At 39.5% G+C, this 72,089-nt stretch overlaps 1 protein-coding gene across 1 annotated transcript; it reads left to right on the forward strand.

Moving 5' to 3' along the window:
- Window positions 1-37,597: 37,597 nt before the first annotated feature.
- Window positions 37,598-39,009, forward strand: LOC146360921 (uncharacterized). Its single transcript, XM_084921367.1, has one exon. It carries the CDS (start codon window positions 37,645-37,647, stop codon window positions 39,007-39,009), a length of 1,365 nt encoding a protein of 454 aa, XP_084777493.1. The 5' UTR covers window positions 37,598-37,644.
- Window positions 39,010-72,089: the final 33,080 nt, after the last annotated feature.

Consider the following 72,089-nt stretch of genomic DNA (forward strand, 5'->3'; position numbering starts at 1 on the left):
TTTAGGCGTAAAACTTTCCTTTTTGGTAAAGCATATAGTTAGGGCTGGATCAGGATAGGCTGCACTCAGTATGAAGAGGTGACTGAAGAAGAAACACTCTGTGTGGGTTTATACACTACTACTGTATTTAATCATTTCTAATCATTAAACTCTGGCACTCTGACACCTCCAGCTCAGGATGGGGCAGCTAATGGCTGAGCTGGAGGTGTCTTCTCGTTAAAATTCAGTTTTTCCTTCCCACTGTTGCCAAAACACTTGCTCATAGGAGGTTTTCTGATAGATGGGGTTTTGTCTGTATTATTGTAGGGTCTTTACCTTAAAATATGAAGTGCCTTTAGGTGAACTGAATTGAACTTTAAGTATAATTATTGTTTGTGATTTTTTTAAATTTATGTGGATATGATACATGTGTAGCATGCATTCCACTGTCTAGTAAAATGGTTTATCAGTTTATTTTGTTCTCCCCCCAGAATGTACTTATTTGGGTAGTCAAATTTATATGTATTTAAAATGTTATAACCATAACAAAGTACTGATATGATTAATCAGCAACACTCAAAACGTATCAGTGTTGAATAGATATTTCAAATGTGATATTTGAAATCTTGATACAGTACTTTCGATATGTTGAGAATATACACAGCTTAACTTTTGTTTACTGATGTCTTATTTTACTCCCGTCAGTCTTCCTGATAACTGGACAGCTACTGCAACTGTTTGCAGTAAAATTGCCAACCAATTAGCCGTGACTCTCAAATTTCCAACCAAGCGTGGTCATCCTTGCTACACTTTGAGTAGCAGAGCAATGAAACTGTATATGACTGCGTCCCCTTTAAAACAGCAGTATCTTTCCTATTAAAGGCAGCCCATCCACCCTACTGAGTAGCTCTCATAAGTGCGTGACCTGTGCTAATTCTGTTTCTCCAAGCTGTTCCTATTTAACACCAAAATCTGTCTTCTGGGTACCATTTGCATTGGGAGCATATGGTATATTGAAGCCAAAGTTGTTACATTTAGATGTATAATTTACCTTTCTTGGCTTCCACATCAGATTGCAAAGTAGTAGGGTGGCTTTTCATTGATGTATGATGGTTGAGTTTTACACATGGCATCATATTGTAAGACAGTAAGTTAGCATGATATCAATGACGTTTTTAGTGTGTTATTAGAAAATTGCAATGGGGAAGAAACGTGATTAAAGTAACATTGAAAATGGCATTTCTGTTGGTTCCAGACAGGCTGGTCTGAGTATTGCAGAAACTGATCTACATGACCATCTGTAGGGTTAATGAAGAATAGTCCTAAGAAGGGGAAATATAAAAGCGAGTAACAGTTTGCTGGGCAAAGAGACCTAGCTGACATGAGAATTCAGAGGAATTTCGCCAGACTGCTTTGAGCTGATAGTAAAGCAACAGCAATTTCATTTGCCACTCATTACAACCAAGGAATGCAGAAGAGCATCTCCACAAATACAACATGTTGTCACTGAAAGTGGACACGACAAGCTTGGAAAAACAATAAGGGTAGAGTGTAAAGAACATGAAAATATGGAATTTGTCCTGCCTATCAATAGTTCAGGTTTCAGTTGGGATGGGAATTGAGAACTGGTTCTTATAGAGAATCAGTTCACAGTAGTTCATTTCCTTGGAATTGTTAGTCTGCTTGCCTATCCATCCCACTTCTCAATTTCACTTGGACTTGCTCTACAATCAGCTGATTTTAATTTGCATGCCATTACATTTATTTTTATTGCACAAAAGGAGGAGAGTGCAATGGTAAATTAGAAACTGCATCCAGGACAGAAACAACCGCATAATGCTGCAACTTTGGTTCTTTGCAAGCACCTGCACAGAGAGCAGCCCACCGAATGATTAGTTGTTGTGGTTTGTTGTGGTCAGTTGACTGCAGGTTGGGGAACCCTGCAGTCAACTGAGACTGAAGAAGTCACTTGGATGAGTGATGAAACTTTCTCCCGCTGAAAATGCTAAGTCCAGATGAACAGAATCAACCTTTTGGGATTTATTTACCTGGATGATTGAGCATGCATCAAGAAAATGTAACAAATACTGTAAAGAATTACTTTCTCCTCGTAGTAGTTAAGTAACGTACTACATTACTTTTAAGAAAGGTCTTCTGTGAAACATGTGTAATACAATAGTAATGACCCCAACATTGAAGAAGGAGGCATTCACTGAAGAAGGGAAGAAAAAAAACTACAAGATGCACAAAGTTTGAGCACACAGCATGCAACTAATTTGTCCTAATGTAAGGTCTTTGATATGCTGCTTAGTAAGGGTGGTTACTTTCAATGACTATCAATACCCATCCCTAAAGTTAAGACTAGTGATGGTGGTGGTGTAATGGCATGGTGTGTTCATGGCACACCTTATGTCCCTTAATACAATTTGGGCATAATTTGAACTCCACAGCCCAACTGCTGACCACGCCCAGTCCTCTAAGACCACAGTGTACCCATCCCCTGATGGCTGCTTCCAACAGGATAACATGCTATGCCACAATGGTTAAATAATCTCTGACTGGTTTCTCTTGAACAATGAGTTCACTGAGCTTAGGTAGCCACCACAGTCCACTAGCCACACCTGACTAATAGCCCATCATTCCACACTGCACTGTATCTGAAAGATATATTATTAGGTGGTCTACACTGGAAGAATGCAAAAACCTGACAAAGAAACACTGAGAACGGTCTTTAAATGCAGTTGTTGCCTATATCAAATCAAGTAAAAGGAAAAGAAAGAAAAAAGAAAATTCAAAGGAATGCAATTTCATTTACAGTTTTAATGGGAAAAGGTGTCCTAATGAGGAGAGCAGTTTCTCTTGATATGTGGGCATATTTAAGACGTGGAATTATATGACAAGGGGATGATGTGGAGTAGCTCAACACTAAGGTTCTGTAAAAAGTACTTTGATACAGGAATTGATAGGTAAGGTAATTACTTTATATATTTATTTATTGTTTTTTTTTCATTTCTTGAAAGAATCCCAGCACTGCTTGTGGCTGTTGGTATAAACAGCACAAAGATTGTTGTTAAGCAGCTACAGCTCTATTGTTTTCATTACAGTTAAAATATTTTGGAAAGAATGAAACACAAACAGTGAGAACATTTTTGCAAGCAACTGATATTAAGCTCATAGTTTTTAAAAATTGCTCATCATGGTGATGGTAATCCTGTGCAGTCATTTAATTAAGAATATATACAGCCCAGCCAAAAGCTGATATATCAGCTGATATATCAGATATGTGCTGCCTGTCTGCACCTTTATGCAGTCCCTCTAGGCTGAAGAATTGTAAAATATTATTATTTATTTAGTTGACTAAATATCTACTTTATCACCAAACATTTTTGTGATTAGCTGCAAATGACAAGTGATGGAGACATTTTTCGAACCCTTCCTTTAGAAAAAGAAGCAATAAAATCCTATGAAAACACCTTGGTAATGTAAAACTATTATTGTAAAATTGTGCATAAAATATCAATCATATTCTTTACAGATTATGATGCTAACTTTTATATTTTATGTTTCCAGCTGCTGTTTTGTCTGGATCTTTGAAAAAAAAAATCAGTTGCTTCATAAGCTCCGGCATCATCATCTGAATTAAAAGGCTTGATCAGCATGTGACACGGTTAACTGTCAATAGCTACAGGGAGAATCAACATGAATGAAAAATTAGGGTGGAGTGTTGGCAAAACAGCTGGTTAAATGTATTACATTCAGACAGTCTCATAGATGCTAATCTAAAAGTGCTGCTGAGCCTGCACCTCTTCAACTTGCCTAATTTATGAGACCAGACATGGTCAGGGCAGCAGTCCCCTCTCCATCATCGTCAAAGGTTTCCTTGCTGATGTAGTAAAGTGTTATTAACTACTTTTTCAAAATCCTTCCCCTCTACATCACACATGTTGGCCAAGGTGGTTAGCAAGATTAAACTCATCTGTTACAATGCTGAATCACTGAGGCTTGTTTACTTGCTGATGCTAGCTGTATTTCCACACAAGCATGGTTAGTAACTGATCTCAGAGCAGTGAAAGCAGACAATCGGCAACTTGCCTCACACTTTGATCTCCCATCAGGTTTTAGCCACAGACCAGCGGCTATGAGGCTGACTATAGCTGACTGCACCCGCAAGAGGGCAGTAATTTAAAGGCTGGATGCACATATTAATTGACAGCTAGGAGCTTCGACAGCGCTGTTTGAAATGAAAGGAGAGAGATTGCTTTCTTTGGTACGTTGTAATTCGGGGCTATTTTTAGATTTGAAAGGGCAAGCACTGCCTGTCTTGCTTGTCCTGATTCAACCATTTAGCCATGTTAAAGTTTTATAAATTGTCCACCAGAGCACATTCTGCAAATTTGCTTTTGGGAACACGATTGTAATGCAATAAATCAGGCAGACTTGGGCAGAGAGTGAATAAGGTGTTCAAGACTTATTGTGACAATAAAATAAACTCATTCTTAAACTGCGTTGTCATGCGATCCTAGTAAGGATTTATAAATAACTTCACCTTATAAATGTGTAAACGTATCTAATTGTGTTAAAGTGTTAATGTTTGAAAATTTTGTGCGTCTGAAAGAAAACAAATGTGGCCAATATATCAGATTATTATTCTTAAAGATTCTACATCAGTCGAGCTCTATTAATGCTCACCTTTGTTGTAGTTGTTAGAAAATAGACTTTAATTTGACCACTCCCCAAGTTTAAGTGTGTTTCATTCTGGGTAGTTCTACAAAACTTTTACTCAAACTGCTTCCAGACACCTGGAATGTACAAGATTCATGTTCCAAAATATTTGTTTTAGATAGCCAAATAAATTCTAAATGGTCTATCTTTTACAAGTCAGAATGCTGACAGCAGATGGGAGAATAAAGCATTTGATTAAAAAAAACGAGGGTACCATAAAGTGTTAATGTGCTGACAGTGTGTTTGTAGAGCAACAAACTCTCTGAGCAAATGTTACCTCATCTGTCAGGTACATTAAAACTGGCAAGTTATGCTTGCAGATGATACATCACAAGAGATTTATTCTCCCCATCAGTGCTCTGCCTTACTAATAAGTCATTTCACACCAGTCGCAGTCTTTGCCCTTCTCTGTGCATCTGTAATGACACCTGCCTACTGACTAAAGCTTGAAAGGAGGATTACTACCAGCCGTGGTCAGTTTTGAAGCATCAGCACTTCCCGACAGCGGACAGCGCTACCTGCGCACACCCGCTGAGCTTACCTCAATTACTGTAACTGCACGCATATATGTGTGAACTGTCAGATCACTGCTCCTTTCTTTGCCTGACAGTAGCATGTCGGCCTGCCCTCTCACCAGGCTCATTTTCTCCCTTCACTCTGTGTGAAGGCCATCTTCTGAAGAGACAGACAGGGCGAAGTGAATCAGAGGGAGAGGCAGAGCGAGCAGTGAGGGAAAGGATGTTCTTTCTTTTTTTTTTTTTTAAGAAATGAAAACTGAAACAAAGGCAATGCCTAAGGAAAAAAAAGGGAGGTTGTTAAAAGAGAATGAGCAAGCCTGAGAAAGAAAGACGAGCTGCGAAAAAAACAGAGAGAGAAAGGGAGAGAAAAAAACAAAGATACGAGAGAGGCTTGTCTGGTTTGGCATTAAAGTTATTTGTAGTTTCTGGATTATCCTTTAAACACACATCTCAGTTCAAATGACTGACTGTGGCTATAATCTTTATGGTCTTGCAGTGAGACTGTGTTAAATGGAGGGAAAGCAGAATGTAAAGTTTATAGCACCATTAACAATGAAATAGATATATGCACAGGTTGAATCCACCATATACAACATCTAATTGCAGGTATGTAAACAGCATTCACTCTTTGCTTTGCACACATTCTGTACAAGTTTTAGGACTTCAAACAAAACAAAGGGATGTTTTTTTTCTTCCTGCCTGCTGCTCTGTCTGCTTTTACAGAAGCTGTCAAAGCCAGTGCTGCAGAGGATTAGGAACACTATAGATCTGTAATGCATCACAACGGGCCTGAGCAAATAAACAAATTGGAGAGAAAAGCACTGCACAAAATACTTGCCAGGAACTATTTATCAAAATTTCCCACGGCCTGTTGTCTCTGACCTATAAGAGCGGCTTCTCCCTTTTCTCTTTTTGTGCAGAGAAGAATACCTTATAGATGCAAGCTGACACCACTGGCATATAGCCTCCAAGAAATTATAGCTCAGCGCTGTACTCCACGACTTTTACCAACTTGTCAGTAATAGCTATTATCTTGTGTGACGGCAGCAATGTCCCTCCTCTAAGGCATGGATAACTTCCAACATAATTGACCTCCGTTCTGAGGTTACATCTTTTACTTTCTCCTTACACCAGTAGCTCATCTCGTCTTTGCGCCACAGACTGCCGGTAACCTATACGGACATTTGTTACCATGGCAGCGAGAGGCCATTCCTTGACTGTTTTATTACTTGTCGGGGGTGAGGAGCACTCTACATCAGGCCCTTGTCCCTGAGTGTGTACCTTGTCACTGGCGTCCACTTCACCTTTGCACCATTTGAAGTTGTTTAAGTTTGGAATTTATTTTTTGTTTTTGTCAGCCTTTTACTTGGTGTTTGTGAGGCTTTGTAAGGATATCAAAGAGAAACAGTACTTGCCATGAATTTCTGTGAGAGAAAAGATGACTTTACTCCTCTTATGGTGTTCAGTTCTCATACTGACAAATAATAATGATATTATTACGCCCTGAACAATCGTTAGCCTAATATGGCGTGGGTGACCTCTTACAGTTATATAGCAAGTTAATTTGCCCACAAAATAAAAAGTACATTATTGTACTTTTAAAAGTACACTCTATTTGGTGTGGTTGGTGGTATCTCTAGAAAATGGATTAAACTTTTACCAATTTTATGTTCATACTTGTTTATGCAAAGCAAATTTCCATGTGTAATGGCCATCCTTCTTGGTTTTGCAAACTTTCCATTTTCAAGCCATATCAGTGTTATGGTTAACACTACAATAGTTTTCTGAAGGTCTAATGTGCATAATTGGAAGAGAGGTTTGGTTTAATTTGATCCCTGTAAATGACCATGGCAGACCCGGTGACATTAACATGCTTTGTAGCATTCTTTATTGGCCAACACACGCCTTCCTTCCCAATACACATAGAGCTGCAGCTCTCCTGCTGCCAGCTCACCATTACCACAACAACAACCCCAACCACAGGACCCAGTACAATATTTAAGTCAGCACTGTTGTATTCCCATTATGTAAAAATGTCATTTTTACTTAGTCATTGTTATAATCCAAGACACTTGCAAAAAAAAATTCTCATCGTGGAGCACCCTGCATTTGGCATTTGTGGATTGATCTGGGAAGCTAAGCTAAAACATCTCCTCTGTTTTATAGAAATAGACCACTTTCTGTTAGATACCATAGGTTATGTATATACAAAAATCGACGTATACACAGTTTTCAACCCTTTTGAAGTCCATATTTGGAAGAGAAGGTTGAAACCACAAGAAGGCTCAGCAGCAGCTGTATTTTGTGAGGAGGCTGAGGAAATTTGGTATGTCGGCCAAGATCCTCAGCAGGTTCTACAGCTGAATTGTGGAGAGCACCCTGACCAGCTGCATCACTGCATAGTACGGTAGCACTACTGCTATGGACCGCAAACGCCTGCAGAGAGTGATAACAACCCCGGAGAAGATCATCAGAACTCCGCTGCCCTCTCCGCAGAGCATCTACCATCCAGAGGAGAGCTGTCTCCATCCTCAAAGACCCCACACACCCCCAACATGGACTGTTCACACTTCTGCCCTCGAGTCGAAGGTTTAGAGGTATGAAATCCAGAACATCCAGACTCACTAACTCCTTCTTCCCCACTGCCATCAGACTCTTGAACAGCTGACCCATTTGAACAGTAATAATAATTTTTTTTGCACATCTGGTCATCTTACATATTAAGCCAGCATATTAAGCTATAGCTCTTTTGCACATATCTGTTTCAAATCTCCATATTTTGTCTCCTTTTCTGTCTTCAGCTATTTATTTGTACTATTTGTATTTATATGTTCTATTTCTATTGTATATATTAATTGGCATTTGTGGGTGGACAGCAAAGAAAGAATTTCATTGCACAAAGAAATGGCTTTTCTCTTGTGACACATGACAATAAACACTTTGAATCTTAATTAGGTTTGCTAGCTAATGCTAGCAAACTTGGATAGCTAACTGGAATGAGCACTGCATCCTCGTTAGGAGGTAAAAAAACAAACAAACAAAAAAAAACAAGAACAAAGCATGTTCTAAGATGGGTCTTTTGATTTTTTCTTTTTTTAAATTCCGATCATTGTACTTGTTACTGCATATTTTCTATTGCTTGAATGAAGACGATAAAGTGAAAAAAAAACAACAACCACTTGTCATTTGTCATACACCCCATTCTTTTATCTGTTTGGGCAGAACAGCAGGTTCAGAATGAAACCAAAATTATATCTCTTGCAGCACTTTTGTTGACACTATAAGACATGGTGGACACTACGGTGTGTCTACACCACACACACACACACACACACACACACCACCCTACACCACTTAGTTATGAGTATTTTTTATGCATCTTCTGGTTCATTTCCTACAGGATTTTCATCCATTTTCATTTCATTGAAATTTTAATTTTCCAAAGTGATTGCAAAGGCATGGATTTGGGAGCTTTGTGAAACCTAAACCCTTTGAAGCTATAGTATTTTCAATTAAAAAACAAACAAACAAACAAAACAGCTGTCTGTGTGAAGCTTACATGAAAACACTCACGCTTGGAATGCTTCAAACAGGCTTTGATAGAGCTCACCAATCTAAATGAAAAGTGCTGTTGTGTAGACAGCTGTAGGTGCTGTCTACCCAGTCGGAGTAAACACCTGGCTGAAATTGCCTGGATTTCGTACAGTCCGGGGCGCAGAATCATTACACCAGCATGAGATCGCCACGAGGCGCTTTCTGTGTTATGTTGCCAATTTCATTAGGCTTGGGATTTTTTGACAGATTTTCTCTTTTCCCCCACCCTTCTTCTTTTTTAAGCACAATCATATTTATTTGGCTTCTCTGAACAGGCTCCCTCTGGAGACACGGCTCTCATTGTGAGGACTCTGAATAAGATTCATAATAGAAAGCACACTGACGGGCCGTCTTGTCAGCTGTGGAACACGCACACACACACAAACACGTGTACTCACCCACGCATAAACACAGGACATCATATGCTTTAGCTACATATCTATAAGCCCACACTAATAGTGAAGCCACGCTGCCAATGAGAAAACTAAAATAATTGGTCCACAGGGGGTGTCGTTTTGTCTGTGTCAGTACAAACAGCTCAGTGATAAAAGAAAAAAGAACGCATGACTCAAGCTAACACTGAGGTTATGCAAGCCATCTGACCCTCCAAGAAATGTGAACGTAAACTGCGTGGCTTCTCTTGAAAAACGTAATCTCAAAGAGCAACAAAACAGGCCACGGACATGCTCATTGTGTCATATAAATGATTATAGTGTGAGCTGCTTTTAAAACAACACACCTCGGGTAGCGTTCATGTAATTGGGGGAGCTCAGATTAAAGTTTTAATTCCGTTCGATGCCTGTGAAGACTGGGTGTATCTTTCAAACGTGTCAATTAGTCCACTTTTTTTTTCACCACTTTGCTTTGGAACAACTCAGAGCGACTGCACAGAGACATAGCAAAGTCACTGTGCTCTTAACACATCAGCTTTCATCCACTCAATTAGAAGAGCCGTCAGAAATCGGAGTTTTCTAGCCATCAGCAACTTAAGAGATCTGTGGTATTTCTGGTCTGCTGCTCTCTTTAGGGAATAACATCATTGTGGCTGTTTGAGAGAATATCCCAGCTCATGCTGTCAAAACTTTTTTCAGGGGAGGGGAGGTTGGTAGGAACAACTTTCTTAGACTGAAGACGCCGGTTCTCCGTAAGAGAGAGAGAGCAATCTTCCACGTCCCTATTCATATTCAAATTATCATCTACAATTATTCTCGCCTTGTCAAAGACATAGCGCCGTGATTTTGAAGGGGAACTATCCAGAGACCACTCTGACAAGAAGAACAAACTCACCTCGCACAGTGCGTACAGTGAGGCAAAGCTTATTTTCATCTGGATCAAGGACGCGCACAGGCAGCGTTGTGTATTGCTGCGAGCTGCGTCGCCTTGTAGAGTCAAAGCGTCTGATCGAGGAGCGACAACAGAGCGAGTCCATGAATGGAAACGTCAGAACGCTGTGCGCATTTCTAGTCCGAAAATCTGAAATGGGAAGTGAAAAGAGCCACCGACTATAGGAGCTGAAAACATTTCTTGTGTTTGCTTTTTTTTTCTCCTTTTTTTTCTAGAAGTTCTACAAGACAGCGTGATTACAGCAAGGCGACTGGAAGAGAAAATGCATGGAGGCACCGATACGAAATGAAACCCGACAGACGGTATAGTGCTGTTTCTTAACCAGGGCTCATTACAGAAGGCCCTGCTCTTTTCTCTGCTCTGCTCTCCTTTTCTTCAGCTCTCTCTCTTTCTCTCTGTCATTTCCTCTTTTCATCACCAAATTTCCCTGTAGTTTCTTTACTTGCCGCCCCCATTTATTTGACTTAGATTTCCCCTCCATGTCTCTTCCTGCTTCTTGCTCTTTTGAAGGTGACTATAGCACGGATTCATGCTCGAAAGCGAAGCTGCCCCCTCAGACCTGTCCCTGCTCCCAAATGACTGGAATATGTGGCAGGGGAAAAAATAAATAAATGTATCAACTTTAACACTTCTTTTAAATCTTTTTGTTCTTCTGTGGGTGTTGCTTGAAAGTCCTCTTTCTGTCCTGTATCCTTACAGAGCCTTGTACAGCTGCAGGAAAGACTCAACCAGAGGCCTCATTTATTGAAAAGTAGTGCAATCAAGTATGACCTTAGCAGAAGTGTACAGAAGAAGTGAGTGATGTGAAATAGTTTCAGACGTGCTAGAGGAAAGGTTTCACCCTTTTGTCAGGTCTTCAGTGGACATGCAAACATTTTATGGCTTGGTAAAAAGGGAAACTTTCACCATGGACAGTGTGCACTTCAATTTTCCAGAGGAACAAAAGATAGAACACTGGCTTTAAATGCCTTGGCAGGGCAAAAGGTCGACACCAGACAAAGTGCACCGGAATTGCTCTTCTCAGTTTTTCTACTATTTGCATCTTGAAAACACAAATGTGTTTGTTCTTTTTTGTGTCCTTACTGCACATGGAAGATGCAAACTTGGTTTCTATTGTCTCCATCTTGGTCTTATACTTTCAATTCTTCTAAATAAGCATGTCTAACTGCAGGAGCAAGTACCCCAGGGGCTAGTTTTGAATTTGCCATGTGGTATATGGATAGATTAGCTGGAGTAGTAAGAAATTACAATTTATTTCAAGAATTGAAGGGACAAGTTTAAGTAGAAACGTTATTAAAGCTGAGCAATATTGGCAGAATAAACAGAGAGCCAAAATAAACACATAAATCATTTAAACGAGTAATTACTCCAAAACTAAAAAAATAAAGGTTGAAATAGCTTACCAAGAGGCAGGTAAGCTATTTGAGGCAGGGCATACATAAAATCCCATAACCAGGTGGCTGGCATAGTATACAGGAACATCTGTACCAGGAATGGCCTGGAAAGTTTCAAGTTGAAAATAGGATATGCCCCCACACATGGTTGAGTATAACCAATATAAGATCATGTTAGATTTCCAGATAAAGACAAAATGTTCATGGCTAATCAACCGGACATAGTAGTGGTGAACAAGCAGAGGAAGATGGCCATAGTGATACCAAGTGATAGAAACATCAGGAAGAAGGAGCACGAGAAGTTTGAGAAATCCCTACAGCTGAGAGAGGAGCTAGAGAAGATCAAGGTCTCGGGACAGTACCCCCTAACTGGGCGAGTGGCTGACACCTGAGATCTCTGTCCAGAAGAGTGCAGTTAGATAAGATCAGATACAATGTATGTTGCTTTCTTTAGCAAGGTAAAAGTATAGATGATGATGGATAAAATGAAAATGGTTGCTGAATATATAGACTGGGTGAAATAGTAACCTTGTGAAGTGAAATTGTAGTTACATATAAACGGCTGATCCAGTTTCGCTAACAATATTTGATTAATGTGTTGGTGAAAGTCATCCAGATCTTGTCAGTCTAATAAAGTTCTTGTGTCCATCTGACACAAGATGGCTTGAGGATAAATTAGGTTTGCCAAACTTGGGGATCGCTGTTAACTCAAAAAGTTATTCTTTGCCCTCATAAAGACAAAGCAGTAATTCTGAGTGAAATGTTGCTGAAACATATAGAATCAAAGGTTTATTTATTCAAATAATAAATCAGTAACGGAAATTTCATTTGACCAGATTCCATTAAATTTAACATTTTTACATTGTTATTATGTAACAAAATTTCATAGAAGATTTACATGTAAGCAGATAACTTAAAGTTAGCATTTGGGGCATGGACATTGTTTTCAGTATTCTACATGAAATCACAACATTTAATTTAATAAGTCTTTCAGACATAAATCACACAAACAAAAACTACATCCAATAAAATAAGTGTTTGGTAAAGTCAAAAGCTTAAGCTAAAATTAACAGCGTGCTGATGTGCACACAGTGACAATATAAGATGTAATTAATTTTTAACAGATCAGGCAGATAATACTTTCAGTGATGTTTTTTCTGATATCAAAAGCTAAATGATAGACAGACTGAAATTTCTCACTGAAGATGTGAGCAGCTGAGTCGGCGTAACTGGGGAGTGGCAGGCTGACAGATGATGGCAGAATGAACCGAGTTGACTTGACTGACCTGAGAGGGACACTCAAGATTGAGAGAAATTGTACCACTGGCTGACAAGAGAGCAGAGCAAGATATAAAGACAGCAAACAAGAAGAGGCAGTGGCAGTGGACCTGAAGCTACAAGACCAAGCACTGGCCCACACGTCACTACTGCATCGACAGACTGAATGATCGAACAGGAAATTGACAGTAGAGCCAGGGATATAAGTACTGTTGTGTGGCTTTGTTGGAAAATGGATGATAGGTGTGCAGATAAGCAAGACACAACATGTTCCCATTTTATTATTAGAACTGAAGACAGCCCATATGGAAAAGATATATATAAATCTTATAAAGTTTGTATCTGTCTTGTGTGAAACTTGTATGAAAAGCATACAAGAGTGAAAACAGATATAAGATCCCTTGAAAAAATTATATAATGAAACTTGTATGTTTTGGATACTTACTAAAACAATATATGAAAGTAATGAGAAAGTGGCCACTTTCATGAGTAAATCATATAAGTTTTTACTATTTCTTTTCCATATGGGAGAGGACAGTTAAGGTGGGAATGTCAGTTTTCCAAGTTTGTCCATAAATAACTGTATTAAACAAATCAAAACTCAAAATCAATAACATTATTACAATTTATCCCAAGGGAAATACGATTGTCTGTGCTAGATTTCATGGAAAACTACCCACATGTATTTTGAAGGCATTTCATACAGAATAAATGTCAGCCTCATGCTGATGCTAGAAAAAAGCATTGGGAATCATAAACATAATAATCACAATCTATCAAGTGGCTGATGAGATATTTCAGTGAGGTAAAGTGCGTTATATGTCCTTTAAGCTTTAAACTTAAGCATTTTGTTAAGAACTGGTTAAGCACTGTTTAACTAGCAAAAATGCACTGCATGTTGGCGTAACTGTTAAATCGCATATATTCACATTTCAACAGAGGAATTTATGGAAACTGAGGAATACTAGCAACAGTAATGAAGATCCAGTAAGTTAAAGCCTCTTCCCCAATGTTTTTGGTATGCTTTACATTTACAAATCCTTAGAATGATGCAAGTGTGTATGTACATACCCATATTCTTCTATCTAAACAAACAAATGCACTTGAATGATGAGCTTCTGCCAGGGGCGTTTTTAGCCCATTTTGAATCAAATGAATCAAAGCACCCCCAAAGATTGACCTTTTTTGACAATGTTTGCTGTTTGTGTGACATACTACTAAAAATATAAAAAGCATACAGTACTTGGTTGAGATGTAACATTTTAACAACAAAAGTATAGTAACCACCACTGTCCTGTTTGAAATGGAATGAGAGAAGTTGGTTATTTTGTCATATGTGCATGTGCCGATATTAAACCCAGGAGCCACATTCAGGTAAAAGTGTAAGATCAAATGATACGTCAATAAAGGATAATGTTGGATCAGTGTTTCAATATTTATATCTTTTATTAGATGTACATGTGGTTTGGTTATTTGCCTTTTGGTTGAAAGTACACTGTGTAGGGATGGGTATCGAAACTGTTTCAATTCCTTGGAATTGTTTGCCATTTTTGCAAACGATTCCCTTATCGATTCCAGTCGCCCCGAATGATGTCACCACGTTGCGGAGCGTCATTTACCTGGCACGAAACACGCCGGCTCAAATGCTAAAAAGTTTGGTTATACTTTACGAGAACGGAAGACAACAGGGCAACTTGCAATACTTGCAAAGTAGATATTTCATTTAAGGGAGGAAACACTACGAATATGCAAAAGCATTTGCTCACAAAACACGCGATAACCTTAAATGAATGTCATGTTTTTAATTCCGCTCCGGACTCGTGAATCTCAACCCAGCAGCAGCGGTAACGTTTGCACGTCCTCTCCCGTTAATGCGGCAGGTAAATAATCAACTAACAGTGCATATTATGTTACGGCGATCTGCCTTATTACAAAACCTGCCATTACTGTGCATTTAGGTGACCATGATGAGAGAGACAGACAGAGTCTGGCTGGCGCTCGCTGGCAGTTGTCACTGCAGGCTACCGGTAGCGTCTCCTTTCAGGCCGGGATAGACGAATGTCACCGAGCAGTGACTTAAGTTTGTGGTAAAAGGCTTGCACCTATTTGCCACAGCAGATGCCCCCGATTTTCGGTAAGTGAATGTGTTTAATTGTAGGCAGGGACATTACTGGATATTCTTGTGTAATTGCTACAGAATAATATTTATTTTATTATTTTACATTTACAATTTTTTCCCCCGGGGACCCTGTGACACCCCATTGAAGAGCCGTAGGCTGTGGATCTCTTAAGATCTCACTGCTGGGTTTGTAAGGCCATGTTACTCCTAAATTTCTATCTTGTTCAAAGAGAAGATATAAAACAAAGTTCTAAGCTAATCGACCTTAGTGTTCTCCTTTTTTTTAAAAAAAAAAAAGAATCGATAAGAGAATCGATAAAGAATCGAATCGTTAAACAGAATCGAAAATGGAATCGGAATCGTGAAAATCTTATCAATACCCATCCCTAACACCGAGAGAGGACTTTTTTATTAGTGCTCTTAATAGTTTTTTTTCATATCAATGTAATTTTTTCATCTAATTGAATACAATCTATTTGTGTATGATTGTCAGTCCAAAGAGGGAGAGAGGAAAGAGGGGAACGTGAGGAGAAAGTGCAAGGTCAGGAAGAACCAGGTAAGAAAACAGACAGGGAATAGTGACAGCAAAACAGAAACTGTTAAGCTGCTTGAGAGACTTGACCACCAAAATGTGATAGGCAGATTTGCCAACCTCAAGGTGAGGCCACATAGGTTAAAATAAAATAAAAAATCTGCAGAGCCATAGAAGTATCTGCAGTAAAGATCTTTTCATACATAGTATACATTGTACCATAGGCAAAGTTGTCTCCATTTTTATGATTTTTTTTTATTTATATTTTTTACATTTCAAGGACTCTTCTATTTTTTCAGTGTATTTTTTTATGTATCTGTATTATATTATACATACACATTAAAAGTGAATCTCTGTCCAAAAAATGCACTCAGTTGACTTTTTACTCACTATCATTCATTATTCTCCCCCAGTAATTAAGGTTAGGATATGTATTTTTTTCTTTTTATTCCAATCCATTCTTCTTTTGTAGCATTTAAATAACCTTTATCAGATTTGATGGTTTTGTTAAAGACTTTTCAAAAAAGTGTTTTGCTTTTCTTTCACAAATGTGGGGATTAAATTGTGTTAAAATGTACAAAACAGTGATGTCATGTTTTATGACGAGGACCCAGGCACAGAGAGACTTGATGAATTTAATAATCTTATGATTTAATAAAGAAATTTGAAGACTTGCACAGAGATGGTAAAGTTATGATGACTGATAACGGAGACGAAGACAACAGACAACGAGGACAGGGAGGGACAGGGGTTTAAATACACCAAGGAGACAGTCAGAGAGAACTCGGGATAACTGGAGACATTTAAGGATGCAGGGACTGACAGAGGCAGGGAAGAAGTCTCATTGTGACAAGTAAAGTTTATCTTGCCTGGCTGGGGAGCTCTCTGGGTGCTCAGCACCACCAAAGCTCTGATCCTAGAATCGCCCCTGGCCTCTGCTATGTAAGTATAATCTATAGAGAGTGAACCATGTTGTTTGGTAAAATTTTCACTACTTGCCATTTCTAATACAATATCTGGATTATGATGTTATGCATATGTGTTAAGGTGCTTTTACATTTTTCTCCAGTCCAAAGCAATCAGGGAACAAATTGGTTGGTGCGGATAATGGATGTCTTCTCATTCCATGTGCCAACTACTGTTCCAAAATGTAAATTAAATGGTAACCCCTAGTTTTGAGATCAGAATCCTTGTTACAAAAGAACTACAAATGGAAACGGGAAGGCTTTTATTGGTACCTCCTAACTGATATGTATAATGTTATGTACTGTACCAAACTGTTCATAGGGAGGGATCTACCATATAAGCCCTTTATGTCAAGGTCTGTTTGGTGCAGGGCTCAATTGCAGGACTCCAAAACTAGTGAAAAGTGAAAAGATTTATTTACAGTGGCACACCAGTGAATAAGGAGAAGAGGGGCTCCAGGGAATCCACTCCAATCCTCTTCACACCATCCGTGACTCACAAACACCTCCAATCCAATCCACTCGGGGTCCAAAGGTCAGGGAAGGTAGACTGTTGGTCCAGGAAGTCTGTACATGGAGAAGAGAAGGTCATTAACAGAGAACATTAGGAAATCACACAATATTACTCGAGAAGCCAGGGCTACACTGACACTAGTTAGCACAACGGTCCAGAAAAGAAGCAGACCCTCCTGCGGTCTTAAGTAGTGAGGAGAAAGTTACTCACGATGAGAAGCCAGTGGGTGATTAATGTGGATGAGCAACAGTGAACTTTATAGGCGAGGTCAGAGGCAGGGACCTTAGTCCAGCTCCGCCCTGTCGAGAGAGAGATGAAGGCAGCAAAAACACAACACATCCTACAGATCCTGGGACCGTGACAGTTTAGGCCAAAAACACATGTTGTTAGTATCTGAACAGATAATGAGTTAATGAGTAAAAATGATATGTCACTTTTCTGTTTTTCTAGTAAAATGACAATGTGATTCCATTATTGTTAAAAAAAAATAGCTTAATGTGTTCTATACAAAAGGATATACTTAACCTCCTAGGACCTGGTGTCCACATATGTGGACATCACATTTTGGGTTATTTAAATGGTAAATGGCCTGTATTTATATAGCGCTTTACTAGTCCCTAAGGACCCCAAAGCACTTTACATATCCAGTCATCCACCCATTCACACACACATTCACACACACATTTAGACCAAAATACTAAATTTTGCTCTACAAGGGCCTGATATCCACTTACGAGGACATTATACTGCTACTGTTCTATCAAAATTTTAAACGAATATCCTCATATGTGGCTCTGATTTTTCATAAAAACAAAAATAAGGTAAAAAAAAAAATCTGGCAATTCTTTGTTTTTACATTCATTGGGCCCCAATCAGCCCAAATATCAAAGAGAAATTAAAAATGCATGCCGTGGAAGAGTTCGGGTCTTAGGAGGTTAAAATGGAAATTAGGGAAAGTGTTTTTAAGAAAGGGAAAATGCATAAGAGAAAATTCAATCAAGAAAAACTAAGTTTACTTTTCGAGAAAACACCTCGGAGAGTTTTCTGGTAAGAGAGAATCATCAATCATGAGTGGCTGGAAATTTTCTGCCTTGTTCACAGTGCACTGAGAGTTGAAGCTGCAGGCTAATGTGCCACTAGACTGTTGCTGCTATTCCAAAGGCAAAAAAATAAAAAATAAAAATCCCCCCAAAATACTAGATCCTACCTTCCCACTTCCACACAATCATTTTCCGCCCAGAAACAGAACAGGTGGCTCATGGCTCCCTGGAGACACGGTGACAACCAGGAAAACAAATGTTGAGTCGAATTGAGTGGTAGAGTCTGGCTTGCAAATAAATATGCTTGGGCTTAATTTTCATGATCAATGAATGGTTTAGGGGGGAAATCTGCCTGTAAAAGGGTAAAAAGCCTGGTACATAACACAAGGTATTTCCCATTTGAACACCAAGTGGCTGTAGCTACAAACTGTGTACACTTGGCATCCCCTAACCCCCTCACTGATACTGTTGCACATGCTGCAAGTCCCCTAGGAGACAGTTGTGTTCGGGGCCGTGTTTACTTTGTGAAGAATACTTCCAAAGTCTAGCTACATCAATACTGTATAGGCTCATTTGCAAAACATATGAGACAGGCAACCTGTTCTCTTTCGTTGCCAGTCTGTCCACGAGTTGTAAACACTCAGTAAAATATGCAGTGATTATAGGAGCAATTGGACTGACTTTTCTAAATATGCATATTAGATTCCTTTGTTTCTCATCAAGGCCCCCTCTAGATCTTACTTACTTGGTATTTTCCTCTGTGACCATCTGTTACATCACTTCATTACATTAACTTGTTGATTACTCGAAATGTCAAGAAAATCAATGTGAAAGATGATGCGCAAAAATGAGTTTCCCTTAACTTTAATAAAAATTGCATTATTGTATAATAGAAACTTTCAGTGATCCTCTCAACAGTCACAGGAATATGCTGGCTTATATTTGTTTCAGAGTACTAGAATGCTTATTTGCTTCTTCTCTGGCTTTTTATTGATATATTCTTGCTATTTTTGTGAAACCCTTGGGGGAAGAAGGAAACTGTGTCAGCCTCAGATAAAGGCATCCATGAGCATGTAGATGAGCAAAGCAGGATGGGGACTCGTGAAAATGTTGCTCTGTAGTGATACTAGTGTTCAGAATATCCACAGGAAACGTTTGGCAACTCAAATATCAAAAAGATATCGACCCTCCAGACTGATCTCGGGGACACTGGCAATGATAAGTCAGATGCTTATGTTCACACATTGCTACAATTTTAGCATTTCACTGTATGCCATGTGAAGATTTCTTTTTGTTTTGTGAAACTTGACATTAAGGGCTCTGATCTGAGCTACCTTTGCTGTTTGAAGCTCATTTACTGGAATAGGAAGGGTTGTGTAGGCCAGATATGGCCAAACAACCATGAGCTGGACTTGACAGCAAGTGTCTCAATATACCTTATATTTGGCCCATAAAGTAGTTGTAGTTGCAGCATCCAGACCCATCTTAAGACAATGCAATCAGTCAAGATCCAATGCGGTGAGCGTATCTGACTTTCTTCTGTCGCCAGTGAATGCCACAAACTCATTATGTTGCTTACCACAGTCAAAATGAATGGCTGTTAGGTTAATTGATAGGGTTGGAAGAAAAAAGCAACATCCCAATGCTATGCTGTATTATTTTTTTGTGTAGCAATGTGGTATCAATACAGGGACATGAGATATCAGTATTTATATTACATGAAATACTCTGGGAACAAGAGGACAAGCAAGAGGGCAGAGCAAACTTACATTACAGAAAAACAATCCAACACTGGAAACAGTTAGCTTAGCAAGCTAACTGCTCAACCATACGAGTAAAAATAGCCTCCTTATAGCTACAAAAAAAAATCGCAAGTACATGACAGATGTTGCTTTTTAATTCAGTATTTCCCATTTATTTTGTCAAAATGTTTTGTTCTTTGTCATTGAATTCCCCTAGGAAATGTAAATAAGCAAGGGAGTAAGTCCACCTTTCACACTCTCAGGGCTAGACTCAGAAACGGAATGTTCAGTGACACCACATGGACCCCAAAATAGTGGCTGTAATGCCTCAGATGAAAGAGTATGGCTCAAGGCTTGTCATCTTCAACCCCATGTAAGTGTGAAAAAGAAAATTGGATCATCTCTGGTCAATGACGTTCTGCTTGCAAGTTCTAGACCTGCTAGACCTCCATATAATGTACAGCGTATATCCCTGTCCCGGCACCGTTTGATGTGCTGCACTCACTTGCTGGTTCTCCGTTTAGCGCCGAGAGCAGAGGTGTGACAGATGTGTCACCTTAGCATGTTATAGCGCTGCTGTGCTGTTGAGACACCCATGTGTCAAATATACCACCCACCACATTGTGTTTGGCAGGCAAGATAGGTGAGTTTCCAGCCGACCAAGAGCATAGTGAAATACAGCATATTCAGCCAGCCAGATTTATGTCATGGAGGACCATAATGCCTCATAATCTCTCATAGGAGGAAAGTGATGGTTTCTTTTTGTGTGTTGCTAAATGGCTTGATGTCATGTTCCTTGGAGGATGGTAGAGTTATCACCAATACACTCACAATAAGATGAAGTGAAGTGGTGAGAGTAGCTGTATGCACAGCTATACAAAAAGTATTTTAGGGTAATTCATATGATCTTACAGTCTGTTCTTACGTATAGCTGTTTTTTTTGTTGTTGTTTTTTTTTCATTTTCATGGATATGAATTGTTATCTCGAGTCAGTGAGCACGCATTTTTAAATTATGTTTTTCTGTAGGACATATATTTTGTATCAGGAGCATGCACTATTTGTAGAGAAAGCAAGTGTCAAAACAAAGTAGTTATATTTATACCTAAACCACTTTCTAAATCTAACTTAGTGATTTTTAACGTCTAAAATAATTTTCATTTGCAAATAATAAGAAGGCATTTAAAAATCCTACGATTGTGTGAAAAATGAATGAACTAAAATTTAGTGCTTAGTAAAATGATTCAATAGATTAAAGGTTGGGACTGTATTAAAGACTGAGATATTTTGGATATTAAAATGAAATTTGACTTTTAAATGAGCTGCTAGGTAAGGTGGCATCCCTAGGGCTGGAATTTTGTTACAGATATATCTTCAAAAAAGCATCATGCGATACTTTTGACACACAGATGCACATGTTCACTGAAATTCAAAATAACCTACGAGGTATAGTGATACAACAAGCTAAAACTCTTGTTTCTGTTCTCTCTAACTAGCACTTTGAAGACTATCAGATGTTGTTATTTTTAAAAGGTGACCTTTTTAAAAATAATATATTTAGCTGATATGTTGGGGTCTTCCCCTAAAAAAGAGTAAATCTATTGCAAATTGCAAAGTACATTACGTATTTACTTCCTGTCAAAAGTAATTCAACACACTACCACGCTGGAACAAATCTCTATCCCAATGATGAAGACATACAAATCCTCTTTTCAGTATTTAAGCCAGAAAGCCAACATCAAAGATTAAACCCATCCCAAAGAGCAGAAGAATGTTTTGCTACAGTAGAGTCTACGGAGCTACAGTGCTATAAGCCTGGCTGCTTATCACTGTTGAAAATTAATTGAGTGGGGTTAGCATACACTCATCTGTGTTGGGGGTTCCTTGCTACTACCTTTCTGTGTACAAGCTGTTTTTCCAGGGATTTGTTAACCGTCTATGCCTTTTTTTTTTGCTAGTAGACAATTCTCATGCTCTTATTTTGAAAGTTTATTTCAACACTAACCATCACCAGCATCCTGTCCTGTGTTTTCCCTCCATGAAGGCTGACCATGCCTTGGGATGAGATATTCACTGCAGAGGCAGCTGAATATAATCTTTATTTTGCTTTTCTCAGAAACGTTCATACTAATTACAGTAATTCCACTGGAAGACTTTTATGCATGTAGCATTATTTAAGATTTTATTTCAGCAATTGTGAATAGACCTTATCTACCGACAGTTAGTTGTCTTGAGTTTTCCAGATGTCATGAATGTCTCTATGTACCACAGAATTTAGATGCTCGAAAAGAAGTAGGGGGATGTTTCCACTTCCACCCCCCTTAATACTTAACACTCTCCCACAAACACATGCATTTTATTAAAGTCCTGTTTTTTGTTTTTTTGTTTTTTTAAAAAAACAACATCTGAAACATTCCCATCATTCCCTGCTTCTGTGATTCCAGCTTTTGTGATTTTTTTTCTCAGCTTGAATTACCTTTTTTTCATTGTACAGCTATTGTTAATTTACCCCCAGATGCAGCCCCATTTCCTCCCCGTTGGCCAGCAGATGGGCTTTTTTCAAGGCCTAATCACAGAAGGCAATTCTTGTATTAATTCATTTAACCCCAACCAAGTGTCATGAATTAAATATCTCCCCAAACACACGAAAATTATCGCAGATCTAAATAGGAATTAATCACGTCTAATTAGACAATTATTCATTTGTTCTGTTTAGCAGTTGAGCAATCAGGGGCCAATTAGGAAGATCAGACAAATACGTACATCCAGTATCTTTAAAACATGTGTTGCCTGTTTAGTGTGTGCACCTGGTTGGCAGAATTTTAGAACGACTGAATAATATTTTTAAACCCATTTTCCTTTGTCTGCTTTGCCTGTGAGGTCTCCCATCACGGGCAGTTAAAGTCTCCCATTCTAAGTTTGTAAGTCTTTACTCTAAGGAGGCAGATGATTTTATGAGCAACAGTAAAATTATTCAGTGGTGACTCAGCAACTCATAATTTTGATAGCGAGCCATAATGTGTTGTGCGTTCATGGCAGGAATAAATTCATCTTCTCAGGTATTGATTTTCCAAATGCAAGACTTTGCATTTTGAAAGAAATTGTTACCCCTTTATCTCCCAAATTTCAGACCTATTCCATTTTGCCACTCTCATTCCACCTTGTTTACTCCAATCAAATTTGTTTACTGTATCATCCTTTCTCCTTTTTTCTTTTTACTATCTCAGCATTTGTTCAGCCTCCAAATATTCCGGCATATTGTCAAAATATCCCTGCATCGCTAATTTATAGATGTGTGCAGAGTCTGCAGCCTCAGACAGACCTTAATTTGTAATAAGATAATGTTTGATATGCACACTAAAACTTCCCATTTCTTTGAATAGCTGAACATTAAGGCTGTTAATGTTTTCATATGAAACCCTTCCTGCTGAGGAGCCTGTAGTCAGATTTAATATTTAGTTGGATGAAAACCAACATTTGTGCGACTGGTTCAAAATAATGGAATGCAAATCAAAATCATTGGGTGTTGGTTTGTGCTAAGTACAATGAAAAATTGCACAGTTTACATATTAAAAAGGCAGAAGTGGTACAAAAAGTTAGAAGTTAATGTTGTATTTGTTTGGATCGCCCAAAGTTAAGTAAGTCCTTGAATTCCTAACCAATTTTCATGTCCGGGGCCTCAAATGCAGCTCCTGTCTCAAAGCTCTGGAGCCTCTCACAGCGTGCTCTTTTGCATATGTGCTCTAATGCAATAATGAGACAGGATGCACTCCTAAACACACATTAATGGCAACAGGCATACTTTCTAAATCTTACAGATTAGTTTTTAGCGTCTGAATCAACAAGGGGCAACAAATGCTAAACACGTAGTCCAAATCGGGCAATATGTGGGGCCTCACGACTAGAAAAGTGGTGACTTGCTCCAGTACCAACCCTCCAACCTTCTACCGCAGACATTGTCATTATTTCAAAGATGGCCTGAGGATTTTGCAGCAGCCACTATTGCCGTCAAAGGACACATTGTGCATAATTGAGAAACAAAAATTGATGTAACAGATGCTTAGATGGTGCAACTTTTAGTCCCTGCACCACAAGCTTAATGTTTCACTTTTGTCCATTTGTGGCCATTACACCATTATTTCTCATTTTTGCCTTGGGAGAGAGGGAAAAGTATCAATTTTCTCTTCTCTTTAATCTCTGTCATGGTGTGTTCTCTCAAGTTCTAAGCTGCCTTCTTTTTGTTCTCCTCTGCCTGCTCTATCTCTCATCTCTCTGTCGCACTAACTCTGTTTACCCCTCCCAGAAGTAGGCATGGCTGTCCCATTTTCCTCTGGCACACCTCGCGATCGTGGCTCAAGAGTTGGGCGTTCGTCTTGTAATCAGAAGGTTGCCGGTTCGAGCCCCGGCTTCGACAGTCTCGGTCGTTGTGTCCTTGGGCAAGACACTTCACCTGTTGCCTACTGGTGGTGGTCAGAGGGCCCGGTGGCGCCAGTGTCCGGCAGCCTCGCCTCTGTCAGTGCGCCCCAGGGCGGCTGTGGCTACACTGTAGCTTGCCATCACCAGTGTGTGAATGTGTGTGTGAATGGGTGGATGATTGTGTATAGTGTAAAGCGCTTTGGGGTCCTTAGGACCAAGTAAAGCGCTATACAAATACAGATCATTTATATCAGACACCTGATCCTTCGTCCATGTTGGAACATTCACCTACTTGGTGTGGTCACAGTTTGAAATGCTGTTTGCTTGCTAACTTGTTGACCTGTGTTCTGTACTTACCTGAACATTCCTTCATCTACGCAGATTCTATCCTGGTGTGACTGCCTTACTCCACGCCTGCTCAAAGACATATTTGCCTTCAGGTTTGGAGAGAGCATACCTGGACCAGAGCCTGTGGAGAAAAATTATTCCCACACATAATCCCATACATAATACATCAAAGGAATAAAAGGAAGTCCTACCTGTAACTCCTCCTATCAAAGCAACCACAACCAACCTGTCTGAATATTAACTTTAAACACTTTTGAATTCTCAGCAGGTAAGAATTTGCAGTTTTTCAGGTTACTAAAGTCCTTGAACTCTTTTCAGTGTACCCAGAAAGTGAGTCTTTTGCATTAACTGTGTCTCCTAGACTGGCTGACCATATTATATTGTGCTATTTGTAACTCTAGCTTGTTATTTAATGGAATAACATGGTCAGACATTTTAATACAGTTGGGCATTGGTTAAAAAAAGGGGCTTGTAACTCAAAAGAATAACAAAAACTACACCAATGGAATCATCCTCTATATTTTTATATATTTTATCTGACAATACCTTTGAGTTTCATCCATCCATCTATTTTCTTAAACAGTTATCCAACTTAACTGGGATAGGCTCCAGCACCCCTGCGACCCAGTCATAGGGTGAGAGGCGGGGTACAACACAGATGGACAGACTGCCAGTCCATCTGTGGTTTTTTGTCATCTGAGATATTTGCCTCACTTCATAAGCCACCCCCTTACTTTGGCTTCCTGCCAACCTGGACCCAGACCAAACCCATACACCAACAATTTCACATTACTTAGAAGTCATTAAATTCATTGTTAATATCACCAAAATACTGATTAATGTTGCTTTCAGTAAAGGAAAACAAAGCATGCCAATTCAAATCCAATAATCCAAGAGAAGGCTACAGCAGCCTTGTAAGTTGGACAAATCAATAGGAATTTTGAAAGAATCAAAAGGTGGATGAAGAGGTCGGAGCATCTGAAGAACAAATTGATTTCCAGGCAGCTTTGAAAAATTGAGGTTAGTATGGAGAGTCGACGATGTCAAATGCAAGGCCCAGCTCGTGGGATTAATAGCTGTCCTTCCTTCCTGAAGCAAATGTCACTGATTACACATTCTGTCCAGTAGTTACCCAGTTGGCTATTGACACAGACACACTTGTCTAGTCTTCGCATGCTGTTTTAATCAATTACCAAGGGTCTCATCTCATGCTCGCTCACCTACACAAAGCCACTTCTGCCAGTGGCATGTAAACATGCTTCGTCACACCCTGTAAACCTACTTTATTTCCAGTCCTGTGAGCGTGTCTCGTGGAAGTCTCTCTTTTTTACTTCCACTTTGTCACTGCCAGGGTCAGAGAAATCATGAAATAGCACAGGGCTCCCAGTGGGGCACTTTGTTTTCTGTGACACAGAGAAAGTCATTTGTCATTACACGGCTAAAGAGTTATCCTGTAAAAATAGAATCAAATATATTTTCACCTCACACACACTTTCAGAGGCAGTCACCTTGTTTGTGATTTCATATTTTCCCCCCACCCCCCTATCCCTCATCCCCCATCCCACTATCTTTCACCCCTCTTCCTATTTCATGTATTTTCCCTTCCTGTCTATTTTTATGCACTGTTTTACATCCTGTCTAATTTTGATGCACAATCTGATATTTTTTATGTAATTAGCTTTAAAATGACTCAAGAGCTGGATTGCACTTAAAAGCAATTTAGCTCATTTAGCTTCATTTATTTATGCTTATCAAGATGTTCAAAATGTTCCACTTGAAAATGCTGGAGTGTATGGTGGAGAAAGTCTAATTCAACTCTGCACTCTGTTTACCTGCCTTACCCTGAGGGACACTAGGGGAGGAAACCTCTTGCTGCATATTGTCCTAATTCCTAAAATTCCAGCTCTGACTTTGACACCACTCTCACTGTTTGTAATCAAAGACTTTCTAGTTTGTGCAATTACTTTCGCTGAGCCTACATGGCTTTTGGACTTGCTAAGTGGATTTTCTTTAAAACCACAGTGCATTAATCTGCATTTTTTCCTATCCAGAAATCCAGGCACAGGATTGCATTTTAATACCATATCTGCCATATCAGTGTTAAATTGCTTGGCCTTTGTTTTGACTGAGCTGTGTTGGCATTTTTCGGGCAGAAACTGAAAAAATAAACCCACTCACACCCTGCACCCCATGACTGTATTTATTAGTCAGGATCAAGAACCAAGTTTAATTTTAGTGAAATGAAGATCAAGATAATGGAATCAACATGTTTTTGTTTATTTTCATGACAAAAAAAAATATTTAGTTTAACCCAGTAATTTTTCTCCTGATCATACCTGAAGCGGGTCCATGTTCCTCCAGTGGGGCTTGCTTGAGAGTCTGTGAACCTGAGGGCATGTTTTCACACACAATGGATGTGTCAGGGTCCTGGGTCGGAGCGACCCAGGGTCCCTGAGCAGTTATGTATTATATTATTATATGTTATAGGTGATACTGTGCTGCTGTTCTGTGTCCACATTTCTGTATAGGCAGGTATGTGTGGGTGTGTGTGTCTGTGTGTGTGTGTATATATGTGTTTGGATGTCAAGCACCTGCAGGCCTGGTGGGTGTGGCCCTGCTAGGGGACTGGCCACACCCGAAGCTCCTGCCACACACACCTGCTGCTGATCAGGGCTCGTCGGGGGAGCTACATAGGAGAGTCTTGGAGCTCCCACTGGTGTGGGATCATTTCGTGAGACTTCCCATCAGTTCTCCAGCTGGTCTGTTTGTGTGAGCCTACCTGTGTAGTTGAGGGTACTAACAGCTGCCTCTATTTTTCCCAGGAGGATTGCTGGAACTAGAGGGCAGCTGACACCGAGTGCACTGGCACGAGGGAGCGGACACACGAGCACAAACACTGGGAGAAGACACGGAGTGGAAGTCGGGAGCACACGGGGATGTATTATTGTGTGTACAGTTTTCACTGTAAATAAAGAGCACTGTTTGCATCGCAGAGTACCACGACTGGGTCCTCCTTTCCCCACATCCCCATGGTCTGCCAACACAGACCGTGACAGGATGATGAGAGACACCCCCCAGGATTATTTTCTCTTGCTTTACTTTCTGCACAGTACAAGTGAGTCACTTAATTTAATTTATTTGATGTTTGATACAGTAAAAAGTAAAGATTTTATCCATGCCTGTGAAAAACCAAGTACTCTCTCAATTACTAAGCATTAAGTAGCATCAAAGTGCTGCTAATCAAATGCATTTGATTAATTGAACCAGTGCGACTGCCTCTGGAGCATTCAGACCAGGCATTGGCTATTACAAGTTTCATCTGAACAAACTACAAGACTTCTGAAACAATATCATTTGGAGAGATGAGATGACTGAAGATGTTCAGCCATTATGCACTGTGCCACATTTGGAGAAACCAAAAACGCAACATATGAGCACAAACTCCTCATACCAACTGTCAAGCCCGATGGTGGAGGTGTGATGATTTGGGCTTGTTTTGCAATCGCAGGACTGAACACCTTGCACTTATTGAGTCCACCATGAACATCTCTGTATACCAAAACAGAGGCAAATGTAAGGCTGTCTTTCCCACAGTTAAAGCTTGGCCAAAATTGGGTTATGCAACAGGACAATGATCCGTATCTTTAATTTTAAAGATGGGAGCATTTTGGACTCATGAAAATGAAAGAAAATCATCCTAAATCTCAGCTCCCTGGTGTGGGTCTCATTTTAGTGCAACCATGGGTAGAAATTATGGAACAGAAATACTGTTCTTCTCCTCATTGGCTCATTGAAACTACATACTGTTCCATGTTTTATTAGTACGCATTGAAAGCTGTTGTCCATTTATAGATGTAAAACAATATATTATTTTGTTTTGAAAAGTACTCCTCCCTCCTGCACGCTTTATGGCCCAATCAATGGATTGGGCCATTGCTTACTATTCTTCATAACTCCTTAAGTCTGCATAGGTGAAGCAAATTTAAGAGATTTGTGGTTTTGTTTGTTTCAACAGGCTTTTCTGATTTCTCTGCCCGTAAGGCCAGATAAGTTCCTGCTGTTAGTTTGGTTCTGCTGGGTGTGCTTTGTGACATTTTTTATTATGTCATGAAACACCAAACTCGTGTCTTTCACTCATCCATTTGGCACATCACACCTCATGCCTTCTGATGGCTGAAGTGAAGAAAATGAGAATTTTCTGCATAGTTAAACTCAGTGATAGGCACAGTAATGAAGTTCTAAATTGCAGTGTCATGCAGTGCACACAGAACGTGGGACTTTCCAAATGGATCCGGCTGTGAAATGTATGCAGGGAGTAAGCACAGGACCAAGAGTTTGTATAGATCGAGCAGCTTGTATCTATAGAGTCAAATGAGCTTCCATCGACTGAATGCTCGCTGATTGACGTTTAAAACCCAGAGACAAACAAAATCCTGTCTGCGTCTTAATTATTGCATTTTCCTTCGGGCTCCATGTGGATAAAGGCAATGGTAAAATTGCGTTCAGTTATGCCAAATCTGTACATAATTGATCATCCTGGCTTGAATTATTTAAATAATGAATAATGAATCACTATCAAATTCAATTCTCTGTAGCTTTGGACTATCGTAAGCACTTGGCCATGCAGTTGCACATTGACTGGGGGTTAAGCCAAATGCTTGTCAAAGTGTGAATAAGACATAATGTACAAGCTGTAACTGGAAAACATATGACATACAGAGAATTGAGGCACGTCCCATAAATAGTTTACAAATCCAAATTTTCCATCACTTGCGATCAGCGGACCGGCATTGGGGCTAATGATCTAAGTATATCTAACTGTTCACCGTTTCCAGTGAACATGGCGGGGTTACAGCCTCCAAGGCTACTGATTCCAATTCAAGAAATACTAATGAAGATCTCAGTGGGGAATGAAATGAGTAAGGCATTTCATTCACTCATGTACAGCTGAGCTGCCCTTAAGAGAGGTGTTTAACCCCCTGCTGCTTCACCAGAGGAATTCAGCCACGTGTGAATTTCTGCGTTCACCAGCAACCGCGACACAGAGAAACCGATCGACAGTTTGGAAATTTAATAATAGTAACGTGCAGATCTTTTGAATGCATATTTGAAATGATAGTTCAGTTATTTCCCTGTTGAAATTTCACAGCTGTTAATTGCTTCCCTTGTCTCTAATGCATTAAAGATCAACAAGCACACAGCTCTGTTTCGTTAGTGTTTTGACATTTAAGAAAAAAAAAGCATCAACGAGCAGTGAGAGAAATGCAATTTGAAGTGTTGTGCAACAAGCAGCTCATACTGTAACTTCATATCATGTTAGGGAAAAAGAAAACAGGGTAGAGTGAAACTCCATCTGCACCCTTACATGCAATACTGGGACAACCATTACTCAATTTGAAACTTGGCAGGTTGGGTATTAGCTCAAAGAAGCACAGAGTGCTACATGTTCTAAGTAAAGAAAAAAAAAGAGAGCTCAATGGGTACTGACTCATTATTGGATGGATTTGACTACATCTGTCCACCTGAGCTGCAGTAATTTAAAATGGATTTGTATTTAGGATGCCTGCCAGTTAATCTCAGTTTGGGATTTGAATTGACTCAAGGGACCCAAACAATGAAAGAACAACATGATTAACTCAATAGGTAGCATGGCAGGAAAGCTGCCGAGGTTATGGATTCAGATCCCATCAGGGGCGCTGATGCTGAAACTGTATACATTTGCTATGCTCTACCAAATCTGCATAATAAAGCTAAATCCGCAGTGGGTTACATGTATGGATTAGCATTTAATACAAACAAATTGCTCCGTTTGAAAGCCAGGATATCACAGCGAGTGATTGCAACTTCCAGCCATAAAGCACTAAAGGCGTAACAGGGCTTCAAATGTGTTTCTGTGAGTCACCTCCAGCTAATTTACAGTTTTTCTCAAATGCTAAAACACATGTCACAAACATTACCACCAGGTCCCCCAATGTCCAAACACAACACCCTTCTCTAAAGCTACATAAACACAACCACACCTTCCCACTGCAAAACTCAAACTCCCACACCAAGAGAGCAGCTCGAAGCTGTCAAAACTGTAAACACTATACACAGCATTACACACTACAGCAAAACAATTGAAAACACAATGCTCAATTTGTGAGAAGGTTCTTTGGTTCATAACTGCCAATGCATATTTTTATAAACTGTACAGTAACGGATCGTCATAGAACCCTGCAGAGGATTAGGCATTTAGATTTGTGAGTTTCACATGAAGACTATAAATCTATAAAAACATCCTGCATGCACGTACACTACTGTAACACAACTCAATGCAAAAACAGAATCTATCGCACACAACAGTACTCTCGGAAACATGATCAGGGTGTGAAGTCTTTTTTATTGTCTACACGGTCTTTTTACAGTATTACACACAGTCACTGTGCGGCATCATGTCGCCGAGCTGCATTGGGCCACATCACCTCATCCACATCACAGGCTATATTGTCCCTTGCTAGGCACCGCGGGAAAAACGCCCTGGAATGGCGAATCCATCCCTGGAAGGCCTCCACTGGGATGTCAGCACAGGCCAGCTCCATTGCCCGTACGAGGTTCTCTCTTGTGTATGCTGTCTGTCATACACCTTCCATCTCCATGATGAGAAGAACTCCTCTATAGGGTTCAGGAAAGGGGAGTAGGGTGGCAGACAGACATTTAAAAAGTGGTCACTGTTGGTGGTGAACCACTCTCTGATTTGGTGTGTTTTGTGGAAGCGGACGTTGTCCCAAATGATCACATACATGTGATGTGCTAGCCTAGGATGGTGTTGTTGACGGTCCAGGAGGATGTCTTTTAGCTCCTCTAGGAAGGTGAGGAGACGTTGGGTGTTGTAAGACCCAAGGACAGCATGCCGGTGGACAAGCCCCTCCGTACCCATAGCTGCACAAAGAGTAATATTACCCCCCCGTTGGCCAGGAACCTCAGTGATGGCTCTTTGGCCAATGATGTTACGGCCTCTTCGCCTTCGTTTCTGGAGGTTGAAGCCAGCCTCATCCAGGAAGAGGTACTCATGGGGTCTGGCCATCGCGTCCAACTGCATTATCCTCTGTGAACATGGAAAAGCGTACAGGTGTTCAGAACGGTCAATCAGGTAGCACAGTATTGTCCAGAAGTAATGTAGGCCACTAAGCAACACAGTATGTCCACTAACTGTACTGTGGACATGGATGTATACGTACTTGCACATACTCGTAACGTTGTTCTATGTGTCGCGCAGAGTTGCGCTCAAAGGGAACCCTGTAGACCTGTTTCATCCTCATCTGTTGGCGCCGGAGAACTCGGTCTATTGTGGACACGCTGACAGCATCAATGTTCTCAAAGTTTACATTATCTGCAATGACTTTGTCTCTGATCTCTCGGAGTCTAATGCAGTTGTTCTCACGGACCATATCTGCAATGAGGGTTTCTTGTGCCGCTGTGAATATGGCAACCCTCCCACCTCTATGTGGCATCCTTTCAGCGCTAAAGAAAGAAACATGTGTTGTCAATTGACTGATTTATATGTAAAACTACATGTAAAGTAACAGACCACTTTCACAGGCCTGTAAAACTGTAGTGTGACAAAGAAAGCAATAGCGTACTATACCTGTTGTGTTGTCTAAATGCCTTGATAATGGTGGCCATGGTGAACCTACTCAGGTTTGGATGTACTCTTCGTCCCGCTTCAGCCATTGTCATGCCATGGCCAATGACATGATCAATTACTGTTGCTCGCATATCATCTGTTATGATGGTGCGAGGTTGTCTTCTTCTCCCACCTGGACCTTCTCCTCTCTCTTGTTGGCCTCCTTCTCTTCCTCCTCTACTCCGAACTCCTCTTCTTCTTAGGCCTTCACCTCTTCCTCCTCTGATCTCAACCCCTCTTCCTCTTTGGCCTGCAGCTCTTCTCCTTCCGCACGCTCGAATGCCTTCATCCATTGTGATTGTTTGGCATCTTCACCAAACTATGCTTTTATAGGTGGGGTCACATCATTAGCAACAGGTGTCTTCAATTTTGAGTCGTTGTGTGTAGTGACTGACGCCAGGTGTGTTCCCTGTGTTCAAAGATTGGTGACTGTGGCAAGCATTTTGCATCACATGGGCTTTCATTTGAGAATATGAGCAGAGTTGTTTTGCAACATGTGTTTTAGCAAGGAAAAATGTGTTTAGATTTATGAGTACAGAGGGTTGTGTTTTGTGAATTGTGTCTTCATGTGACATGTGTTTATGGTACTGGAATATGGTGGCTACATTTAGTAAATGTGTTTAGACTACTGGTCATTTGGGTTACAGGATTGGCTTTTGTGTTTTAACATTTGAGAAAAACTGTAATGGGGTTTGAGGTGAGTTTTAGTCAATATATAGACCACAAGAATTTAATTTTGCCCATATTTTAGATTAGATTCTACAGAGCTTACTGGAATTTTTTACATCCAAATGATTATACAAATGTATATATCACCAGCCCTTCAAGGTAAGAAATTACTGGTACTAGTCTTAATATTAATATTTATATTGTTATTTTACAGTGCATCTAATGTGAACTACAACAACAGTTGCTCGCTGTTGAAAACTGATGTCACAATTTTCTCTAGACAAGCTTTATAATACTGTCAGAAAAATAGAAGCCGTTGCAGCAAGTGAACTGGAAACCACATAGCTGAGTGCCTACAAGACTGTTCAAAGAAATCCTGCCATTAATTAATGCTTCAACCTTAAATATGACTAACCTATCTCTAATAATTGGCTATTTACCACAAGCCTTCAAGCTGGCTGTAGTTAAACCTTTACTTAAAAAGCCGTCTCTTGACCCAGCTGTCTTAGCTAATTATAGCTAAGACAACCTTCCTTTCATTTCAAAAATCTTTGAAAGAGTAGTTGTCAAACAGCTAACAGATCATCTGCAGAGGAATGGCTTACTTGAAGAGTTTCAGTCAGGTTTCAGAGCTCATCACAGCACAGAAACAGTTTTAGTGAAGGTTACAAATGATCTTCTTATGGCCTCTGACAGTGGACTCATCTCTGTGCTTGTCGTGCTAGACCTCAGTGCAGCGTTCGATACTGTTGACCATAATATTAGAGCGATTAGAACATGCTGTAATACAAACCGCTGCAGTGGTTTGTATCATATCTATCTAGTACACTCCAATTTATTCATGTAAATGGAGAGTCCTCTTCACACACTGAGGTTAATTATGGAGTTCCACAGGGTTCAGTGCTTGGACCAATTCTGTTTACATTATACATGCTTCCCTTAAGCAGTATCATTATAAGACACAGTATACATTTTCACTGCTATGCTGATGACACCCAGCTCTATCTATGTGTGAAGCCAGCCAATTAGTTAAACTGCAGGAATGTCTTAAAGACATAAAGACCTGGATGGCCGCTAACTTTCTGCTTCTTCAGATAAAACTGAGGTTATTGTACTCGGCCCTGAAAATCTTAGAAATATGGTATCTAACCAGATTCTTACTCTGGATGGCATTACCTTGGCCTCCAGTAACACTGTGAGGAACCTTGGAGTCATTTTTGACCAGGATATGTCCTTCAACGCCCATATTAAACAAATATGTAGGACTGCTTTCTTTCATTTGCGCAACATCTCTAAAGTTAGAAATATCCAAAATCCCCCCAAAAGTAGAATGGGAGGCAGGGTCTTCAGTTTTCAGGCCCCTGGAACCAGTTTCCAGTTTGGATTGAGGAGACAGACACTATCTCTACTTTTAAGATTAGGCTTAAAACTTTCCTTTTTGCTAAAGTATATAGTGAGGGCTGAATCAGGTGACCCTGAATCCTCCCTTAGTTATGCTGCAATAGGTGTAGGCTGCTGGGGGATTCCCATGATGCATTGAGTATTTCTTCTTCAGTCACCTTTCTCACTCACTATGTGTTAACAGACCTCTCTGCACTGAATCATACTTATTATTAATCTCTGGCTCTCTTTCACAGCATGTGTTTTATCCTGTTTTCCTTCTCTCACCCCAACCGATCGCAGTAGATGGTCACCTGTCCCTGAGCCTGGTTCTGCCGGAGGTTTCTTCCTGTTAAAAGGGAGTTTTTCCTTCCCAATGTCACTAGTCTATGCCAGGGTGCTGGAAAGGAGCGTTCGTCCGCTAGTCAAAACTCAGATACAGGAGGAACAATGCGGTTTACATCCTGGTCGCGGAACACTGGACCAACTCTTTATCCTCTCAAGGATACTCGAGGGCGCATGGGAGTTTGCCCAACTAGTCTACATGTGTTTTGTGGACTTGGAGAAGGCATTTGACCGTGTCCCTCAGGGTGTCCTGTGGGAGGTGCTGCGGGAGTATGGGGTGTCTGGCCCATTGCTACGGGCTATTCGATCCCTATACAACCGTTGCAAGAGCTTGGTTCACATTGCCGGCAATAAGTCTGACTCGTTCCCGGTGGGTGATGGGCTCCGCCAGGGCTGCCCTTTGTCACCGATTCTGTTCATAATTTTTATGGACAGGATTCCTAAGCGCAGCCAAGTGGCGGAGGGCTTTCACTTCGGTGGCCTCAGAATCTCATCTCTGCTTTTCGCGGATGATGTGGTTCTGTTGCCTCCTGGGCAAGATGTTCCGGGCGTGTCCCACCGGGAGGAGGCCCCGGGGCAGACCCAGGACACGCTGGAGAGATTATATCTCTCGGCTGGCTTGGGAACGCCTTGGTGTTCCCCCGGATAAGCTGGAGGAGGTGGCTGGGGAGAGGGAGGTCTGGGCTTCTCTGCTTAGGCTGCTGCCCCCGCAACCCGGCCCCAGATAAAGCGGAAGAAGATGGATGGATGGATGGATGTCGCTAAAGTGCTTGCGCATAGGGGTCATATGATTGTTGGGTTTTTCTTTATATGTATTATCGTAGGGTCTACCTTGCAATATAAAGCGCCTCGAGGTGACTGTTGTTGTGTTTTGGTGATGTATAAATAAATTGAGTTGAACTGAAACTGAATTGAGTTGTCTTTTGAACATTTACATTACCATTAAGTATTTCATATACAAAAGAAAAAAGCTATAGTATCTTGACAATGTTTTATATATATATATAAAAAAAATAAAAATAAAAAAAATATATAAATATATATATATATATATACATATATTACACTCGCCGGACACTTTGTAAAGTACAGCTTTTTCACTATCCATTAATGCATATATCTATGTGTCATGTAAATATCAATCATTCACATGACAGTCAATCAATGCATTTAGGTCAACACGCCAAAGTTCAAACTGACCATGCTTTTCAAATAAATATCAGAATGGGAAAGACATTTAAGTGACTTTGAAATTTCCAGAATTTCCTGCAAGTTCCTATATTTTAGCTTCACTTAAAATTGCACCATCCCCAGAATTGGACAATAGTACATTGGCAAGTCTTATAAGTTTTGATCTCAGCTGTGCTACACTAATTGAGATAAGGTGAGAATTTTTTATAAATGACATATCAACTTACACTACTAGTCAAAAGTTTGGACACATCTTCTCATTTAATGTTTTTTTATTTATTTATTTTTTACTACTTAACTACTTACATACTGCATGCTTTTACTGCTTACACATACATACTGAAGACGTCAAATATATAACGCAAGATATATGGAATAATGTAGCAAAGACAAAAATGATAAATGGCTCTAAATATGTCTTACATTTTAGATTCTTTGTTGATAGCACTACAAACCCTTGTCCTTCTTTCATTGAGCTTCATGATGCAGTCACCTGAAATGGTTTTCAGTTCACAGGTGGGCCTTGCCAGGGTTTATTTGTGGAATTTCTTGCCTTCTCAATGGGGTTCGGACCATCAGTTGTGTTGTGCGGAAGGTACACAGCTGATAGCCCTATTTGACAACTGGTTCTTACCATAATATGAATTCTAACAATCAGCTAAGTAAAGAGAAATGACAGTCCATCATTGCATTAAGAACTGAAGGTCATCAGTCCTGAATATTGCTAAAATTTTGAATGGCCCCCAAGTCCAGTTGCAAAAACCATCAAGCACTACGCTGAAACTGGCTCACATGAGGACCGCCCCAGGAAAGGAAGACCAAGAGTCAAGTCTACTGCTGAGGATACATTCATCTGAGTCACCAGCCTCCAAAATCGTAAGTTAACAGTACCTCAGATTAGAGCCCAGATAAATGCCACACAGAGTTCCGGTAGCAGACACATCTCTACATCAACTGTTCAGGAGACTGCGTGAATCAGGCCTCTATGGTCAAGTAGCTAAGAAACCTTTACCAAGGAAAAGCAACAAGCAGAAGAGATTTGTTTGGCCCAAGAAAGACAAGGAATGAGCATTAGACCAGTGGAAATCTGTGCTTTGGTCTGATGAGTCCAAATTTGAGATCTTTGGTCCACCCACCATGACTTTGTGCGACACAGAAAAGGTGAACGGATGGTCCCTACATGCATGGTTCCCACTGTGAAGCATGGAGGAGGAGGTGTGGTGGTGTGGGGTATGCTTTGCTGGTGACAATGTTCAATTTTCAAAATTGAAGGCACACTGAACCAGCTTGGCTACCACAGCATCCTGCACTGACATGCCATCACATCTGGTTTGCGTTTAGTTATACCAGGGGTGTCCGACTCCAGGCCTCAAGGGCCGGTGTCCTGTAGGCTTTAGATATCACCCTGGGTCAACACACCTGAATCAAATGATTAGTTCATTACCAGGCCTCTGGAGAACTTCAAGATATGTTGAGGAGGTAATTTAGCCTTTAAATCAGCTGTGTTGGATCAAGGACACATCTAGTTGGACACCCCTGAGTTAGACAATCAATTATTTTTCAACAGGACAATGACCCCAAACAAAACTCTAAGCTGTCTAAGGGCTTATTTGAACAAGAAGGAGAGTGATGTAGTGCTGCACCAGATGGCCTGGCCTCCACAGTCACCTTACCTAAACCCAATTAAGATGGTTTGGGATGAGATGGATTGCAGAGTGAAGGCAAAAGGGCCAACAAGTGCTCAGCATCTCTGGGAACTCCTTCAAGACTGTTGGAAAACCATTTTAGGTGACTACCTCAAGAAGCTCATCTTTAGACCACTGTTACAGCATGATCAGCGGGGCCTATCGTGCGGTGCCCCGCGCTTCACTCGGACTTTCTGACCACGTCATGATCCACCTAATCCCCGCGTACAGACAGAGGCTGAAGCTCTCCAAACCTGTTGTGAGGACCAAAAAACTGTGGAGCAACGAGGCTGTGGAGGAGCTTCGCACGTGTTTGGAGTCTACAGACTGGGACACAATGAAGGCTGCTTCTAACAGCTTGGACGAGTTTACGGACACTGTCACCTCCTATATCCACTTCTGTGAGGACAGCATTGTGCCATCACGCACCAGGGTGAGTTATAACAATGACAAACCCTGGTTTACTCCTAAACTCAAAAAGCTGTGGCTGGAAAGGAGAAAGGCGCTCAGAAGCAGAGACAGGGACTGCTACAGAGAGGCCAAGTACAGGTTCACTAAAGAAGTGGACATTGCTAAACACCAGCACTCTGAGAAGATGCAGCAGCAGATCTCAGAGAATGACTCGGCCTCTGTGTGGAAAGGTTTTAGGAATATCACCAACTACAAGCCTAAAACCCCCCACTCCACTGATGACTTGCTCTTGGCCAACACCCTTAACGACTTTTACTGCCGTTTTGACGAGCCATCAGGCAGCCTTCACACCTCCAACGGCCCCAACAATAGAGACACTTTGGACACTCATTCCCCCACCTCTCCCCCCTCCATAGAGCCATCACCACCTTCAAACACTTCACCTACAACACCCCCCTCCTCACCCCACACAAAAGAGGATTTCACACCACCTCCTCCCACCACAACTCTTCATATTCATGAAGCAGGTGTGAGGAAGCAGTTTAAGAGTCTGAATGCTCGAAAAGCTCCCAGCCCAGACGGTGTGTCTCCTGCCACCCTCAGACACTGTGCAAACGAGCTGGCCCCAGTGTTTTCTGGCATTTTCAACTCCTCACTGCAGGCATGTCATGTGCCTGCCTGCTTCAAGTCCTCTACCATAATCCCTGTCCCCAAGAAACCTAGGATCACTGGACTAAATGACTACAGACCCGTGGCTCTGACATCTGTGGTCATGAAGTCATTTGAGCGCCTGGTTCTCTCCTATCTCAAGACCCTCACGGCCCCCCTCCTGGACCCCCTACAGTTTGCATACAGAGCCAACAGGTCTGTAGATGACGCCATCAACATGGCCCTACACTTCATCCTGCAGCATCTGGACTCCCCAGGAACCTACGCCAGGATCCTGTTTGTGGACTTCAGCTCTGCCTTCAACACCGTCCTTCCAGACCATCTCCAAGGCAAGCTTTCCCAGATGAATGTGCCTGATCCCATCTGCCGGTGGATCACTGACTTCCTGACGGACAGGAAGCAGCATGTGAGGCTGGGAAAGAATGTCTCGGACTCCCGGACCATCAGCACCGTCTGGTGTCCTGGTGCAGCCACAACAACCTGGTGCTGAATGCCCAGAAGACAGTGGAGATTATTGTGGACTTCAGGAAGCACACAGCTCCACTCCCCCCCATCATCCTGACTGACACCCCCATCACCTCTGTGGACTCATTCCGCTTCCTGGGTACCACCATCACCCAGGACCTGAAGTGGGAGCCCACCATCACCTCCGTCATTAAGAAAGCCCAGCAGAGGATGTACTTCCTGAGGCAGCTGAAGAAATTCAACCTGCCAACACGGACGATGATGCAATTCTACACTGCAATCATCGAGTCCATCCTCACCTCCTCCATCACCGTGTGGTACGCTGGAGCCACTATCAGGGACAAACAGAGACTGCAGCGTGTTGTGCGCTCTGCTGAGAAGGTGATTGGCTGCAGACTCCCATCTCTGCAGGACCTGTACACCTCCAGGACACTGGGGCGTGCAGCTCGGATCTCAGCTGACCCTTCTCACCCTGGACACAGTCTGTTTGACCTGCTCCCCTCAGGCAGGAGGCTCCGGTCCATTCGCACCAGAACCTCTCGCCATAAGAACAGTTTCTTCCCCTCTGCTGTTGGACACATGAACAATAACCGTATGACTGTTCCCACCACTAACACATGACCCTACGCTGTGTTCACTGCATCATTCCATGTTTGGCACTGATCACCACCTGCACTCATGTATATATCATGTATATATCTATCTACTTAGCACTTTTAATTCTTATTCTTATTTTCATGTCTATTTAAGCATAATTTATGACAGTATGTTTGCACTGAAGCACCGCAGCAATTTCCTAATGTTGTAAACCTGCTCAACATTTGGCAATAAAACCTTTTCTGATTCTGATTCTGAGAGAACGCCAAGAGTGTGCAATCTCAAATATGAAACATGTTTTTAGTTATTTCCCACTTTTTAGTTTATTACATAATTTTATTAGTTTTTCATTCATTCATAGATGCTGTCAGCGAGAATCTACAATGTAAATAATCATGAAAATAATGAAAAACCATTAAATAAGAAGGTGTGTCCAAACTTTTGAATTGTGGTGTAGATTTATCCAGCCTGGAGTTAAAGTTTCAAAATTAAGGTACCTTTGAAGGAGAAATGGGGTTCAACCAAGTCCTAGCAAAGCGTGCTTGATGCAGTGACTGGTGAGTACAAGTATATATATGTATGACATGTCAAGTATCACACCTTGGAAAACATATGACTCATATTCAACAGTGCACTTTGGTTGGGGGCTGCTGATGTTACTTTGGTAGGCTGACAGCCAGAATGTAAAATTAATTCCCCTCACCTAGACCTGCTTGTGCACACTGCCAGACTCTGGAAAACTGATTAAAAAAAAAGAAGGCAGGGCCTGGCAGAGAGCATTGCTCTCTGAGAAGTTACTATGTTGGGTGGATGCTACAGGGCAAAAGCTGCTCAGCCAAGCCACAGATATTACACTCATTTTCAGGGGGCGGGTTGCCATTTACAGTCACGTCTGCCTCCCAGTGCTGAAGACAGCTAAGATAAGGGGGAAATGTCCCAGTGGCGGGCAAGTGAAGGCAGGGGTCTGCTGCTTTGATTTCAGATTCTGTCGAGTCCGTGATGCCGATGAAATATTCCTCCCTCAGGCGCCTAATACACACAAGGCTGATCACACCACTGACAGAGTCAAGGGGCTAACTCCGTTTTTTTAAATGTCAAGTAGTCAATGTGTATTTTTGTCTGAAGTAGAGAAGTGCCACTTACTTTGCACTGCTCTACTTAGTCTAGTCACTTATGCTATAACACAGTTCAAGGAGCGAGGTGACTTCCAGGTCAGTTTGTGTACAGTAACGATGACAAAACGCTGTGTCACTGCACTTTTTCAGTTTACCTGTCATATGAAGTGATATCAAGTATCTTTTTAGTTAAAAAGTTGATACTTCTCCAATGATCAGTAGCCGTAGGCCTTAGATTTCAGTAGATAAAAAAGGACAATGTAGCATTCAGTATACGCAGATATATCTGACTCCGCCGCTGTGTATTTCTTACCTCTTGGAAAATATTTCTGTTCATGAATGTTCCATTTCTTTGACTGTACCCCAGCAAATTGCTCTAAGGGTATAAAAGATGTTTCATGAGGCTGCATTTTATTCAAAAAGTATTTTCTGATTGGTGATTTTTATGTCAGCTCGGTTCGCCAAATTACCAAGGCGTTCTGTATGTGTGTGTCTGTGTGTGTGTGTGCAAATATGACTGCTGCTGAGAAAAGATGGATGTTAATATGAGCAAGGAGAATGGCTGCTCAGTAACAATGCCTGATTATTTGGACTACAGATCAGATATCTCAGACGTTGCTGATTGGAATTTGATGAAAGTTTGGAATAACGTAGCTCACCTTCCATGTTTTTTTAGGCTCACTTTAAGCTGACTGGGAGTGTCTAAGCAGCATGACAAGATGACACATGTGCTATCAATTAGCAATAAGGGGTGGGGGTGGCAGTATTTCCGATGATGTGAAGTGATTTCATTGGTGTGGAATAATTAGGGGAATTCTTGCCTACAAAAAAAATTGATGTGACAATTAGCAGATGCCTTTGAACATACTGTCTATCAATCAGTAAGAATGTTGCACTGCTAAATCAGGAAAAGGCTTCATAAAATGCGCAGGAGGCACAATTCTACCAGCACTGAATTTGCTTAAGGCAAAAATTTACCCATGTTACAAAACATGCCTCTAGGTTAGGTATGATGAAGTCTTTCATACTTCTCCTCTATATTCAGTTTTGTCAGCTTCCAACTAATCTACAGTTTCCACTACCACAGAAAGGCTTAGGCACAGTGCCTGAGTATTTTTTCAGAGCGCCTCAAGCCAAATGAACATAAAAAGGCATTTATGCAAGATATTAGAATGTAAAAAATGATAGTGAGGATTCTGTATCCAGCCAGTCAGGCAGACGCTTGCTGCGAAAGCTACGTTGAGCCTGAAAGTTATACAGTGCACCAGCCATCTACTCGTGTCAAAGCTAGTTGGTCTGTCTGTGGGTTTTTTGTGTTTTTTTATTTTCATTCTAGCCACTGGGCAAGATTGTGGTGTTCGGTGACTTTGAGTTTGATAAAAGTGGGAGTGAAATACAGCTATTTTATACATCTGATGAACACCAGTAGGCAACTATGTTGGAAAAAATTAAACATGTTCATGAAAAATAACACAAAATACACTGTGATGAGGTCTGGCAATTACCAGATGAGCAGAGCCAACATATTTATTTTGATATTTTCTACACTCCTTAGTAAAATAACTGTGTGAATCAGTGTCAAGTTCAAGTTAATGGTTCTTAATTTTTAAAGAAAATCTGTCGTTTAATCAACCTTATTCTGTTATGTAGGCTACATCCATGACTGATCCAGTGTTCCATCTATGCAGCTATGATTGTATGCAATGGGGCTATATTTGGGTTAAATGACATGTTGAAAAATGAATCTATTGCTAATCAGAAAAGTGGGGTCACCATGCAATAAAATCTGGAGAGGGTCTGAGTTCATAATTTCATCAAGTGTGACAAGATCTCCAAATGCAGACCACAGCACACCGTCCACCATGTCTTACAGATGTCTGTAGACATTCACTGATGTACCTCTCTCCTGACCTCCTTTGTGCATACTGGTGATGATTTGAACCAATACATTTCAATTACTTGATAATTTTATCACTTTATCAGACCTGTTGCCACAGATTTTCATTCTGGTTTTTCTTTAATTTGGAATTTCTCAGCATAATGGCTTCTTGATAGCCACCCTTTCACTGAGACCATTTCTAATGAGGATTCAGTGAACAGTACATGGATCAACTGAAGGGCCGGAAGCACCTCTCAGTTCCTGTGTCAGGTATTTGCTGTATTTGTTTCTTCTTTCTTAAGGACATGGCTTTCAAACATTGCTCTGCTGTAGATCATTTTTTAGTCCTGTCACTATTTTGTCCTCCATTTATCAAGTTCCCGCCCATTTTAAAAGCGAGACTGCACACCATTCTGAGATATGCCAAGATCTTATCCAGTAGGTCTTTAGGAATCCCCTTGTTAGTGCAAATGTACTTTTTATACCCTCAGACTTTGTTATCTTGGCATTTTTCATAGATTCAAGAAATAAATGTGAATAACTTGTGACAGGCTTCTACTAACAAAGAGCCTAAAGATGTAATTTAAAATTGTTCTTTTGCTAAGTTGTCTGTTATGTGTATACTAGGGGTGCAACAATACTCGATATTGAACCGTTCGATACAGTGCTTTCGGTTCGGTACGCATATGTATCGAACAATACAAATTTTTTAATTTATTTTATCAACTTTTCTTCTGACGATGCTGTCTGTGTTGAGATCTCAGTGGATCTGCGTTCGACTACTCCGCCTAGGCTGCACTGCGCAGATCCACTGAGCGCAGTGCAAGCTAGCGAGACAGAAGCTAAGCTCGTTGCAACATGGCAAATTGAACCTCCCCCACCCTCATTCAGATCTGGCGTTTGGAACTATTTTGGTCTTCATGTGAAGTATGACCCTGAAGGTAAGCGCGTCATGGACAAAAGTAAAACAGTATGTCGGATATGCCACGCAATGCTCAATTACATTGGTGGGAACTAGTGCGTTAGCGCAGTTTGCTCGTTAACATGTTGACGCCGTCCAGCCCCACGCACGGGGCGATCCGCGGTAGCTCGTTAACGGAGATTTGCCGTGTTGTGGTGTTAACGTCATTTCAACGAGATTAGCGCTGACAGCACTGGGAACACAACGAATACGACTGCACATTTACTCTGACATCATCCTAGTGCAAAGACAAGTGGAAGCAGACAAAAACAACAAGCACACATGCTACAGACTTTACCCGAGTCATTTAGACAGCCGTTAGCACATGATTCTCCTTATGGGGACCTGATATGTTTAATATGCTGCTGAGAATATAGCCCAGAAGAAGCGTATAGTATAGCTTTTATTTTGGAAAGAGCCATTTCTCTGTAATAAACTCTCTTTTCCAAAGATGAGTGATTTCTCCATCAGATAGATTTATTTTTTTTATTACTTTGTTGTTTCAGCAACATTAAATTTAAAAACTGTACTTTTGAGTTAAAATATATATTTATAATTTTAATAAATGACAAATTAAAAAGGCATGAACATTTTTTTGTATCGAAAAAATATTGAACTGTGACACCAAAGTATCGAACCGAACCGTGAATTTTGTGTATCGTTGCACCCCTAGTGTATACACAACACTAATTCCTACATTCAAGTATGGCCCCTTGGAAGCGAAACAAATAAGTGAGTGTTGGCCCAACTTTTGCACAGCAAAGCCTCTTTATTCCAATATTGACAATTTGATAACAGGCTATAAATATATAATAAGGCCAATGGTCTAAAGACATGCAAGAATTCATTATAAAAGTCCTCTAAAAAGTGAGGGATTCATCAACACATAGCTCTTGTAAAATATGCACAAATCATACAAATTTCATTGCTGAAATGGAATTTTTAAACATTTATATGAACGCCACGTGTACCTCAGTCTAGATTCAGTTGTATGAGGTGCCGTAAGGGACATTATTACTGAAACGCTCTCACGCACACTACTGAAATGCTTTCACACACACTACTGAAATTTTAGCTCTCTCACACACAACTGAAACGCTCTCACACACACTACTGAAATGCTCTCACACACACTACTGAAATTTTAGCTCTCACACACACAACTGAAACGCTCTCACACACACTACTGAAATGCTCTCACACACACTACTGAAATTTTAGCTCTCACACACACACAACTGAAACGCTCTCACACACACAACTGAAACGCTCTCACACACACAACTGAAACGCTCTCACGCACACTACTGAAACGCTCTCACACACACTACTGAAATTTTAGCTCTCACACACACAACTGAAACGCTCTCACGCACACTACTGAAACGCTCTCACACACACTACTGAAACGCTCTCACACACACTACTGAAACGCTCTCACACACACTACTGAAACGCTCTCACACACACTATTGAAATTTTAGCTCTCACACACACTACTGAAACGCTCTCACGCACACTACTGAAATTTTAGCTCTCACACACACTACTGAAACGCTCTCACGCACACTACTGAAATTTTAGCTCTCACACACACAACTGAAACGCTCTCACACACACTACTGAAATGCTCTCACACACACTACTGAAACGCTCTCACACACACAACTGAAACGCTCTCACACACACTACTGAAACGCTCTCACACACACTACTGAAATTTTAGCTCTCACACACACTACTGAAATTTTAGCTCTCACACACACAACTGAAACGCTCTCACACACTCCACTGAAACCAGAGGCATTTCCGCTGAACAGGAAGTTGTTTCCTGACAAGGAAACTGATGGAAAAAGTGGTATATTTCAAAACACTACAAGGATGTCTACTCAGCAACCTGCTAGTATAGCAGTCCCCAACCTTTTTTGCGCCACGTAAACGATATAAAAATAAAAAAACGATAAATACCATGAAAACCATAAATTTCAAACTCAAGCCTCAACTCTTGCGACCCGGTACCAAACGACTCACAGACCGGTACTGGTCCAGGACCTGGGGGTTGGGGACGGCTGATCCTTGTTTAATAAAATAGTATACAGGATTAGACTTTATTTTGAAATGTGATTTTGCGGTAAATAAAATCCCCATAAAGATATCAAACTTTCCAAAACAGACTTTGCATTTTTGGGAAAATGAGATTTACCCACAACCTCTCCCCATAATTCAACCTTATGGAATAATAGGGTAATAACACTTAATCAAAAATAAATTTTCGAGAGTGACTGGTTTGAACAAAAAGATTATATTCATAACAGATTTGTTGGATGATAATGGTGTCATTCTAAGTTACACAGACTTTTCAGAAAAACATTGTCTAAACTGTTCTCAAAGTGAATATAACAAATTTTTGTGAACTGGTCCCACTGCCTCTGCTTCATTTGATTAAAATTTTTATGCTATACAATAATTTCTCATCAGTGCTCCCAAATTTATTGCTAGGGCAATGTCAGCTGTTTGATAAAAATGCAATAAGAAATTTGTTAGTAGTTTCTTCAAAGACAAAATATTTCATAGTTACAACAGAATGGTTACATTGCATGGTTCTAATTTAGTTATTTCATATACACTGGATAAAGCATACTAAAAATTTATGAAATAGCCTATTCTACCTAAAGTTAAAGAAACACACTTTAAACAAAATTAATCCTGTGGCAGAATTTCTAAAAAAAAAAAGAGATTTGGCTTTGAGGTGGATCAGTGTTCTTTTTGTACTGATGAAAATGAAACCCTAGAACATCTTTTTTTTCCTATGCCCTATCACACAATGTATTTGGTGCAACTTAAAAAATTGGATTTCCCTAAATATTAATGATGTGCCAGTATTTGAATTACATCATAATTTTTTTTATATGAATCATCTAGCATTGGGTGTCCCAGACATTATTAACATCATCATACTTTTGAGTAAATATCATATCCATTGTGCTAAATGGAGGAACGCTAAGCCTTCTCTCCCTGGTTTTATTGATGATTTTAAGATATTTTTTTCTTTGCTAAAAAAGACAAAAAGCACATATGCCAAAAAAATAACCAGGATAATGCCCCTCTCCTGCTATTCTAAATTTTGACTTATGCTGAGGCTAATATATTGTTAAGTAATGCAGCTGTCTCACTAAGGTCCAGAATCGATTTGTTCCACGATTCGATTGAATTCGATTTGATTCAATTCAATTCGATTTGATTCTGGGAAATTTTGACAGTCAGAAATATTATAATTCAGATCAGTACATTTACATATTTTTGTATCTAAAAAAAGGAAGCTGACACACGCAAGACTTTATCAAAGGTATAAGCGTCACAGCAGATGCCTTTGTGTAAAAGTAGCTGAAGATAAAACACAGAAAAACATGAAGGTGATTTTTCCTGGCCTGGGATTTTATAAAAAATATTCTGCAGTACATCAAAAACGAAACAAAACCATTAATCAACATATGAACGTTACCTCTGACGTTCCAGCGGTTTTATTAGAGACACGGCTAAGCGTTTTGCATTTTGCATAATTTTAAAAAGTTTAAATTTGTTCAGTATTGAACGGCAGAAATTAGGTTTTCTTTTCGGAAGTATGTAAAATGAAAAAAAAAAAAACATCGGCCGACAGCGCTGTAAACAACGGTAGACTTGTGCGTAACAAGCAAGCGAATAATGCAGAAAACAGATTTTTAGACGGGAAACTGTTCTTGAAGTACGGAGAAAGAGAGAAAGAGAGAGAGAGAGCTGTACATGAAGTGTGATTTTATTGTGGTGGAAGCAAAACAGTAAACGTCAGAGGGAATTCATGACGATGTTTATGTGAAGCTCAGTTTGGATCTTCTTTTGCTGCTGGTTCGGTCAATATTGTTTGGAGAGAGATAAAACTAACAGCTTTAGAATCGGCGCAAAAACGGCGTGAAAACAAAGCCGGACCCTCGACAGATCAGAATCAGCTAGCTGTCGGCTTTCAGCCCCGACCGTTTCCGTGCCGTCGGGGGAGAAAGGCGACATCTCACTGATTCTGATCCGCGGGTCCGCGCTGTGTGTTTACGTCTTTGTGCAGAATCCGTGTACCTGCTCTCATTTACTGTCTTAGCTGTTTGGTGGTTGTTGAAATTTTGTGAGGTTTCACCTGAGATTCTGGCATTTGGGGCAAAATAAATTTATATTAAAAAAATCGATTCAGGATTTTAATGAATCGATTTCACGTTATCCAAGCTAGAATCGATTTTAATCGATTATAAAAACCCACCCCTAACTAGCAGGTTGCTGAGTAGACATCTGTGTAGTGGTTTGTTTGAAATCTACCACTTTTTCCTTCAGTTTCCTTGTCAAGAATTAACTTCCTGTTCAACTGAAATGCCTTCCTGTTCAACTGAAACGCCTTCCTGTTTAACTGAAATGCCTTCCTGTTCAACTGAAACGCCTTCCTGTTCAACTGAAATGCCTTCCTGTTCAACTGAAACGCCTTCCTGTTCAACTGAAACGCCTTCCTGTTCAACTGAAATGCCTTGGTTTTTCAGTAGTGTGTGTGAGAGCGTTTCAGTAGTGTGTGTGAGAGCATTTCAGTAGTGTGCGTGAGAGCGTTTCAGTTGTGTGTGTGAGAGCGTTTCAGTAGTGTGTGTGAGAGCTAAAATTTCAGTAGTGTGTGTGAGAGCGTTTCAGTAGTGTGTGTGAGAGCGTTTCAGTAGTGTGTATGAGAGCGTTTCAGTTGTGTGTGTGAGAGCGTTTCAGTAGTGTGTGTGAGAGCTAAAATTTCAGTAGTGTGTGTGAGAGCGTTTCAGTAGTGTGCGTGAGAGCGTTTCAGTTGTGTGTGTGAGAGCTAAAATTTCAGTAGTGTGCGTGAGAGCGTTTCAGTAGTGTGTGTGAGAGCTAAAATTTCAGTAGTGTGTGTGAGAGCGTTTCAGTAGTGTGTGTGAGAGCGTTTCAGTTGTGTGTGTGAGAGCTAAAATTTCAGTAGTGTGTGTGAGAGCATTTCAGTAGTGTGCGTGAGAGCGTTTCAGTAGTGTCTGTGAGAGCGTTTCAGTAGTGTGTGTGAGAGCGTTTCAGTAGTGTCTGTGAGAGCGTTTCAGTAGTGTGTGTGAGAGCGTTTCAGTAGTGTCTGTGAGAGCGTTTCAGTAGTGTGTGTGAGAGCGTTTCAGTAATAATGTCCCTTACGGCACCTCATACAGTTGGCTTTCGCACTATAAATTCTATAAGTAGAAAAAAAGATAAAATGAAAGACCCTTGGTCTGCAAAACCATCTTTAAAGGTCAGAGAACTTCACTAATCCAGTCACACAGATTGTGTATAAATAACGGAAGCTGAAGATCCAACAAAGATCACAAATATAAATGGAATTACAGTAATGGGAAAAAGGAGTTTGTATATTTGTAACATGCTCAAAAGTCAACATTTGGTATGACCACCTTTAATCTTCAGCACAGTCTGAACTCTCTTTGGCAGCTTTCTTGTTTTTTTGGTCTAAAGGAAATAGATTTGGGAAGTGGTGTGCATGTGTTTACCTCAGTCTGGATTTAAGCTGGCTTTTTGCCTTTACAACCTGCCAACCTAACTTGGTTCATCTTTTGTGAATCTGTCACTTAATTCTTTTGCTCACTAATCACTTAACAATGACGTACATCCACAGACTACCACAATGAAGCTAATTAAGTTAAAAAATAATCAAGAAAAGCAGGCAATTATATAATTATGCGTGGGTTCTCTTAATAATAATGACTTTTATTGAATCCAGGAAATACTTGGAAAATCTAATTAAAAAGGACCCAATTAATATGACATCCCACTTTCTCTTAACAACTTTTACGTTTCTGTAAAGCAGAAAAGAAAAACTAGTCTTGTCCTCTTCTTCACCTCTCAAGGTTCCACCTTTTTTGTGTGAATTGCAAACATCATTGCAATAGCGTTCAATACTGAGTCAGACTGGTCTACAAAGATACACAATAGTATCTTTATAAAGAGGACCTCTGGATGTTTGACTTTGTCATATTGGAAAAAATGCACAAATTATTTTCTATGAAAACTCACCACCTGAGGAGTCTTAAAATACAAGTGTTTAACAATAACTTCAACAAGAACGCCACCTCCATATTTTTTAAAGTTTCAGAGAAAAAACACCCCATTACAAGATAAAAAATAATAACAAAAATATATGCTTTTGTAGTGGTGCAGTGGCCCTGGACCAAAAGTACAAAAAAAAAGAAACCTAAGAATGGAGAAGAAGAAGGGGACCTGACCACAGCTGGTGCTGAGGATGCTAACATTGGTGTAGATAAGGGACGTCAAACTCAATAGTATGTCTCTTAAATGGTAAGTAATAAATGTGTCACTCATTACCCAACTCTCTCCTGTAATTATATAAAAAAGTTTTTATTTAAATTCACACAAATGCTCATTAAAATGCTTTTTTTTTATTAAATAGTGAAAAAACAGGGACATATCTTTCATTTAGTTGTTTATCTATTACTTAATTATATTGGTGTTGTATGAATGGCAGTGGGTTAGGTCTTTATCAGGAGGAAAAGCTGTAAACATCTGAAAATACAGTAAAAAAAAATCCAAAATTGATGCTCCTCTTCGCATCTTCCAAAGTCATGCAGTGGGCCAGATTGGACTGCTTGCCGGGCACGGTTCTTAGGTTTGACACCCTTGGTGTAGATAATATTAGCACCCATTCCAAGGTCACTGGAATGTCTGATATAACTCTGGAGGTTGTCCAAAAATCCATCCAATCCACTTCTCTGCTTTGGTGGATGGCAACAGTGCTAGTAAAGAAACAACAAAAAAGTGCAGATGTCACTGAACACATACTTGAATCCAGCTGAAAGTGGATGAGGAATTTTTGCTTTTTTGCCACGGCAGTTTGGTAAGACATGAACTCTTTACTAGCCTGCATCAAGGGTCAGTGACATGCAGAAAAGGTTCAGCAAGAATGTTGAGATGAACTAAATCTGGCATTAGGAGAGTGTGTTCATAATGCTATACAATATATTGTTGAAAAAACAATAGATGCATGCCAAATGCATCAGATTAACTACAGTCCACCAACGAGAACAAATGGAAAAAGATCTGAAAGCAAGCACGAGGGCCATGTGCCAATGCAGGAGTTGCAGCATTGACTTTGCCACGTGGGAGCAGGCAGACCTAAAGAGCTTGAAATTTGCAGGTTTCTGTTGTTGAAGGCCCCGCTGACCTGACAAAGCACCTTTTCCCATCCTGTTATAGGCAGGTTGTTAATGGAGATAACTGAGACAAATTATGTTTCTAGACAAACAAATGCATAATAGCCAGCATGAAGCATGTTATTATGGATTGTATAATGAATGAGAAAAACACGTCTGCAGAGCTCTTCCACTCTTGTCAGACCTCATAAGCTCATCCAACAATGCATTTATAAAGGTGCATAAATGTTTATGAATATCTGTGACACATCCTACTGCAGGGGTTTGTACTTTGAAAAGCTACTTTAGGAACAGCAGCGGGGTTACTCAAGCACTGTTGGATATGGATAGTGAGAAAACAAGAACCCTGGACTGGGATAAAATCACTGATGTCACAATGACTCACACATACAGACAGTCTGTTGTGAAGATTAGTTATGGTGAGTGCATAGTTTATTTTTTTCACAAAAAATTATTTTCTTACTTTTAATTCTTATCCATATATTAGGTCTATCAAACATAATTGTGTTAGTCTGCACATTAAGTGCACACATACAGTGCCTTTTCCTTTAGTTGTAGTTTTAAGTTTTTTAAGCAACATTAAAAGAATTATCTTGCTGGTGGTTTAGATCAGCAGACTCCATCATGACCGTTTTGTACTAATTTTCTTTTTTTTTACTCAACCATTTTGTCAGTTTTAGGTACTAAAACTACTTTGTTAGGTTTAGGAAGGAAATAAAGAAAGGAACAAAAAAAATATTGCTTTGATTTAACATATACCTATTCACAATGCTGCTGGAGTTTATTCAGTTTATATAAAATGTATGCAGTGAATTATAAAAAGATTTTCTCAACAAATATTCTAGACTCATAGCAACTGATAAATAATGAAACTTCTTTTTTTGTGCCTAAACCTAATCAAAAACTGGCCATAATTAATTTTGGTGATTTACATAAGCAGAGGTAATATATTTCTTTTAGGCTTGCTTTAAAAAAGACGAGGAAGTTGATCCGCTCAGTTGATCTTTCCTAACCTGACCTTACTGTAAAGGACATGGATGGAAGTTAAATGATATGATCCATAATGTTGCTCTTTGATTTACATGTAGTAATACAGCACTTTTAATACTTGAAAAATGTTAGCAGCAAACAAATTCTCCAAACAAAAGCTAAAATATGAAGATATTGCTAGTGTACAGTAATCTTAAAAATTTTCCAAAGAATTACAAAGAATTATATACATTCAGCATCCTAATTACAGAATGGACAAGCCTTTACTTCATGAACTGCTGCTGCCTGAAACCATACAATTTTCCTTGGATGTAGAAAGGATCAAGATGTTCTCCAGAAGTGGAACAATATTTACAGAAAGGACTTCCCAATAACAATAGCATGAAAGCAGCAATAGCATTTAATTCAGCTCCATTTTATGTATTTATATAGCATCAAATCACAACAACAGTTCCCTCAGGGCACTTTATATAAGGTAAAGACCCTACAATAACACAAAGAAACCAGAGAAAGCCCCAATAACTATTTGAACCCTTCTGAGCAAGTGCTTTGGCAACAGTGGGAAGGCAAAACTCCCTTTTAACAGGAAGAAACCTCTAGCAGAACCAGGGTGAGGGAGGGGCAGCCATCTGGTTTGACCGGTTGGGGGTGAATGGATGAAGACAGGACAAAGACTTGCTGTGGAAGAAAGACAGATAGTATGATAAGAGTATATCTTTGCTATCACTTTCCACTAGCAGTGCCAGTTTATAGTACAGTATTTCCTAGAGGTCTCTTGCATGGTACCTGCACATTGCTCAAGAGTAGTCTGCCATTTTTTACTAGTACCAGTGGGCACTAGTAAAAAAAAACAAAAAACCCTTGCATTTCTTGACTAATTAGTGAGCAGTTGTTAGGTGTCACTAAATAAAATTGGTTACTAAGAGTTGCTTTGGTCACTAGTTAGTTGCTGCAGTACCTGTAGTTTGCATAGAAGATACTGACTTGTCTGTAAACACTTGCTAACTACTAGCTGAGCAGCACGGAACTTTTACTTTGAGGCTGAAAGTTTCCCTTTTCCGATTGATGTTGCACTCTTCAAGGTTTCATGCCTGTTCAGAGGGCAGATTTCAAGTGTTTGCAAACTATTTGGTATCTCCCTACAACAGGCAACTGCAACAATCAGAAAGCAGGCAAAGCAATCCCCAAAAGATTTTCACCAACCAGTCAACAGATGCAACCTTGTGACCGGTGGTTGCCAGATGGTCACGGACTTGTCTCTAGGCTGTGTGACCAGGACCTTGCTGACCTGAGCCCATACAGTCACACTTTAAAAATGGCAGACAAGTTAATGTTACATGGTCACTTTTTTTTATACACCACTTTGCATTGAATCATTACTTATTATAAACCCCGGGCTCTATTCCACAACATGTCCTTTGTCATGCCTTCCTCTCCTCAACCCCACCAGTCGTAGCATATGACTGCCCCTTCCTGAGCCTGGTTCTGCCAGAGGTTTATTCCTGTTAAAAGGGAGTTTTTCATTCCCACTGTTACAACCTGTCTAGGGGCCAGGTTTATAGCATGGATGAGGCACTTGCTCCCCCCAAGACCCAAGCGGCCAGAGGAAACAATCACTGGTCATTAAGTGGCATTTATTTACAAGGTAGTGAGGAAAACACCAGAACAGGAGTGCCAACACTTCAGGGTGAGCCGAGGCCAAAATAATAAACAAAACAAAGCCCACACGCATAACCTCATGGGGAAAAAGAACCAAAACAAAGAGTCTGGCCTCCTTGTTCTATCCAAAAACAGGAGAAAACGATGGGTTAAAAGTAACGGCAGCTCACCCCTACCCACTCGCCTTCCTCAACTATTACAGAGAACCTCAGCCAGCCACCGGACATACCTGTCCCTGTCCCACCCGTTTCCCCAGGTATTTGACTGTAGCTTTGACAAATTCACATTTAGCAAGATTTAAAGTAAGTGATAATTCCTGAAACGGCTGAAAACAAGGAAGAGTGTTTCTAAATGTTCAGATTAGGTGGATGAGTATATCGTATGCCACTGTTGCCAAGTCCTTGCTCAAAAAGGTCTGTTTTAACACGTTTTTTTTACTGTTTGGGGTTTGTCTGTGTTATTGTAAGGTCTTTGCCTTATTATATAAAGTGGCTTGAGGTGACTGTTATAGTATCAGTACCAAAGAAAAGCAAAAACAAAACGTTACAAATCAGATTAAGTATTTATAAGTTGAAATATATGAACTTTAAAGCCATTCAAGGATTCCAGCTTTTAAGCTAGGTTAGCCTTCTTGTGTGAGCTTCTCAAGTGCATTTTAAGGTCTGTGGGATTTTTTTTTACCTTTAGAAGTGTCCCTCATAATTTGTCTCTTTTCACTACACCTTACACCATGTTTGCATTTGTGTCACATTCAGCAAATAAGAATAGATAAATCTTGGTTATTGTAGCAAAAACTGTGTATCGCAAGAGACAACTGAGGCTGCACAGCAGAATGCCATCTGCTTTTTCTAAGACCACAAAGATGCACAGTGTTAAAACATTTGTTTTGACAAACACATGCAAGTGCATCTCATGTATTTTCCACATTTGTTCAGCCGTGTTAAGGGGGGACTGGGGCCCGGGTGCATCCAAAAGGTGTTACTATCACAGTTTCAGACGAGGGTTACATATTAATGCCAAATGTACTGAGAGAAATGTTTGAATATCTAAAATATGCTGATCTAGAGTTCTCGGATTCAGCCGAGGGAAGAACCTCATGCATAATTCAAAAGAACCGCCGCTACACTGACAATGAACGTTTATGTAAACCCAAAGTGAGATAATATGGCAAAAAAGCAGATGATAATTCACCTCACTAACAATATGAAGATGATGATTTGCATACTGAACCGCTGTATCAAAGGTTAGAGCGGGAAAGAAGTGGAATTAAATGGAAATGCTCTCTTGATAGGAAGATAAACTTTGTGGAGAGAGCGGAGCTGTGTGTCATTACCCCTGTGAGGAAAGGTCACCAAAGAAAGAGTTTTGAATAGATGTAATTAACTCTGGAAGGATTTTCTCTCATTGTAGTTTTATGTCTTTTGTATAATTACTTGAACGTAAGCCGCCTCCGACAGCTGTCATGTTTACCAGCATGTTGAGCTGAAACAAATTGTTCTTTGTGCTGCTGAGGTCAGAGTTGTTGTCTAGCTGTTATAGAGAGGTTTCACTTGACATTTATACATAGCTGAACTTGAGTCCCTTTCTCCAGTTCAGTGCTGCAGTGTGCCCAAGTACCAAGTTCTCTAGGTTGGGCTACATTACTGGTCTACTTTACTTAAATTTATTTAACCATTACAACTATCAGTTACTTTTAAACTTGGATTTAACTTAACATAAAACCATAAAAAAGATACATGTGCTTCCAGTATCACTGCTCCTTATAAATTTCATTGTGCTCATAATGTTCAGAAAATTCATTCAGTTATTAACAGTATTGAGAAATGCACTTCATCAATTCAAAATGTAAGTACAATCAAACATTAAAGCACACACTACAGACAGTAAGTTTGAAATAACTATTAAAAAGAATATTTTGATCATTGTAAAAGAGAAGTATTGAATAATAGAAAACAAACAAAGATAATAATATGTGTAGTGTGTGAATTCACCCATTGAAGGTCAGCATCAAGGTCAGCTTCATGGCTGTGGGAACATGCCTTAGTTGAGGGTCCTGAGGGAATGATGTAATGTGTGAAGATTTTGTGTAGCACTCATGTAAAGTAGATTTGTATAAATACTATATCCTGTAAAAATGACTTTGGTTGCAGCTGTTTTATTATATAATTAGTTGTTAAAGTTGAATGTATTCATAAAAAATTCCTCATTAGACTCTAAAAGAATAATCAGCATAGAAAATACACACAGAATCACGCACAATATTCTTTAGGCTACACACACACACATGCAGAAATCTAGTTTGATTTATACAAGAAATTAAAATAAAGCATCATACCAAAGACAATTGTTTACAACATCATCAAACAAATTTTAACATTACACAAAGATAATCCAAGTAAATACAAAACATGTTTTTTTAATGATGATTTCATTTATTTAGAACCAGAAAGGTTTGAATAACTTCTTTCACTATGTGTTAAAGTAATTGGCCTCATTCCCAATAACTAGTTGTATCACCCTCTGTAGTAAGAACTGCAATCAAGCACTGGCAATGAGGCTTTCACATTACTGTGGAGGAATTTTGGTCCACTCTCCTTTAAAGAAATGCTGTGATTCAACCATGTTGGTTTTTGAGCATGGATAGCCTGTTTAAAGTCATGTCAAAGCATCTTAACTCTTTAAGACCTACCATAGAACCAAGTCCGCCAGAGCTTACTTTATATTTTTACATGCTGTAGTGCCATTTTTGGGAGCATTTCAAGTTGCTATACATCAATACAACTGTTATAGCCCATATTTTAATAATATGTATGCATTAAGTCCACAGTAACTACATTAATTGCAAAAAAGTGCAATAAACTACAAAAAAATTGAAAATGTTTTTTTTTTTTTTTTACATATATTTCTACTTGGAGAAATTTAAGAGCTTTATCCCTCAAAACTTTAAATACAAAAAAAAGTTGCAAAAAATAGTTTACAACAACAGGAAATTTATTTTGAGAGTCTTCATAGTTTTATTTTTGAGATACAGCAATTTTTATATACTGCAGGAAAAACGAAAAACAATCCTATGATGCAAATTTGCAAAGAAGACAGCATGTGCATCAAAATAAACTATTTCCAGCAGTGCAATTCGAGTTCTAAGCATCCCAGAAACTATTCAGAAAAGCATAAAGTCAAGCATGACTTATAAAAACACCAGTATAGGCTTTTAAGGCCTACAAGTAAAAAACTACATTTTCCGCGAAAATGACATCACTTCCGGTTTCGGGCAGGAAATGGCGGACATGCAATCGTTCGCGCTGACATCTGTTTCAATGTGGGAAGTGTTACGAACAACTGATCGGATCGGCAAAGCGTGTTTCTGGAATATTATGTTTTTGTTGCTGCAAGCGCTTTTTATGCAATTTTTGCAAAGCTATATGTGGAAGGAAACCGGGACCTAGGACAAGCTGATGGCATAAGATGCAAGTACAACTCCTCCGGTTTCATATGCAAAAAAAATTATTGCGCTATCTTACGCGGTTCCGGTTCTACAGGGATTTAAAAATAATCAGGCAAAACAGAGCGTGCCGCTCCGACCGGCTTTAAAGCGTTAATTGGATTGTCCAATTAAGATGCTTGTCCAAAGTCCAGACTTTGACAATGCCATGACAAAAGCTTTATTTTGGGTTGTTTTTTTTTTTTAAACATTCAGAGGTGGACTTACAGATGTCTTTCGGGTCTTTATCCAGGTCCTGAAGCAGCAAAGCACCCCTACACCATCACATTTCCACCACAATGTTTTACTGTTTCCGTGGTGTCCTTTTTTATGGAACCTTCCAATAAATCCTATTTTTGTCTCTTCAGTCAGAATATTTTCCTTGGGGATCATCAAAAAAAAAAAAAAAGATTTTCAGATGTTGAAAAGTCATGAAATGTGAAGTGATGGTGTTTTATTTTAACAGACTTTCAGAATTTCCAGTTCTAGTATGGGGATGTGAGAAAGGAGGACCCGGAAGCTGGACTCTTTAGTGAAGACAGTGTGCATCTGTTATTTACCTCACTGTAAATAAACACACTAAATCCCTGTTGCTCCCTAGACTCCTGTGTGTGTGTTCCCCTCCGACATCCGTGCTCGTGTTTCTGCACACCCTGTGCGTGCTGTCCTTCTGGTTCCATGTTCCACCTGCAGGAAAACAACAGAAGCAGCCGTCAACACTGACCCCCGCAGGCATACACGATCTGCACTACCGTACACTGACAGACACACACACTAACTTGGGATGTAACACAATGATCCCACATTGGTGGGAGCTCCAACACTCTCCTAAATAGCTCCTCCAACGAGCCCTGATCAGCAGCAGGTGTGTGGGAGGGACTTCAGGTGTGGCCAGTCCTCCAGCAAGGGCCACACCCATCAGGCCTGCAGGTGCCTGATGGGTGTGATCAGTAGCCGAAATAAAGCCACAGAAACCCAGGTTTTGTTATTCATTTTTTTAAATAGTTCTGAAAAACGTATTTAATCAAGAAACCAGTTGAAATAATGATGGAAGTCAGCCTCTTCTTTATTGGACTGCTTCATATAGATCACATGCATCTCCCCCAGCCTCTTCACTGCTCTTATATGGTTAATTTATAGAGCTCTGTTTGGCTGTTACTTTTTATGGAACATGAAAATGGCATGTGTTAAAAGCATCTGGATTTGAGCAAGTAAGAACCGTGTACAGTATTTGCACATGTGACAGTACGACCCCATTAACCGTGTTCCAGTTTTTTAAAAAAGGAAAGAAAATCACGCACACTCTTGCAGTATTAACAGGCACTTGGACAGTGCTGCCAATTACCGGATCTACATCACACAAGCAGGCATCTGACTTGCTGCAAATACCACAAGTGAGGTAATACAAGAGGCCCAGAGAGTTGGAAGCAGAATAGGAGGGAGCAGATGTCACCAAGACTGCATGAGTTTCGCTTTCAATTACACCTAAGGAGGAAAAGCGGATTCGAAATACTAACATTCATTTGCTACAAGTGCTAAGATCTCTTACCTTATTATTTATGAGGCTATTAACTGTTAAGAACCAGCCAAGTAGCAACAGATCATCTGATACAAAATGCAAGCTGTGTGTGTTTCCTTCCAACTGTGCTTTTATGCTAACATATGACACGAGCATATCGCTGATACATTTCATTTCAAATGAATATGCAAATGTATGCCTCACAGTCCAAAAGCATGCACGTTTACGCCACCTCACATATACATCTGTCAAACAACTCTCATTTACCGCCTTTCAACTAATGCATCATCAGTCTACTTCTCAACTGTGTGATTTGCTGTTTCGTGCATAAATTCCCACACATGTGGCTTTTGTGAGTATATCCTTGTCTTTGGTTTGTTACTCTGCATTTTCTCGTCTTACTAAATCATCATATAGTCTCTTATTTCTTCTGCTGGAGAAACCCCCAATCAATCCAACACCCTGCGTAGGAGCTCTGGCTAGCATGTGGCATAAAAAAAAACGTTGGGGATGAAAGTGTGCAGACTAAGCAAAGAAATGGGAAACCTGTGGGGTGGACGACCTGTGTTTGATATTGAAGGAATGCTGCTGAGACAGAGCTGTGTGTGAGAGAGGGTGAAGAAAGGGAAAGAAAGAGCACATAGGGATGACATCTTCTCATGTGTCTCAATTAAGAACATACACCACTGCTAGGTAAAAGGCTAGGAGGCTTATTTCACATATATAAAAACACACCCACTAGAGCTATAGCATGAGTTCATTGCCCCATATTGTGAATGTCAGTCAATGTCACCGCACGATCTGATATCGTCGTGTTGGTGTTGTTCCCAGATCATCATACTAAATGTTGTTCAGAATGTTGTGACGTCATACTTTTGCGACTTCGGGAAAAACTGCCGTAAAACAAAAAACTGTACTTAAGCTGCGAGAAACCGCCTCTGTCCGCCGATCAACGGACCCTGACCCTTTAATAAACGGTAAGCAGAATTGATATTGTCCTTGCAACATTGGAATTTCATAAATGCACGAATGGCTTGGCGCGCAAAAGAATAACGTCACAACAATGTGATTGGTCACTTGCAATGTTGAACCTGGAACAACATTTTCATGATGATCTGGGAACAACACCAACACGACGATATCAGATCATCCCAATGTCACCGTGCTGGAGACATGAAGTAAGGCTTTACTTGGAGCTATAGTTTTCTGAGCTCATCAATGGAGAATGAGTTCCATTTTATCGACTTGAACTCGGCCATACAGTTTTGGCTGCAAATTGGGAGATACAAGCAAATGCACTGTAAGCCCTTTTGGAGAATACAGCAAAACAAATATTGGTGGGATGATTGAACCTGCTGGAGTTAATAGTAAAACAAGACCTAGACTCATTTTTTAGGCTAATTTTTCGAATCAATTTTAGTACGATTACTGTTTAACTTGTTGTCACCAGATCACCTTGGACACATAGGCCTAGAGACTGAACAGTGACCATCTGTCAATCATCGGTTGCTAAGAAAAAAACAAGCATTACCCAGCAGTTTGGTGATTGGTAGCTGGAGGTTACTGACAGTCTCCTTATGATTATACTAGTCGCTAGCATCAGATCACCTGTACTAAGATGATACTTGCCAACTACTTAGCAGTGAAACAATTAAATGTGCAACATAAACCAGCAAAGGAAGAACGTCCACTTTTAAAGTAAAAGCTGCAACCAATTTATTTTAAAAGTCACAGTTTTAGCATTGTAAGTGAAAACTCTTTGAGTCCAGTTGCAGGCATGTTGATGTAAACAGTTGGGGTAGATGACTGCCCCTCCCTGAGAGTGGTTCTGCTAGGTTTCTTTCTGTTCCTGTTGCTTCCTTCCTTCCCACTGTTGCCAAAGTGCTTGCTCATGGGCAAGTGTGTGATTGTCGTGGTATTCTTTGTATTGTATATATTGCTGTATTATATCATTTTGTGTTGTATTATTATGAGGTCTTTACCTTACAATATATTATATATAAATTAACTGAACTGAATTGAAATTAATTAAAATCTGGTTTGTAAGCAATCATGAGCCAAGAGCTCAGGGATCCGACTGCTGTAAATGTCCTGTTTGTGCCTCTGTATGATGTCAGAGAGCCTAATGTTGTACCCACACAGCTTTGGCTGCGAGTACATGAGCTCTACTCACCTGCTGTTGAAATCTTTTACTTACAAGGTGCAGCGAAGCAGAAGAAAGGGTACCTAACAATAAGAGAAATGGAGCCAAAACAGCTGGAACTGCACCAAGACCCAGAATAAGATAAATAAAGATTATTTTGAACTCAGATAGATGGAAAACTACTAGCTTTCACCTTTTTGACTCAACTTTTCACTCAACCGCTTGCACTTTTTCATGGGTTGTCTTCCACATTAAGTGGAATGGACTAGCATTTATATAGGCCTTTTTTTAAACTATTGCTAGCTACTCAAAACACTTGCACAATGCAGATTTAATGTTTTCACACATATTTACGCAAATAATCTTACATGCATATCTTTGACCTGTGGGAGGAAGCAGAGTTCTTCAAGTGAACTCACAAAGGGGAATGTGCAGATCTGTCAGCACTAATGTGCTATTCCACACCAAATAACTTCAAGCGCACCCAAAAAAACAAAACGAAAGAACATTAATTACGTGTAAATTTCCCATCTTATTTTGTTACACAAATACGATGTAAAATGTTATATTTAATGAAATTTGGTCAAATGAAATTTAGCCGATTACTATCCAGTTAGCTTATTTCAAGCATATTTTCTGTAATGATTAATTATTTGAATGAACAAACATTGGATTTTTACATTTCAGCTGCATTTTACTCATAATTATTGGTTGAAGAAGTGGGTTACAAATCCCTCCAACACAATGTCTGGACTATTGCAGGCTTACTAACCACCCTCCATTGTGTACAATGCAGATGAAATTTCACACACTAAAAAAAATAAGTGTGGTTACTTCATTTTTGGCACAGAAAAGAACAAAATAGAACTGGTTTTTAAAGAACAGTTTATCTTTTTTATCTTTTAAATTTTTTAGCTCTTACAAATGCCAATGTTAGAAACAGAAAATATTGATGAATTAGAGCGTTTTAAAATTGTTAAAAATATGAGAATGAAACTGAAACAAAAAAGACAGGTTTTTCATGAAGTAATGGATGTGATTTTAAAATATCCATCTGATAGTGATGTAAAACCCTTAAAATGCTGATTACCAGTTCCAAATCTTGCCACTGGATTTCTACCATTTTATTAAGAAATCCTTCTGCCGTTGCAAGTGTGATGCCGCATGGAGTTACACTCGTCAGGGTGTGAGGGTGGAGGTGCTGGATTGGAATTGGGCTTCTCGTTCCAGTTCCTGGCCTCCAACAAATGAGGCCTAACAGACACATCTCTGGAGGTGCCTGCATACACAGCCCTACATCCATGCACACACATGCAAAGGACAAACTTGCAAGCACACTGTCTATTTCTCACAAACGCATACCCCACACACACATATGTAGTCTGCCTCTCTCCATTGCCAACAGGAGGTAATCAAACCCTTGATATGCACTAACCAGATCCATTAAGGAGCTAATAAAGGCTCTGGATGAGTTAATTAATGACCCCCAAGAACATCATCTGCCTCCAGTGCTACTGCTCAGACTGCTGTCTCTGACTCTCACTGAGCACATCCCAAATCAAAACAAAAACAGCCACAGCGAGTGTGATTTAGGTGAAAATCCACTTGTGGTGTTAAGAGGACAGAAGAACAGGACAAATGACAGAAGCTCCATTGATTGGACGATGAGGCATGTGCACGTTGCCTTATTTGCAGGCACTTTATGATGTATTTGATATGCAGAAAAAGGCCATTTCTGCAGAATGCCTCACAGACACAAAAAAGTAATTCATGCTAATGTGGAAAAAAGGGACGAGGGGGGGAGATTGAGCAAATCAATTTCATTCATTTGGTGAAGCCTTGTGGAAACTTCTTCATAAGACAAGCACTCTCCATTCTCTGCCTCAGTAGATAGTGCTGTCAGTCTGTTCCGATAGAAACATTTTAAATGTTGTTTCACACATGGCTAATTGTATTTTTTTTTAACTCACTGATGGCTCTGTAGTCTTTAACTTCTGTAATTAAAATAAAGATGGAAAAGAATGCATAATTTTAATGGCGATTTTGAAGGGGAATGTCAAGCTGTCTGGCTGAGGGAAGTCTAATATGGACTGCAACATGAGGTGATTGAAATGGAATTCAGTAAATGGAAAGACTTAATCATCCCTTCCTATAAAGATGGAAATAAAATATGCATTCTGTGGGCTTACTTGCCACAGCTAAATGACTTTCAAATCCATTTTTATTGTTTTAAAATGAGCGCACACATTAAATATCTGGTAAGAAAAAACAACAACAACAACTTCTTTTGAATTATAAACAGTATTTTTGTACTTTTCATTAAAATACAAAAAAATCAATACAAATTTTTGTGTCATGTGTAGTACATTGACACATATGGCAAAAAATTTTTTATTGTTGAAATAAAAATATTATTCCTTTTCTTTTGCTACTTTTCCACAATTACGTATGTAAAGCTTCTTCAAAATAAGACTTCCCCTTTCACAGGAAGGAACCAAACATTTAGAATAAGAAATGAACACATTACAAAACCTATGAATCTTTACAGCATAGTGCACTGGGGGTCATCTATACAGACTTTCATGCCATTTTTAAAAGCGGTCTTGAGCAACAGTGCTCCAGGGTTTCTGAAGGTTTTTCAAAGTTCTCTTTACCTGAACAAAATGCTTTTTGTTGTTGGTTCCTTCAGCTATTTAACACTGACCCAGCTTAACACCAACCTCTGAATAATTCAAGCACAAAAAAGGTACAAAACAGAAAACTTCTCCATGTCATCTTTTTTTACTAATCAGGTGCTTCTGTGTCATATGATTACTAACCTGGCTGTTGAAGTTAAGAAGGAGTTGGAGTAGGTGGACTCTCCGGTCTGGGCTTCAGCTGTTCTCACCTGTTCCCCATTGCTCATAATCTGCCTGTATTTCAGAACCAGCTCCTACCTCCACTTCTCGCCAAATTGCCGTCAGCTACTCAGTGGTAATCAAGCTCTTCATGGCTCTTTTGTTCCCCATGTATTACAGAACTCCTCCTGAATACTGTCCAGAAGCTTTGCTGAAGGTGGTCACACTAAATATTGACTTTCAAGCTTGTTGGAATAGTGTAAAACTCAATTTGTGATTCATATGCTGTTTTTTATGTATGCAAATTTCAATAAATTGCTGCACATAGATTACATCCCATCTTCCCAGATAAAAATTTAAAGAGTGGCTCATGATTTTTGCATGGTACTGTATTTGTCAGACTATGCTGAGGAGATGAATCAAACACAAAACACATAAGCAGGTTGAAAAAGTGAAGCCAAGCCTATATGTATGAGGCAATAAAGCAAGTTACACACTGTCCAAAAGGAAACAAAAACACAACAAAAAATGTACCATGAAGATCAAAGGGCAGAAATATGAGGAATCAAACCAACCGAAACAGACAAAGGAGATGACAGGACTACATACATATGCCCAGCCCTCATTAGCTCCACCCGCATATCCTTCTCATCTGTGCTGAAAGATGGAAATAAAAGCAGAACAAGACACAAAAGAAAACTAACCTTCAAAGTACATGAAGAAGTACCCAAAGGACTTAACAAACACTGAGACGAGAAGACTAACTCAGGCAGCAACAGGCAAGCAAATAAGGCAGGAGAACTAGAACCAACACTGTGCGTTTGTGGTTCGAACCTGCTAGGGCGATTCCAGTTGGCTGTAGGTACGAATGTCTGTCACACCTGTCCAAGGTGTGCCCTGCCTTTTGCCTGTTCGAACAGCTTGAACAGGCTCCTCCTACCACCCTGAACTGGACGAACGGTTGAGGAAATGGATAAATGGATGGACATATGGGATGTATTAAATTTATTAAATTAGAAACACAACGTAACCTTTTTTTGTTTTGTTTTGTTTAAACCATATAAGTCATATATGAAAAAATAAGAAAAGGAAAAAAAAGTGCAAAATAAAGAAAAATACACTGCAATAATGCTCTACCTGTTTCAGTTCACATATCTGAAAAAGAGTGGGAAGAAGTGCAAACTTATTGAATCCCACTCCTTCTTCATAAGTCATCAGTTATTATTTATCTAGTTTCCTTATTGTTATGAACATCAATAACAGCAATAAACATATTTTAATTACACAGAATATATACACTATGTAAAATACATAAATATTATCTTGTTTTTACAACTCCATAGCTTTACATCCACACATCAAAGCCAAGTGCGTCCAATTTTGGAATGTTAATTGCAAAATCTGAATATGGATGAAGTAACAACAAGAATAAACAGAGACATTCACAGAAATTCAACATCTTCCTCTTCTTCTAACAAATATATATCACATTGGAAAAAATACAGTAAATATTACAAAAAACTTGGAAGCCATGAAAAAAACTGAGGAATATTTTTGAATATTTTAATTAATTTAATATCCATGACTTTTTTTAAAGATGATGTTTTGAGCATCACATTTAAGTCAAACATTTTTACATCAAAGTTTTACGTCAAAGATTTGATTGAAAGCAGACATTTTTGGACAAGGCATTTAAAAGCTTTTTAAAGCTTGTTAAATTCCAGAGATATTCCACCAATGGACAGTCCAGTCTTTGAACCATGACAAGATGTTGCCCCGTTTTTAAGGTTGAAAAATGCTTCTTTGAAATCAATTAGCAGTAAAAACTTGCCTTATTAAAAGGTAGGTCACACAATAAAAAAAATCCATAGGTGGAATACTGACGCAGCACAACAGGGTTTCCATCACACTATTATTCCCATTTAGCATAAGAAAAGCTCATAAATCACAGGGTTAATTCATTTTGTCTGCGTTTTTTTACATCTCTGTTGTATCACCCCTGTCCATTAATCTCTGTGCAGAGATGAAGAACAATTAACCCTGACCTTAACCCTCACCCTAACCTTCATGCTGTCATTATAATCAATTGACCTTAATGTTTTCCAGGATTAATCGTGCAACATTTCCACTTCATTGAATGTCGCACAAAAAACTTGTGATTGAGTAGAAACGACACAAAATACGCTGGAACGATGTGCTGTTTGCTTTGTACAATCCCATGATATCACGTTGACAAATAAGCATGTGACAGTGATATTTTTTTTGTTGATTCGATATTGACAGTGATTCCACTAACCACTCCCAATTAACTTACCCACAACGAGCTCCCTTATTGATTCTCCGAGTGCTGTTTTCAAACCTAAACGGCACATCAGTCAGAAGATAACCCCTTTGTTACAGGTTCTTCTGGTTGTTAATTGCGTAATTCACTGCAAATTGATTTACCTGTTTATGCACCGTGGGTCTCACAGTGTGGCTTTTGTTTGCAGATAACTCTGTGAATTAGGGCTCTCCAGTTCTTTGTGTTTTTTGGGCCTTTTAAAATATTTTTCTTGGATACCTGTCCTGCACACAATGAGAAATTATGTTCACATGTGTCCAGATGAGATAAAAGAGATGTTTTTTTAATGAATTTTAATCTAAATAAATTGGACTTTTGATGCTCGGCTGATCAAATTTCTCCATGTCTGCTTACACCCTTTATTTGTTTAACCTCAACAGTAAGACACGGCAAATGAAGGGTTCAAAGCTGCTGACAGACACTGTCAAGCCTAATTACACGGCGAGAATATTTACATTTCCATCCTGATTCCTTTAATCAAATGCAAATAAAATGTCGCCTCCTTTTAAATGCATGAGTGCAGATTGAATTATTTTATTGCTTTCATTTTATTGGCTAGTTTACTGATGACCTTGGGGGCAGAACTAAATTGATTCAGTTATCAATGCATATTTCTGTGTACGCATAATAATTGACCCTTGACCCCCCCCCCTCCCCAGCTAAGTTATGGATTTGAATGGACCTCTCTCAACAACCCGACATCCCACCAAAATAAGAAAAAAAACCCAACATCCTACCTTAATGCTAGCCCAGAGCTCTCTTTAACTATTTGCTTTTGCTTCTCTCTCTCTCTTGACATTTAGCAATGTGCTAGCTATACAGGCACCTCTCACTTGTTTGCAAGGTCATTAACTGTTTCTCAGAGTCTCTACGTCCAGCAAATGTGATGATTATGGTCTACAGAGAGGCTCTGCTATGAGAGAGGCTATAAGAAGCCACCATCATCACAAAACACTGGTGGCATTATAAAACTAACTGGCTATCTTATTCATTGCCCTTTTGTATGCAGACTCAGCCCTTACTCAAGGGTTCTAAGTCCCTATGAAAAAATAATGTTAATTAATTAAACTGGCATTGATGTGACGGGGTTGGGGAAACGATTTGCATTCATACGTACAGCTTTTGGGTTGGTCCTATTCAGCCATCTTTGACAAGGATTGCTGAAGTGTTAAAAGGTTCTACACTTGCATACAAGCACACAATGCACACACACAACCAGAATGCGCCATGGGGGAGATTTAAACAGGGATTTAGAGGAATAAATTATGAAGTGCAATCTTCACTGTTTGGAACGAAGGCCCTGTCTGCTGCGTTAAAGGACAAGCAAGGCTGGGCAATGTGTAAAATAATAGAGCTTTTCAGCTGTCTATCTTGCAGTTTAAAGCCGGCTGTCTACAAAAACAGTATCTAAATGAAAAGAATTGCCAGTAAGTAGTAAACAGTATTTTATGATAGTGCTTTCTAGAAGCCTTATGGTTTCATCAATACTCCACGGGCCGGTAAATTTGAAGGTCACTGACAAATTAAAACCCTCATCATTGCAGAATCTGTATTTACTGGTGTGGAATTTTTAAAAGCTCCCATTCATTTTTGTTGCATGGAACTGAAAAGTTACAAGAGCAAAATTAAATATATAGTCTGTAGTTAAAAATCCCTGGCAATAAGCCAGAGTACAGAGCTGTGAAATGCTGCTGCGACTGATTGAACGGTTTGTTTTGCCAAACGTCTTTATTATTTTCTCAATGAAAAAGTGGACAGATGGCATTTACTTTCTTCCCACCACGTTACTGCTTCATCCACCCCAGTGTTTGCTTCTTTTTAACATTTGCGTGTAAACATACCTCAGCCCGACAAGTTTTCAAGGTAAAGCACCATATGAAGAGGTATCATCTTAAATTCTGTGACTCACGCAAGACGGTAAAGGCAATGGTGGTAGAACTAAATGCAGGCGGACATCGAATTAATCAACTGCTCAAAGGGGAATGCTACCAGTTCAGATATTGTTGTCTTATGTCCCCACAAACTTTTGGGTCTTCGTGACTCTCTTCATCCTGTGATGCTTGACCTACTCAGAGGGACAGAGTTTATATCCAGATGTCTTTTTGTCCAGCACCACTGCATTTTACTGTTTCATTAACATTCAGGTCCCGTCTGAAAAGCATCAGTGCCGGGGCTATCATGATCATTGGGACTAAGGAAATGGAGCATAAACATAAATACAACCACAGGGGGTGAAGCCTAGCATGCAAGACCAACTTTTAGTGGGCTGTAATGTGACTCCCTCCAAGTAATCTTGAGCAGTCATAAGGTTTACATACAACCAGCAAACATTCGGAGGCTGAAGGACCTTTTCCTAGGACACTCAGCCCAATGTCATAACAGAGCTGAAGAATTTTTCCAAAGGTGGAATGTCATTTACAAAGGAGTATCACGATAACCATCACTTTTAAAAAACTTGAACATGCATTGTATGTTTTATAGTTCTAGAGATTTGAGTTTAATGCATTTGTTTATCATTTGCAGTCTTCGTTTAGACGACACTACAGATGAGTCTGACTAATAGCATTGTTGCGGTAGGACTTTAGAATAATATAACACTGTTAACCATTATTATTAAGGTATTAGCAAGTGCTTAATGCATTATTCAAATAGCATTACTCTTCCTTAGTATGCCATTTGTGAATATACATATATTATAATCATTATGATTCTTACTAGCGGTGATGTAGTAGCAGTGATAGCTGTACATGGTGTTTAGACATGTCACAATGCTATCATGAAGGGTTTTTTTAATTTTACAATAAATATTGTGATTTGAAAATCTGAGATTGTCTGAGAGTGTTCACAAGGCCCCAGAAGCCACAGAAAGTCACTGTGAAAAGCCATTTTTTTCAGCAGAGTGCAGTATTGAAGCATATTAACCTCTTAAGCCCCAAGGGGGTTTCTGAGCTTCCTGCTCAAAAATGTAATGCCGAAATTTAATTGATTAGTTCTCTGCAATTACAAACTCTGTCCTTACAATCTTGGTATCAAAATAAAGCTAACACTTGGGAAATTTCATCAGAGGTGTAAATGTAGAAGCAGATATTACTGTGTCAAAGTTACTGAGACTGGAACACAGAAAAAGTAAGTAGATATTATCCTCGCCTAATTTTTTTTTAATTTTTAGCATATAACCCTTTTGAAAATATGCCTCAGATCACATTTCATTCCAGAAATTATTATTATTGGTCAATATAAGTTTCTGATTTTAATGAGCTAAAAACAATGATCATTACAATTAAAACAAAAACAGGTTTAAAATATATGAAAAAAGACAATCATTTTGTTATGATATTCTAATTTTTTGACACATACTAGCACTAGTACTAGTACTGTACCTCTGATACATTGAATTTATTTCACTGCTTATGTGTTCAGGTTTAAATGATACAATATTTTGGTAAAAAAGAAAAATTCTTTGTCACAAAGTATAATAAAGTCAGAGATGACTCACAAAAACAGTGGGCACTCAGAATTGCAAAAATATATCACTTCCAAAGGATGCACTTCTCTCTGCGTGAGTTAATACACTGATCATGGTGATTCAAGTCAAGTGAATTGTTTTTGCCTCAAAATATTACCTTTTGAAAATGGGAAATATGCCTCAATTAGAGTAATGACAGTCAGATTTGTGGATTATCTGTAAAAATTCAAACATTTCCTGTGGGAAGAATGTCACTGCTAAACATTTAACCCATTTTATTCTTTAAATTTTTAGATTTTGTTCCACCTTCACTCTGCTTGGTGGTGTCAGATACCTTGAGATAGACGTCTGAGATTCTACAAAACATTAAGTAAGAAAAATGTGTATTTTTAGGCATTATTAAGGCTCAAAAACACAATAATTTAGTGTGCGCAAGTATTCTAATGTGACAATTCCTGAATAGAATTGGAGACATTGAATTATTAATAATGACACTGATAATCCTTCACATATTGCAGTTATGGTATTGCCTGTATACCTCCCACAGTCTGCTATTTGCAGTGTGGCTCTCTCATAAATATTCAGCAGCTACTGTATCTGGTTAAACATCATTATTATCTTTGAATAAAGAGTATAATTTCAAAACAGGAAATTGAAAGAGGAAAAAAAAGTCCAAACTACTGACAGCATTCTCATATTGATAAGCTTCACGCATCCTTTCTTCAACTTATGATGAGGACTGAGCATGTCGATACAAAGGCTCTTGTTACAGATGAGAGGACTCTGTGCAGCCTCTTCCACACATAACGCATGCAGGCTTTCGTTTTCTTCCTCACACACATATACAGTGGGCATAGACTTGTTAACACACTACAAACCCTATATTTCATTGACCACTAGATATATCTCTCAGCCCCGTTTGCAAATTATTTTCGCGGTCCTCTCAGGAAGAAACAATGGGGCTGAATCTTTAATCTACATTAAATGCAGATTAAAGAGCCAGAACTTCCTACACTGTGCATGACTAAAAGTAAATTCAGCTGAGTATATGCATAATATAGTAAGGAAGAAGGATGTCATCCTTCAATGGTTATGTCTTGTATCTTGCATACATATAGCTGTGTGGTAGCCTGTAGGGACCACACCCACAACTTGTCAAACCAGCTATGGGACGGTTTTGGATGAAATTCTGAGCTCAGTAGGTTATTTGGAGGCATATTTTACAAGTGAGATGCTAACCAAATGAGTGCAAAGTGTTAACTTCTTCTCAACAGTTGACTTCGGAAATTTTGGAAGGAGAAAGTTCAAATTGGAGGGGTTGCACTTGGGTATGACATCATATAGTAGCAAATCTGTAAACACTAGAATGTGGCGCAGTGAAATCTGTAGCCTAAAGAAGCAAGATGGTTGAATGCTAGGAGTGTGTTAGTGTTAAGTCAATCTAAATTAAAACTATGAAACAATTACATTAAAACAAGGACAGAGGAACACAATGAAAAAGCTATGTTAGCTTGATACTTTTCCCCAAAAAGGCTAACATTTATGTTGAAACCAATTCAGTATAAATATCCATTTCATATTTTAAACGTTATGCTGGCCAATATGTGAATTTATGAATTTGCTTGTTGCTTCTCTTCTTCTTTCAGCTGCTCCCTTTAGGGCAGGGGTAGTGGAAGGGGAACTCCAGACCTCAAGGGGTGGTGTCCTGCAGGTTTTTGATATCACCCTGGGTCAAAACACCTGAATCAAAGGATTAGTTCATTACCAGTTGAAATTCAAGAAATGTTGAGGATGTAATTTAGTCATTTAAATCAGCTGTGTTGGATCAAGGACACATGTAAAATATGCAGGACACCATTTCTTCCTTTGTTTCATACTGTCTGATAACTTTCATACAGTTAAGCACTACGTGATTGAAACACAAACTTCATCATTCTTAATAATTTTTTTAGAATTATATGCAGAGCTGCTTATTGAACAACAACATCTCAGATCTTAGAATCATTTTGCTTTTTATTCTACCAGACTTACAGTAGGCAGCTGGTGTTTCGAGTTGAGTAAGTATTAAAAACATAATCTGAGTCTTTAGGATCTTCATGTACAGCATCAACATGCTGGTCCAGATGTTTCTGCTCTTTGTGATAGGTCTTGCACGTTCCTCCTGGATTAAAATATTTTTAATGTTAGTTTTAATCCAGAATAAACTGTATAAGAATAACACATTGGGAAATAAAGCGAAAGATTCATTTCTAAAGATAATTACAGATCTCCAATGAGACATTGAAGTTAAATAAGACTATCTTGTTAATATTTAAACTCAGCCAAAGCGATTTCCTCAGTAACAAATAAAACACTGAAATAAACAAAATATTGTATGCCAGAAATCATCTAAGTGAATTATATCTCGTGTTTCACTTTCACACATTGGCAAAAGCCAAAGGGTGAGTTGAGACAAGGTGAGCTATCTGTTAGACGTGCAGGAACGAGCATCTCCAAAAACGTCGGAGTACTTTTGCAACCAGGCAATATCTTGATAAATTGGGCAGGTATTTGAAGTTTACAGATTCAGATTCTCCCCTAAAAACACAGAAACTGTAATATTTCTTTACTTGCAGTTTTAGCTCTTCTCATCCACCATTCCCGCTTTTGAGTTTCAGATGAAATACATTCTGGAATACTTGGCTTCACCAAGTACACACAAGTCAACACTGATACATCCTCTATAGAGCAAGAACTCATTTGGGCATTTTAAGCATACTGGACATGATGTGTACTTCAAATTGGAACATTAAATGAGTTATGACTGATGGCATTTCACAAATATACAAGAACACAAGTACACACAAGGACACTGAGAAAACACCAGGTTGTGAGGCTAACTGAGTCTATCTCACAAGATACTTTTA

The sequence above is a fragment of the Perissodus microlepis genome, chromosome 23, assembly GCF_051167445.1.
Source record: "Perissodus microlepis isolate ML-2025 ecotype Zambia chromosome 23, ASM5116744v1, whole genome shotgun sequence".
Classification (NCBI taxonomy): Eukaryota; Metazoa; Chordata; class Actinopteri; order Cichliformes; family Cichlidae; genus Perissodus; species Perissodus microlepis.

What these genes read in the sequence shown, in the direction of transcription:
- LOC146360921 (XM_084921367.1), top strand. Translation starts at nt 37,645, where the DNA reads ATGATCCACCTAATCCCCGCGTACAGACAGAGGCTGAAGCTCTCCAAA.